Source organism: Mus musculus, chromosome 12 (genome assembly GCF_000001635.26).
Source record: "Mus musculus strain C57BL/6J chromosome 12, GRCm38.p6 C57BL/6J".
NCBI classification, from domain to species: domain Eukaryota; kingdom Metazoa; phylum Chordata; class Mammalia; order Rodentia; family Muridae; genus Mus; species Mus musculus.
This window is the reverse complement of record NC_000078.6, coordinates 77,983,692-78,055,780: the sequence shown is the minus strand read 5'-3', so window position 1 is coordinate 78,055,780 and position 72,089 is coordinate 77,983,692.

Genomic DNA, 72,089 nt, shown 5'->3' with positions numbered 1-72,089 from the left:
CAATCATATTGGGAGGCACAGTGAAGCAACCAACTCCTGAGGCACATACAAACATTGGATGCTCAGATATCAGAATTCATGATACCTGCTGCTGGTTGGGGAGTTTTCCTCTGACCTAGACTAATGAGAAAGACATAAAAGCGTCTTTAAAGGATGCCATCTGTCTTGTGCTGTTGAAGGTTGGAGAACATTTGCAGAGATGCCTTCTTAAGGAGTACTGGTCTGAACGAGATGGCTTCCCCCCTGTGATGGTTTGTATATGCTTGAGCCAGTGAGTGGCATGGTTAGAAGGTGTGACCCTGTTGGAGTAGGTGTATCACTGTGGGTGTAGGCTAAAAATTCCTCACCCTAGCTGCCTGGAAGTGAGTCTTCCACTAGCAGCCTTCAGATGAAGATGTAGAACTCTCAGCTTTGCCTGCACTGTGCCTGCCTGCCTGCCTGCCTAGAAGTTGCCATCCATGGTCCCACCTTTATGATAATGGACTCAACCTCTGAACCTGTAAGCCAGCCCCAATTAAATATTGTCTTTTATACGACTTTCCCTGGTCATGGTGTCTGCTCACAGCAGAAAAATCCTAACTAAGACACCCCCACTCCCATGCTGCTTCTCCCCTCAGTGTGTTCAGGGTTGGGAAATCAAGGCAAAGGTCATGGTTCTTCTGGGCTTGGTCTGTCTGGGGGTCGGAGTGGAGAGGACAGGGAGTAAGGCTTCCTGAGACAGCTTTTGGGAGAAGAGAAGCTTGAGGAGGCTAAGTACTTCACATGTTTTCAGAGACAGCTGCAGACTTCAGTTTTCCATCTGGAATCTGGATTGGTAGAGTGGGGCAGCCTCCAAAGATGCTAGCACAGCAGGTGTGTGTGTGTGCTCTATCAGAAGGGGTGCACAACATTCAGTTTGGGATCCCTCTTTCTTCTTTTAGTGGCATCTGCTTTGTGGTCTAGTTAAGGACAGAAATCACCTTGGAGGGAGACATTGCTTATTCTTTAAAGAATACTTGAGTAGCTCCCTTGGTTATGTAACTGTCATCTGAGTAGACTTTCTGGTCCCCAGAGAAGGACATAAGAAGACACACTGGACTGTGAGTTGATGAGTTGGCTAGGTCTCTCATCTGGGAGGAGGAATGAGTAATGCAGAACCATGTGGAGGGCCATGTGTTGAACATAATTCCTTAGTTAAAAATGATAACCATTAATTCTCCTTAGATTTACTAACTACTACTCATCTTTCCCTGAACCCCAATCTTACCTTGCTCACACACTCCCATTTCTTGCCTCATTTCACCAACAACTTTTGGATCATCCACTTTGTAAGAAGAGATCTTACCATTAGATAAGCCTGTCCTTCAGGTTGTTCTAATGGTCTTCTCCTAGGTTGTGGTGTTTGTTGCTAAAGCATATTTCTCCAAAAGGTAAAAATGAGACTCTTACACAAATAGAAAAGAGGCATACCAAGAGGTTTTGTGACTTATTAACTCATGAAGAGGCCAGCAAGACTTGGAATGCAGGACAGAAGAAAGTCTGAGGGCTACATATAGATACTCAGGTATCTGTAGTGAGTGTGCTAATGGATGCAGATTGGGTACCTTCCCAAGAAACAACAAAAGATAGTGCCAGGGATTGTGATTTCTATCAACTATTTTGATGGGGGAAAAACCGTATTCACAGCGCTTGATCCAGTTACTTTTATATTGTTGTCAAGAGACACGATGGCCAAGGCAACTTATAATGAGGCTCACAGTTCCCAAGAGTTAGAATCCATGATCATCATTGCGAGGAGCAAGACAGCAGGCAAGCCGGCACAGTGTTGGTATCTAAGAGCTTACATCCTGATCTGAAAGTTGGAGGTAGAAAGAGAGCTACTTGGAATGACATGGGTTTTTGAAACCTCAAAGCCCAACCCCAGTGACACACCTTCTCCAAAAAAGCCATACCCTGAGCACATACTAGCAGCTTGACAACACATCTAAAAGCTCTAGAAAAGAAGGAAGCAAATTCACCCAAGAGGAGTAGACGGCAGGAAATAATCAAACTCAGGGGTGAAATCAACCAAGTGGAAACAAGAAGAACTATTCAAAGAATTAACCAAATGAGGAGTTGGTTCTTTGAGAAAATCAACAAGAAAGATAAACCCTTAGCTAGACTTACTAAAGGGCACAGGGAAAAAATCCTAATTAACAAAATCAGAAATGAAAAGGGAGACATAACAACAGATCCTGAAGAAATCCAAAACACCATCAGATCCGTCTACAAAAGGCTATACTCAACAAAACTGGAAAACCTGGACGAAATGGACAAATTTCTGGACAGATACCAGGTACCAAAGTTGAGTCAGGATCAAGTTGACCATCTAAACAGTCCCATATCACCTAAAGAAATAGAAGCAGTTATTAATAGTCTCCCAGCCAAAAAAAAGCCCAGGACCAGACGGGTTTAGTGCAGAGTTCTATCAGACCTTCAAAGAAGATCTAATTCCAGTTCTGCACAAACTATTTCACAAAATAGAAGTAGAAGGTACTCTACCCAACTCATTTTATGAAGCCACAATTACTCTGATACCTAAACCACAGAAAGACTCAACAAAGATAGAGAACTTCAGACCAATTTCTCTTATGAATATCGATGCAAAAATCCTCAATGAAATTCTTGCTAACCGAATCCAAGAACATATTAAAGCAATTATCCATCCTGACCAAGTAGGTTTTATTCCAGGAATGCAGGGATGGTTTAATATACGAAAATCCATCAATGTAATCCATTATATAAACAAACTCAAAGACAAAAACCACATGATCATCTCGTTAGATGCAGAAAAAGCATTTGACAAGATCCAACACCCATTCATGATAAAAGTTTTGGAAAGATCAGGAATTCAAGGCCCATACCTAAACATGATAAAAGCAATCTACAGCAAACCAGTAGCCAACATCAAAGTAAATGGAGAGAAGCTGGAAGCAATCCCACTAAAATCAGGGACTAGACAAGGCTGCCCACTTTCTCCCTACCTTTTCAACATAGTACTTGAAGTATTAGCCAGAGCAATTCGACAACAAAAGGAGATCAAGGGGATACAAATTGGAAAAGAGGAAGTCAAAATATCACTTTTTGCAGATGATATGATAGTATATATAAGTGACCCTAAAAATTCTACCAGAGAACTCCTAAACCTGATAAGCAGCTTCGGTGAAGTAGCTGGATATAAAATTAACTCAAACAAGTCAATGGCCTTTCTCTATACAAAGAATAAACAGGCTGAGAAAGAAATTAGGGAAACAACACCCTTCTCAATAGTCACAAATAATATAAAATATCTCGCGTGACTCTAACTAAGAAAGTGAAAGATCTGTATGATAAAAACTTCAAGTCTCTGAAGAAAGAAATTAAAGAAGATCTCAGAAGATGGAAAGATCTCCCATGCTCATGGATTGGCAGGATCAACATTGTAAAAATGGCTATCTTGCCAAAAGCAATCTACAGATTCAATGCAATCCCCATCAAAATTCCAACTCAATTCTTCAACGAATTAGAAGGAGCAATTTGCAAATTCATCTGGAATAACAAAAAACCTAGGATAGCAAAAAGTCTTCTCAAGGATAAAAGAACCTCTGGTGGAATCACCATGCCTGACCTAAAGCTTTACTACAGAGCAATTGTGATAAAAACTGCATGGTACTGGTATAGAAACAGACAAGTAGACCAATGGAATAGAATTGAAGACCCAGAAATGAACCCACACACTTATGGTCACTTGATCTTCGACAAGGGAGCTAAAACCATCCAGTGGAAGAAAGACAGCATTTTCAACAATTGGTGCTGGCACAACTGGTTGTTATCATGTAGAAGAATGCGAATCGATCCATACTTATCTCCTTGTACTAAGGTCAAATCTAAGTGGATCAAAGAACTTCACCTAAAACCAGAGACACTGAAACTTATAGAGGAGAAAGTGGGGAAAAGCCTTGAAGATATGGGCACAGGGGAAAAATTCCTGAACAGAACAGCAATGGCATGTGCTGTAAGATCGAGAATTGACAAATGGGACCTAATGAAACTCCAAAGTTTCTGCAAGGCAAAAGACACCGTCAGTAAGACAAAAAGACCACCAACAGATTGGGAAAGGATCTTTACCTATCCTAAATCAGATAGGGGGCTAATATCCAACATATATAAAGAACTCAAGAAGGTGGACTTCAGAAAATCGAACAACCCCATTAAAAAATGGGGCTCAGAACTGAACAAAGAAATCTCACCTGAGGAATACCGAATGGCAGAGAAGCACCTGAAAAAATGTTCAACATCCTTAATCATCAGGGAAATGCAAATCAAAACAACCCTGAGATTCCACCTCACACCAGTCAGAATGGCTAAGATAAAAAATTCAGGTGACAGCAGATGCTGGCGTGGATGTGGAGAAAGAGGAACACTCCTCCATTGTTGGTGGGATTGCAGGCTTGTACAACCACTCTGGAAATCAGTCTGGCTGTTCCTCAGAAAATTGGACATAGTACTACCGGAGGATCCAGCAATACCTCTCCTGGGCATTTATCCAGAAGATGCCCCAACTGGTAAGAAGGACACATGCTCCACTATGTTCATAGCAGCCTTATTTATAATAGCCAGAAGCTGGAAAGAACCCAGATGCCCCTCAACAGAGGAATGGATACAGAAAATGTGGTACATCTACACAATGGAGTACTACTCAGCTATTAAAAAGAATGAATTTATGAAATTCCTAGCCAAATGGATGGACCTGGAGGGCATCATCCTGAGTGAGGCAACACATTCACAAAGGAACTCACACAATATGTACTCACTGATAAGTGGATATTAGCCCCAAACCTAGGATTCCCAAGATATAAGGTACAATTTGCTAAACACATGAAACTCAAGAAGAATGAAGACTGAAGTGTGGACACTATGCCCCTCCTTAGAATTGGGAACAAAACACCCATGGAAGGAGTTACAGAGACAAAGTTTGGAGCTGAGATGAAAGGATGGACCATGTAGAGACTGCCATATCCAGGGATCCACCCCATAATCAGCATCCAAAGCAAGATTTTATTGAAAGGACCCAGATGTAGCTATCTCTTGTGAGACTATGCCGGGGCCTAGCAAACACAGAAGTGGATGCTCACAGTCAGCTAATGGATGGATCACAGGGCTCCCAATGGAGGAGCTAGAGAAAGAACCCAAGGAGCTAAAGGGATCTGCAACCCTATAGGTGGAACAACATTATGAACTAACCAGTACCCCGGAGCTCTTGACTCTAGCTGCATATGTATCAAAAGATGGCCTAATCGGCCATCACTGGAAAGAGAGGCCCATTGGACAGGTAAACTTTGTATGCCCCAGTACAGGGGAACGCCAGGGCCAAAAAGGGGGAGTGGGTGGGTAGGGGAGTGGGGGTGGGTGGGTATGGGGGACTTTTGGTATAGCATTGGAAATGTAAATGAGCTAAATACCTAATAAAAAATGGAAAAAAAAAGCCATACCCTGTAATCTATTGTCCTTCCCAAACAGTTCCACCAACTGGGGACCAAGTGTTTGCATATATGAACCTATGGAGACCATTCTCATTCAAACAACCACAGTACTTTATGGACAACAGCCATTTCTACCATCTTTCTATAGCTGTATTTCTATACTTGGAATTGATATTAAGCAATGGATAGAACACAGCTGCACAAATAAAAGCACCTGGAAGTTTCTCTAGATGATGCCTAGCACTCTCAGAAAGGCTGATTTTGATTCTTTCAGTATTGAAGACTGAACTCGTATATGCGAGGTGTCTCAATCCCTTTTCTGTTCCTATGAAGAGACATCATGACCAAGGCAACTCCTTTAAAAGAAGGAATTTTAGTTGGGGACATGCTTACAGTTCCAGAGGCTTAGCGCATTATCACCATGACAGGAAACATGGAGACAATCATAATGCTAGAGCAGTCGCTGAGAGCTACATCCTGATTCACAGGCAGAGAGAGGCTTGGGTGTTTGAAGCCTCAAAGCCCACTCCAGTGACACACTTCCTCCAACAAGCCACACTTCCTAATTCTTCTAATCCTTTCAACTAGTGCTACTCCCTGGTGACTAAGCATTCAAATATATGGTCCTATGGAGGGCATTTTTATTCAAGCCACCATATCAGACAAGTATTCTGTCACTGAGCTACCCTCTACAAGCTGTCCCAGCCCTAAGTTCTCCAACCCCTCAGTGTACTTCCTGGGCACTCTCACCTAAGCCATACCTTGACCTGCTTTTGACAGCTGATCTTGGCTTTTATTTTCCTTCTTGTTCTCTCAGCACCAAGTCCATGCATGCACTTGATCATTTCTCTTAGATGTTTTTGAGACCAGCAAGAAGGTCATTTGCTTTAGGTCTTTTAGCTTATTAAAAGAGTAGAGGTTTCAACTTGGCATTATCCAACTTCAGAACTGGGGCCAAAAGATTTTAATATTAACAGGAGACAGTTCCAGAGATGCCTAAAATTAAGGCAAACCTCTCCTGTAGAGGAGGGCTAGGTGAGACGGGCATCTCCTATGGGGGAGATCTGGGTGAGGCAGGTCTCTTCTTATAGAGGAGGACTAGAATCTTGTATTAGGCCGGGTTCTCTAGAGTAAAAGGACTTATAGAAAACACACACACACACACACACACACACACACACACACACACACGACTTACAGGCTGTGGTCCAGCTATTCCAAAACTGGCTACCTATGAAGAGAAAGTCCAAAACTCTGGTAGTGGTTCAGTCCACAACGCTGGATGTTACCATTGTTCTTCAGTACATGCTGGAGTTTTCTAGAAGTAATTTGTAATGCCAGTGAAGGAGTGGACTTGCTAGCGAGGGTGAGAGCAAGCAGGCAAAGAGTGCAACTTCTTTCTTCCAAGTCCTTATATAGGATTCCAACAGAAGGTGTAGCCCCAAACTAGAGGTGGGTCTTCCCACTTCAAAAGATCTGAGTTAAAGGTGTGTTCCTACATCAGTGATCTGGATTAGAATGAGTGGATTAGGTCTTCCCACTTCAAATGGTTGATCAAAAGTCCCCCACATGTGCTCAGCCATTTTTTGAGTTTTAATTAATTCCATATGTTGTCAACTTGACAACAAAGAATTGCCATGGCAAATCTTAGGGGGACGGGGAATGTTTTTGCTCCCTCCTGGTAAATTTAGAAGTATATATTAACCCTTTCCTACTGTTATCTTTTAGAGACAGAGAGATTCTTAGGTTTCTGTTCTCTTTCTAGAGCCTTCTATTTTTCCTATACATGGAGTGAGGTCTCCTACCTGAGCTTGGGTGGCTGTGGAACAAGGCTTTGGAAGCTCTTATGGCTTTACACAGATGATGCTCATGTCCTGCTGACCTTGGTGTCTGCCTTCCTCTCCCCTTAATGCATTGGCCCTCTGACCTTTTAACACGCCCCTTACCCCTGCCTCTGTGTGCCACTTCCTTCCAGAAAGAGGAGCATCTCAAGTCCTAGCAGCTCTTGACTGTTTGGCATCACATCTCATCCTGTCGGCACTTATTTCTTCCCGTGTGGTCTCTTGCTTCTGTTCCTGGTTTTCCAGCTTCAGCCCAGAGACTGTTCATTCAATGAGCAGATAAAAACATGTGCCAGAGAGGTGTGGGGGCAACCAGTCATTACAGCCCTTGCTCAATGGCAAGATCAGTTTATGTCTGGAGGGCAGTTTGTGGGAGATATTCTTATGTAGAAGAAGACCCACTGGGGCCAGCACCTCCCACTGTTTGCTCCGTCTCCAGTCATTTCCCTGCCATGGAGACACTATTTATGCAATCCCTGTGTGGGCAAAGATCATCTCAGTGGGGACATTTTTACTTTATTGGGAGGGCAAATGGAGGCCAGGCTGTTTGGCCCGAGCATTGACAGGAGCACTAGGGAAATTCTGTTAAGTCCAGAGTTCCCTCCATGGTAAATGTTGATGCACTGAATAATAAATCTTCGTGAAAAGAGACCTGGAAGCGAGGAGGTAGAAGGATAGAATTAGGAGACTAGATTAGACTAGAGACTAGAGTCAGAATCAAACTAGACTAGAGTTTCTTCCCTTCCTGTGTGCTTGAGGCACCAACTATACCCCAGTAACGGGGTCTGCAGATGGCATCTGTGTGCAGTCCTGCAAAATCCTACCAGTATGCATTGAACTGGTGGCCATGTGCCCTGCAACTTCACAAAACCCATCTTAGATCCTGAAGGCTGGTGGGAAGGCAGGGGTGGGGGTCACAGTTGCCTCTGCCCAGGGAATCCCTCTTCTCTGACTTCACAGGCTACCCAGAGCTATACCCCTATGCTCTCTCTCTCTCTCTCTCTCTCTCTCTCTCTCTCTCTCTCTGTGTGTGTGTGTGTGTGTGTGTGTGTGTGTGTGTGTGTGTGTGTGTGTGTATGTGTTAACTCTGGTTACACACTCAGATTGCTATTTCTGAGCACACCTCTAGCCTTAGGAGACTGAGGATTTTCTGCAACTGGGGAGCCAGGGGATTTTGCACACAGACCTCCTTTGAACTCTTGCCTCTCTGAAAGAAAAAGAGAGAGAGAAATCTCTGCAAATAGAACAATTTTTAGAAGTTTTTTCCCCTTTATTTTCAACAAGAATCGCCTAAAACCATTCTTTAGCTTAGTTGCTATTGCTGTTTGGGGTAGAATCTCACATATGAGACTGCCTTAGAAACTATCTGCAGTTTTCTTGAATTAAAAAGACAGTGCTCTTTTGTTAGGGTCTCTCTAGGAATGGCGTGAATTTATTCCCTGCTGGCTTTATTCCTCATTCTTTTTTTCTGGGCTGACCTTCCTCTGCTTGCATTTAGTGAGAAAGAAACTTTAAAATATTAAGTGGAGGGAACTGGAGAGACGGCTCTGCAGTTATGAGCACTAGCTGCTCTTGTAGAAGACCTGGGTTCAATTCCTAGCACACAGCACACAGCACACACCTAGCACACGGCAGCTGCAAATCCTCATAATGGTCTGTAATTCCAGCTCTAGGGGCTCTGGCGCCCTCTACTGGTCACTGTGCAAACCAGGCTCATACATGGTGCACATACATACATACATACATACGTACATACATACATACATGCAAAACACTCATGCACATAAAACCAAAGTAAATAAGATATTGTAAAATGGAGATTCAGTTCACATATAATGCTCATGGTTTTCAGTGTTCATTAAATGATTTTTAGTATAGTCTCAGAGTTGTACAATTGCCACTCTGATTTCAGAGTGTTTTTGCTACCCCCCAAAATAAACTCTGTATCCATTAAGCATTAGCCCTGTCTTTCCCAAACTACCATCCTACTTTCAGTGTCTATAAGTTTTCCTACTCTAGATTTGCCTAACACTGTGGGATACTTTGTGTCTGGCTTCTTTCACTTAACATAATGTTCTCAAGGCTCCATACCTGTGTCAGCATGCAGTTCCTTCATTGATGAGCAGTATTTCATTGTGTGCATAAACCACACTTTATTATTCCACTATTTGATGATCATTCTGGCTGTTAGAAAAGTTTTGCTATGAACTCTCAGGCATACATTTTATATAGGCACATGTTTTCAATTCTCTTTGATTTTTACCTAGGAAAATATTTCATGGATTGTATGTTGACTCTCTATTTAACATCTTCAGCAATTGCCAAGCTATTTTTTTCCCAAAAAACCAATTGAGCTATTTAACACTTCCATCAGCAATGTTTGACAATCCCCATTTCCTTACATCCTCTCCAATACTTGTTATTGTACATATATTTCTATTATAGCTATGCTGGTATGCTGTGAATATATAGGTGGTCTTCCGGAACTATGGGCTCTGCATTTGCAGTCAACCAACTGTGGGTCAATATATATATATATGGTGCAAGGACTCAGACCCAAGGACTGCTATGCACTGGGCAAGCACCATGACACTGTTACATCCCTACCTCCCCCTTCATTAAAAATGCATCTGTGGGCTGGGGATGTAGCTTAGTGATAGAATGTGTGACAAAATGAATAAAGCCCTATGTTTAATTCCCTGCACCAAACACACACACACACACACACACACACACACACAAACACACACAATTTTTTGTCTCATTCCCTTCATAAAACAACATAACAACCATATAGCAATCTGAGATGGAATAAAATATACAGGAAAAGGTTGTCTGTAAATACTGCATGCACCATTTTATCAAAGAGTCTTGAGCAGCCAAGCATTCTTGCAAGGATCATTGAACCAAACTCCTACAGATACAAGGAAGATTATGTGTCTGTTTATTGTGGTAAGAAGCATTAATATGCCATAGCTTTTCAAGACTTCTCTTTAAGTAAACAATGTAACATTATTACAAATACTACCCAGTAGAGTCTAGGATAGTTTTCTTGTATGGACAAAATTATCAACTGATTATCACTCCTTATGTCCTTTTAGAGCCTGGTTTTTCTATTTTGCTCCTCAATGGGTGTGGCCAGTTGAGAGTCTCCACAGGCATGTAATCATGTGGGCTCTGTGCTGCCATGGCAGGCTGACTTTACCATAACAATGTCTTTAATATTCATCTGTGTTATACCGTGTGGCAGGATTTCTTCTTATATCCAAGTGAGTGTTCTGTTTAGCCTTGCCACATTTTCTTTATCTGTTTTTCCACTGATAGAAATGTAAGCTGCCTCTAGACCTCGGTGATTATTAATAGCAATGCAGCAAACACAGAAATGCAGATCTCCATTCATGACGCTGATTTCAGCTCTTTTAGAGAAATACTCATGAGTGGAATTGCTTTCACATCTAGTGCTATTTTTAATATTTTGAAGAACAACCCCATGTATTGCATTATGTAGTGGCAATGCTATTCTAGTTTTCCTTCTAGTAGCATATAGGAATCCCAATTACTACATATTTTAAGTAACAACTGTTAATGTTTATCATTAATTTTTGGTAATGATCATTTTGCTGAGTATAGAGTTTACGCTGCATCAAGCTTTTAGTTTCTATTTCCTTGGTAGTTAGTTACATCTTCTATCTTTCCAGGTATACTTTGGCTTCTTATGTGTCTTCTTTGGAAATACACGTTTTTCGTACTTCATCAATTAAAAAATACAAACTATTTTTTTAAAATACAAACTTATGAGCATACATAGTTCCCAGTATATTCTTTATCTTAACCCTTTACTAGAGGTATAGTCTGCAAGCATCTCTTCTCATTCTGTAAGTTGCATGTTTTTGCTCCTTGTTCTTTTGCTGTGTGAGGCTTCTGAACTTTTTTCAGGCTCACTTGGCTAGATTTTACTTTTATTGCTTAGGCTTTTATTGGCATATCTGACAGTGTCTGGGACATCTCCCGCATGTCTTCTTTCAGGTACTTGTTTCACAGTTTTGCTCCTACATTTAAATTTTCCACTCGTTTGAGTTGATTTTTGAATATGGTGGGATAAAGATCCAAATGTGCATGTGGCACACTGGGGATCACACCCAGGGCTTTACACGTGCTTGGACAACACTTAGTCATTTATATTTTTTAAAATTTGGCCACATCTCCAGAGTGATGTGTACAGGGGAAGACCCTTACATATAGGTTAGGTTGAAGATAATTGAGGCTTTTAAATCCTCCTGGAAGAGGTTTAACTCCTTGGTGTATGAATAATTTCTCAAACCTATCAAACTGACTGCTTTTTGAGACACTTGTAATCTCTTGCTCTTGCTGGTACCTTTGTAGCACTGTGTATTCTCTGGTTCCAGTATAGCACGTCACCCCATTCTTTGTCCTCAAAGCATGCCCTTGAAAGACATTCACAGATGTCCTTGTTCACTCAAGACAGACTTGTCCTTTGAGCAGCACTCTGAGCGGTCGGACTGTGAGATACATGTTCCCATCTCCTTGTCTACTGAAGGAAAAGATTTTTATGGGCTTTCCTGGTCACGCTGAGCTAGGATGGCCACAGAGAAGAGTCCTGTTCCCCTTTCTTTCTCAGCAGCCCCCAAGGCATCTGATCCACACGCATTCTGAGAATGCTTGGACTGGCAACAGAGAGAAACATGTTCCTCATAGCTCTCCAAAATTCGGACTGCTGGATTCGTACTACTGCTCTCTTCCCTCTTAGGGCAGAAGTCATCAGCCAGGACATTGCATGGGTTTTGAGCTTGGGTGTGAGGCTCATTCAGGGAAAGGAAAAGTAATTCTTCTTCTATTCCAGTGCAGCCACCCTCTGCTTTGTGTTTGCTTGGATATTGAAACTTCTTAATTGGGTTCTGAAATTCCCATAAATGTATTTTGGTTTATACTCCACACATAATTTCATTGCACACATCCTATATTTCTGTTAAATTTCTTCCTAAGTATTTTAGTCACTTTGATGTTTGGAGATGATATATTTTCCTAATTTCAATTTTGGATTGTTTATTGCTAGTATCTATAAATATAATCTTTTGTATATTGAACATATATTTTATAACTGTAGAACTTGCTTATTAATTCTGATAGTTTTATTATGTACTCCTTAGGATTTTTTATGTGTAAGATGATGTTATCAGTGAATAGGGATTGTTTTAATTCTTCCCTGATCTCGACAGAGCCTTTTATTAGGGGACTGTTTTTATAACTAACCTTCTTCCACTATCCTTATCCCGCACCAATTTTTATTCTTATTGCTGCAGAACTGCCAGCCTTGCCCAGGATCACACAGCAGAGCAAGCAGTTAGACTTATTTGTATCACGGACTTGACAGTCACTGGCCATCCCCTGCAGGGGATGTCCTTCCTAACCAGTTTCCTTTCCTTATGTACCAATACCTGGACAACCTCCTGGACCCCAAGTCTCCATCCATGTTGGTGTTATGTATTAACCTGCATTCCCCCCTCAAATTCTTAAGTGAAAGCCTTAACCTGCAATAGGATTGTATTCATAGGCTGATCTCTTAGGAGTTAATAAAGATTGAGTGTGGCCATAAGGGTGGAATCCTAAATTATCTGAAGAGGAAAAGAGAGAGGACATTCTTGTTCTACATGGGTGCATGCCCAGTAAACAAGTAAACCAATTTAGAAGATGAGAACAAAATGAGAAGGCAGTTGTCTGTACACCAGAAAGAAGGGCCACCTGGATGCTAGCCCTGCTGGCCTGGGTCTTGCACTCTCTGGCCTCTAGAAGCCTGAACAAGCACATTTCTGTCTGAATGACCCAATCTGTGGTATTTTTAATGCCAATCTGGAATGATTAATATAGCTATGCTCAGAGTTCTTCCATCTCCAGCCATTCCAAGTCCTCATTTCTTTCTTTAGAATGCCTTTAGTGTCTTCTTCATTTCATTCTGTGGAGCAGTCCAACCCTCATGGTCCCACGTAGGTCACATCTGTGTTTGTTCAAACAGCAGTGACAATTTTTAATATTCACAAAGTTACGCCCCAGTAAAACTACACTAGTGTAGTTTTGGAGGGGACTTTTCATCTTTTCCCTAAAAATGACATGTAACTGCCATCAGTTTTGCACACATCTTACATTTCTGTTCAAAGATAATATGCCTCAGTCCAGTTACCAGCCATACCATAACATAGTTAACCATAACATAGTTAACCATAACATAGTTAACCATAACATAGTTAACCATAACATAGCTAAACAGACTGCTTTGGTTTGAAAAGGCTTTTCTCCAATAAGAGAGTTTTTATCTGGGAAACTTGAACATTTTAAATTAGATGCCACCCATTTTCTTCCCTTCAACACAAAGAAAGCTCATGCCAGAGAGGGACTGTGAGTCTTTGGGACACAGCACGTCTTCCACGTGTACTTGAGTGGGGAGACAGCAGTAAAGTCATGAAGGAGCAGCAACTGATCTGAGGTCACAGGGAAGAAAAATGGAAGCCAATGAAAGCCAACACTGAAAATGGTGTTAAGGGTTTAGATTCATGGTTGTAGACAAACTCATAGGGTAGATTGCTCGCCTAGTGTGTGCAAGGTTATGGGTTTGTTCCCAGCACACACACATAGATATATAGATGCATAGGCTCCCAGACACACATCGAGACACAGAGACACACACACAGACTTCATCTCAGGCTATAGGGCAGTGGTCTTCAACCTTCTTAATGCTGTAATCCTTTAATATAGTTCTCACTGTGGTGACCCTCAACCATAAAATTATTTTCTTACTACTTTATAACTGTTCCAGCTCCTAAGACCATTGGAAGTACATATTTCCAGATGGCTGCAATCTACACATTAAGAGAGACTGCTCTAGAATAAAAAAAAATTTTTTTAATTTTCTCTGGGAGAAATTTTTCTCCAAGTTACCTGGGAGAAGATGCATGAAATATTGTCATGAGTTAAATTTCAGTGCTAAAAGATATTGTTTGTTTGTTTGTTTTTATTTTTACTCTCTCTTGTTATATATCCCAGGCCAACTTTGAATTCATAATCTTCCTGCCTTAGTCTCCTCACTGCTGAGATTACTGCTACACTCAACCAAGACACTATAATTTAGAACAAACAATGAAAATAGAAGAAAAAGATAAAATATTATTAAGCACGGTAAGAATTAGCTACGTGTAGTGTATCATACACCCCTCTAATCCTAGGAGGTTGAGGCAGGAGGATCACTGCAAGTTTGAGACAAGTCTGGCTTCATACAGTGAGTTCCAGGTGAGCCTGGCTGCACAAGAAACACCGTGTCCACAAAGCAAAGCAAAAGAAATATGAAAAATAATATAAAATGCCATTGTTTGTAGGGAAGAAGACTTTCTGATAAGTTGGATTAATAAGCAAACAAATGAAACAAAAGTCAAATATGTGTGGGCAGTGTGTGTGTGGGTGTTTCAGGTCCTTGGCCTTGTGATTTGGCAGTTGAAATAAGGGCTCACACAGATAGCAAAGGCACTTTATTTGAAATGGAATAATGGAGTGGCTTAGAGCGGGACACACTGTCATGGTTGATGGTGGGCCACCTGAGTGAGAGGAGCCAAGAGCCACAGATTGTAACCTGGAGTCTCTTTTTACAGTGTCTAAAGAAAGAGGGTTGGCTAATAAAAGGAATGACTTGGGTGCTTCTCTATTTCAATTGATGGTTAAGCCATATATTAATTTTCCTTACCATTCATGTCCCTTGCCATCATGCATTTGACTTTAATCGTACACATGCTCAATCATGCACAGGTATAAGGTGTAATAGAGGGTTCTCCCTAAAAGCTCAACTGAAGGACACGGTTTGCCTTACTGTACACGCATCCCAAACCAATTCTAGACAAATCAGAATTTCTCTTCTTCATAAGCAGATACATTAGGGATATATTTGAATAAGAACTATCTAAACTTGATTGTTGTTAGGGGCAGAGCAACTTAGGCTAGTGTTCAGAGAGGGGTGTACATGTTGCCTGATGTGGTAGAGTCTGAGGTTGCAGGGAGCTTCATTGGAGAGGGGTACGTAGTACATAGTACATGCAGGTGAAGGAGCTAGGTTGCCAAGTGTATTATTAGAGCTGAGGGGCTATTCATAACTCAAAGCAATTAGTGCCCCAGGCCACTAAACTATTCCCCATGCTCGCCTGCTGCAGAAAGTCTGCAAAAGTCATTGGCAAACTTTTTCTTAAATGGGCCAGACACCAAGTATTTTGGGCTTTGTTGTAGCTATTCAACTTTCTAATACAAGGGAAGAGGAGGCATAGCTAATAAATGGATAAAATGGACGTGGTCATCTTCTAATAAAACTTTATTTATAAAAATAGAATGAAGTGTGAATTGCCCTATGGGCCAATGTTACCCTAGAACAACACAAGAACCAATGAAGGGAGCATCATAGAGCATCACAGGATTGTAGCAGTGGAGAAGGGACTTGTGTAGAATTCCTTCTGGGGAAATATTGCAGCTGCCATACAGGAGAATGCCTTTTTCCCGTGATACATGGAACCTGATACAATTGTTTCAGTTTTAATATGGCAAGTTTAGAGGTGAGAGAACAAAAAGACATGTAATGTCATACTTTTATAATAGGAAAAGACACATCAATTGAATTGAAACTTTTTTTATATGCATTTAAAGTAGAGAGGGCAGAAAACCTAGTCTAAAACTCCTTAGATAACTCCTGCTTCTCAGGATTTCTATATCTATGTTTAAAAGGAGATATATGATCTGAGAGTTCACAGAATTTCACAATAAAACCATGTCCTGAAAAATGTATGTCCATTCTGTGCCCTCAACCCCTCTGGTGTCCTTCTCTAGATTGTAGAGAACCCTTGTTTCCGTCCCCAGGGGATGAGATGCACTAAGATAAATATTACTCTTTGATAGCCTAGAAATGTAGCTTCTTGCTGTTGCTCTTCACAGAATATGTGATCTATTAACCAACCTGGAAATCACTTTCTTGTTCCTGAGAAAGAATTTCTTTCTATACGACTCTCACCTGGGGGAGAATGAAGAAAAAGGAATAGACTTGTAGTCTGATTTGTTTTCTGTTGCTGTGAGTGGCCACCCTGATCAAAAGCAACTGAGACAGTTCCAGGTCAGCTCCATTGTCAAAGGCCTCAACATAGGAGCGCTCAGGCAGGAACTGAAAAAGAAACCATAGAAGAACCCTGTTTATTGGCTCATTCTTTTTGGGTCATACTCAGTTGACTTTCTTTTTTTTTCAGTTTTTTTTAAATTAGGTATTTTCCTCATTTACATTTTCAATGCTATCCCAAAGGTCCCCCATACCCACCCCCCCCAATCCCCTACACACCCACGCCCCCTTTTTGGCCCTGGCGTTCCCCTGTACTGGGGCATATAAAGTTTGCAAGTCCAATGGGCCTCTCTTTGCAGTGATGGCCGACTAGGCCATCTTTTGATACATATGCAGTTAAAGACAAGAGCTCCTGGGTACTGGTTAGTTCATATTGTTGTTCCACCTATAGGGTTGCAGTTCCCTTTAGCTCCTTGGGTAATTTCTCTAGCTCCTCCATTAGGGGCCGTGTGACCCATCCAATAGCTGACTGTGATCATCCACTTCTGTGTTTGCTAGGCCCCGGCATAGTCTCACAAGAGAGAGCTATAATTGGGTCCTTTCATCGAAATCTTGCTAGTGTATGCAATGATGTCAGCATTTGGAAGCTGATTATGGGTTGGATCCCTGCATATGGCAGTCACTAGATGGTCCATCCTTTCGTCACAGCTCCAAATTTTGTCTCTGTAACTCCTTCTATGGGTGTTTTGTTCCCATTTCTAAGAAAGGGTAAAGCGTCCACATTTTGATCTTCGTTCTTCTTGAATTTCATGCGTTTGGCAAGTTGTATCTTATATCTTGGATTTCTTATACAGTCCAGGGCCACCTGTCAGAAAGTGGCACAGCCCACAGTGGGATGAACCTTCCTCTGTCAATCAACCATCAAGAATATGCCCCACAGATACTCACAGGACAGTCTGATGGAGAGAATGCTCATAGAGGAGGAGGCTGCCTCTTTCCAGGCTGTCTAGGTTGTGTCAAGTTGACAATAAGCACTAACTAGCATTACTACCCCTTGCTAACTTGACACAAACATATTATAATCCATACCTTTTCATTTCTTGTTTGTCTCCTATTGTCTAATGTTAATTCATAATAGGAAATACCATACCACTTTTAAAGCCCCACAATTTTTAAAATCCCAATGCTTTAAAATTTCAGTGTATCTTTAAAATATCCAGTTTCTTAACCTTGGGTTCCTATAGGAAAAAGTCCAAGTTAAATACTTTCTTATTCCAAAAAGGAAGAACTAGGGCACAGAAACAATCTAATTAAAGCCATCCAAAACTCAGCAGTGTAAATCAAATTCTGTAGCTCAGTTTCTAACACTCATGCTCTTTGGGGATTGAAAGGGCTTTAGGTGACCCCATATCCTCAGCTCTGTCATTTGCAGCAGGTTTGGGCCAGCTAAACCTACCACTGCCTTTGGCAGGTGCCCCATGATGCTTACTATTGTCATTGGCAGATGTTCCATGGTTCTGGCATCTCCAGTAACTCTGGGTCTCCATTCCAACTCAGTTTGCTCCTTCACTAATGGCCTCTGCTGGTCTCTTGGGGGTGTCTAATCCTGCTACATAGTGCCGTGTCTCAGCTTCTTTCATGATCCCCTGAGCCCTGTATACTTTAAGCTCCCAACCACAGTATCATGTGAGAAACTCTTATGCATTATCAAGTTCAGTTGCCAGGTTTAGATGCAGGCTTGGTGTGCATCAAACCACAGCTTTTGTGTGCTGACCCCGGCAAGACACTTCCCAGAAGATTTTGTGTCAGCTATGTTCATCTCTTATTAATCACAGCTGATTCTTCATCCTCAACTGACCAGCAAGTCTTAGCTTACCTCTGACATGTCACAAGCCACAATGCCACTGTCTGCATTCTAACAGCATTTTTCTCTTCCAACCACCTATAGATCAACCTATTAAACTCTGAGCACTCAATGGCTTTTCCAGTCCAAAGTTCCAACGTTTTCACAACAGTGTGGCAAAGTCTTCTTTTCTTACAACTGCATTCTATGGAATGGCCCTATGGACTTTCATAGGAAGTAGCAGAGAACAATTAGTTTTAGCCCTAATGAGTTGGTTCTGGAACGTTAATTTCCTAACCATAGGAGCCTTCAATGTGATTGTTAAGTTGGCTGAGTCACTGAAGAAATATACCTCCAGCCTGTTGTATAATTATCTCAGGAATTATAAAGGCAATAAATGCATGATTGTTTTTTATGAATACATTAAAGCAGAGATGTATAATTGGCACTTTAACGATCTACTGGCAGCAAATTAGATATTAATGTGATTACAAAATGATAATTACTTTTGGCAAATAATTGACATCACCTTTCAGTAGCCCCTTCCCACTACATTCTTGTGGCCTATAAGACAGAGAATCAAATAAAGGCCGAATGGGAAAGAGTGAGTTAATTACCCAAACAACTGGTTGATCTTTATATTCTTGCCCAGTGAGTCTTTGGGGTTTAATAACGGTGGTAATAGACTATATATTTTTTCCTGCATGATGCACAAATGATGTATAAACCTTCACAATGTAATTACCACCCTTAAATCACTTCATTTTTGATAGCTGGTAGCTGCTCAGGAGATGAGATTGTTCTTCATAATCCTCATTAGGTTAGGAAGGAAAAACCTTACCTCAGAAGAAAGGCAGGTAGAGATGGAGAAGCAACATCCTTGCTGAATATGCAGTCAGGTCTCCTCAGCCAGGCTGATATGGACAATTAACTTTATTAGCTTTTATTTTATTATCTCTTGACATGTATGAATGTATGTGTCTCTGTGAGGGTGTGTGAACATGTGTGTCAGTGCCCATGGAGGCCAGAAGAGGATGTCAGATCCCCTAGAGCTGGACTTCCAGGTGCTTCTGAGGCTCCTGCTCTGAGTGCTGAAAATGAACTCCAGTCCTTGAAAGAACAGCAAGCACTCTTCACCAACCACTGGGTCATCTCTTTAGCCCCCGCTAGGATTAACCAACCATTGGGCTGTCTCTTTAGACCCCTGTGATTAACTTTTAACCTCACATCTGTGTTTATTGAAAATTTTTTAAGAAAAAGGCTCCAAACACAAATTTGCATCCTTTTCAAAAGGATTTTTGGTGGTTCCATGTGCTGAACTCAGGGCTTTCGGGTGCTTTACACTGAGTTATACCCCTTCCCTGAAAACACAAGTTCCTGAGACTCAACCAGCAAAATTAATGTAACCTTTCTCTATTTGCTGGGGCACTTGAGCTGTTTCCATTGGCTAAAAATGATGATTAAAAAATAGGTAAGATACTCTTACGCTGTTTGAAGTAGTCATATTTGTTGATATGTAAACTGTTGAGATTGGTAACCAAGACAGCACGCCATCAGCTGCTAACTTATCCTTGGCCCATCTACTACTATGTACATTGTTTGTATTGAATTTTACCATGCACCTCCTGTTCTCTCCTGAAACTGAATAATAAGATTAAGCACCCCCGAGTAATGAGAGCAGACACGATATTGATGGATTCCCAGTTGCTCAGATCTGCTTTTGATTTTTCTTTTGTATGCAGTGAAGAGCCTCTAAAGAGGCCTTTCTGAATTTGAATGGCTAGCATCAGAAGCTGCCTTACAAGGCAATGGAAGCACAGGCAGAGGGAGACCTGAGGGTGAGGCCACATCACAGAACCCACAAATAAGGTACTTGGAAAAAACAAACCATATCGTGGTGCCAGAGAGATGGTTAAGTGGTGACTACTGAATGGACCAGGGTTACTCGTATCTAACAATGTCGTTGTTGGTTTTCAGAGTAAATGCTTAGAAGTCCTTTGTGTTTCTAAGTCCTTGGTTATAGACTGCATACCTAATGTCTCCAAAGATATATGCAACATGCATTCACTCACTCATTTGCACTTTCAGCAATTATTTATCAAATATCTATGTGTTTAGATACTATGTCACATTCTGGGTATACAGGAGGTGGCAAAGCAGACATAGTCTTCACTTTTGTATGTCATATAGAAAAAAAAATAGTTCCATATTGTTGTTTCTGGAAGCAACAACTCATCCAGATAAAATTTCCTATTTCTTCCTTTTTCTTTTTCTCCCCCACTTCCCCCCTCCTCTTTTCTATCATTTCACACAGGGTTCCAAAAATTATTTTTATTGTGTTACAGAGTTGATAACATTTGGTTTATTAGATGCTGCTGTTTGGGGAATATGAGATAAAATCCTGGGGACCAGCCATACATCTGTCGAACTCATTTCTTTTATGATGGTTTTTAGATTCCCTGGATGTATTAAATGTCCCCAAGAGGGGCATTAGTGTTTAAGAATATGCTTTTTTTTTTTTTTTTACTTCTTTCTCTTTTCTTCATCATGTGTGTGTACACATGTGTGTGAGAGGGTGGGCTCACCTGTGTGTGTGTGCATGGAGGCCAAAGATCCACTTTGGGTATCTTTGTTTGTTTGTTTGTTGTTTGTTTTTCTCTCACAGAACCTGGAGCTCAGTTTCACCCGAGGCTGGTGGGTCAGCAACCCCTGGGATTGCAATGTACCCAGCTATCATTGCGAGTGCCAGGAATCTTTACTCAGATCCTTACACCTGTACGGCAAGCACTTTTACCCACCAAGCCAACTCCATTGCTCTTTTCTTCATTTTTACTAAGGAAGATTCCAGTGAATGGCTACCATCTACTTTCTACCCAGTTACTATTGTGGGTCAGATGGTTTCTATAGATACTGCATAGTGTCTCATGGAAACTTTAAAGAAGGAACTTACCCTCTTGTGGTAGGTGAAGAAACCGAGGACAAACAAGGGTTGGAAACTTGTCTAGAGTCTCACAATTATATATGATATAGCTGGGGTTTGAACTTAAGACTACAAAAGAACAAGGTCCTGATGCCCTCTTCATTCCTTACTGCTTCTAGAGTCTCTGGGTGTGCTTTCTAAGCACTATCTGCTACCTCTGTGGGCTCCTCTTGCCTTTTTTTCAAGTAGGGATGCAGACAGTGAATGATCGCTCCTGCAAGACAGGGTTTTACTACTCTTTTGTTTGTTATTTTTATGCTAGTTTAATACTAAAAATAACAATACTCTAATATGCTAGCGTTGACCTGGTTCCAGTATAGTACAAAATTTGGCTATATCTTTTAACCAATTAAAAAAGAGGACACTTTATTTTGTCTTTTTCTTGGCTGATGTGGGAGATAAAGTGATTATTGACATATATTAAAAATGTGAGGTCCCTATAGATTCTATTTTCACATAGGATTAGTAGATAAGTTTTTCAGATAGAGAACACAAGATGTAAAGGCATAGCCAAATTAATTTTGATTCACTCTGGAGTTGAAGATTAGTTGCAAGAGTAACAAAGGCTGCATTGTTAGGGTAATTGCATGAAGCTAATCTTCTAACAGAGCAATTGCCCTGGTTGTGCAAGTAGCTTTGAAATCATCATTTCTTAGCATTTAATAAAAGGTGGTCACAGGGCACTTGTAAATAAATATCACTGACTGCACATTTTATTTTAAAAACCTTATTTGCTTACTGCAAAAATGGAGTTTTTTGCTTGACTTTGAAGTCTGCTCAGCAAGAAAACAGTATTTCTAACTGAATTAAAGCTTTTAACTCTTGATAAATTGCCTTTGGTTGCCTTTATGCCTGTTTGCAATAACGTCCCATAAGCTCCATGTGTAGCAAACACTAGTGTCAGTAGATAAGGGTTTTTAGGAGTTACAATTAATTGCAAAGATATAAGGGAGACAGCATGCATTTACTAGGTTGCCAAATTTTCGGAAGCTCAAAGTTATATGAATGCAACAATTTATGGTGCCAATTACTAGCTGTGGTGGTTAAATGTCTGAATACATGCTGGGCATGATGGCCCATGCCTATAATCCCAGTACTCTATTTGGAAGATAACTAGAGAGGATCAGGAGTTTTAGGACAGACCAGTTTGGGCTACACGAGACTCTGACTCCATTTCATTTGCTGTACATTCTTTTAGGAGAGAGAAAATGAAATAGGATAACTATGACCTTATTTCTTCTTGGAAACTTTTATAGATTTCATAGAAGAGCTGTCTGGACCTGAAATGTGTTTTAAGGAAAGGTTCTAAACAGTGAATTACTTTAAAATTTAATTTTAGTTTTGTTCATGTATAGATATGCTTTATGTAGCTAGTTTTTGTAGTATGTTCTCTTCCAGTGCTTTTGAGATGCATCTTTCTCATTCCTAGCACTGTTTGTACTTTTTCTTGAAGGACTTTATCATAGGGTAAAAGCTCTGAGCCCACCCCAGGTTTGAAAACCTACCAAACCCACCTGAGCTCAAATACCCACAAGTCCCTAAGCTTGAAAACCCACCAATCCCTGAGCTTGAAATCACAGCAATCCCTGAGCTCAAAATCCCACTAATCGCTGGGTTTGCTCCAAGGTCAGGACTTGAAATCCTACCAATCTCCACAATGGAAATTTCTACCTTAAAAAACTCCTCCCCAAGAAACCCTATATAAGCCTGTCTTCTATTCAGTTCCTTACTGCTTCTTGCCCTAGCAGAGGCAGCACCCTCCTGTGTTTTCCCAATGAATCTCTGTGAGGATTGTTGTATGATATCACTTTGTGTTATTCCTTGGCTGCCAGGATACCTTCCCCCTCAGAGCAGCAACACATTCACTGGGGAAGCCTTTCCCTTCAGAGCTGTAACACTTGCATTTATCAGCATTGTTTTTTCCAATAAACCAATTATTTCTTCAATGGTGCCTTCAATTAAATACCTACTTTTTAAAAAATTAATACATATTTTTATTATTTACTTGGGCTCAATGTTCTGTTTATTTTTTTAACTTGATGTATAACAGTTTCCACTGAGATTGTAACGTTCAGTTCAACTGGGAAGTCCTTTAGACAGGGAGGTGAACAAATTAAAATAGAAAGTCCTTGAAACTGATCAGATTCTCTAGGCCCCTCCCTCTCAGACAAGCCAAACTGCAAAGAAGACTCCAAGACCAGATCAGCTGTCATGAAGAAGCAGAAACCAGCTGAGCTGCTTAGAAGAGGTGTAGACTAACTGGGCCACTTGGAAAGGACATTCTCCAACCTTGAGCTTCCTGCAGCCTGTGCAGTGTGTTCCTGGTTCTCAGCTTTTGTGTTACCCATGCTAGGAGTGGGCTTCAGTGATATAGCTGTCTTTGACTCATTTCTGCTCCTGTAAATAACCTATCAGCATATTCCTATAATTAAATCCAATAAAACTCATTGGTTCAACAAGTTAGACTTTTGTAGTAACCATACTTTGGTCTGTCTTGGGCATCCTATCTGGAGTGAGTGTGTGCTTTTCTCCCTAGGAAAAATTTGACACAACATTTCTTAAAATGACTAGTCCACTGATTTTCAGATTTTCAGTCTTTTTTGGTTTCTATTGTGTATTTAGGATTAGACATTTTAACATGAATGTGGAATATATATATATATATATATATATATATACACTTACAAGATATATGTTTATATATAAATTAAATATATAACATATACATATATAATATATAAATGATATTCTGTCTGCACTAGGAGTTGATCCTGTGCCACAGTGCTCCATACCCAAATACCATCAGGAGAGAGCTGTTCTCCCAGGAGTGCTGATACACCTGTGAGCACAGATAAGACCAACACTTCTGCTTAAATTCCTGGCCAAAGAGGAAACCACCCAGAACCATCAGGACACAGGAACCAAGGAACAGCCAGGAACAGCATCCTTCTGGTTTCCACCTGCACCCCAAAGCTGAACCTGTGCCACAGCTCTCCATACCCAAATTCTTCCCAGAGAGAACTGGTCTCCCAGGAGTGCGGACACACAGGCTTGCAGGAGGAACAAGCCACAGTCAGAGACAACAAGACCAGCTAACCACTGAGATAACTAGATGGCAAGAAGCAAGGGCAGAAACATAAGCAACAGAAACCAAGGCTACTTGGAATCATTAGAAACCAGTTCTCCCATCACAGCAAACCCCGGATACCCCAACACACCAGAAAAACAAGACTCTGATTTAAAATTACATCTCATGATGATGATAGAGGGCTTTAAGAAGGACATATATAACTACCTTAAAGAAATACAGGAGAACATAGGTAAACAGCTAGAAGTCCTTAAAGAGAAAACACAAAAATCCCTTAAAGAATTACAGGAAAACACAACCAAACAGGTGAAGGAATTGAACAAAACCTTCCAGGATCTAAAAATGGAAGTAAAAACAATAAAGAAATCACATAGGGAGACAACCCTGGAGATAGAAAATCTAGGAAAGAGATCAGAAGTCATAGATGCAAGCATCACCAACAGAATACAAGAGATAGAAGAGAGAATCTCAGGGGCAGAAGATACCATAGAAAACATTGACACAACAGTCAAAGAAAATGAAAAATCCAAGAAGCTCCTAACCCAAAACATCCAGGAAATCCAGGACACAATGAGAAGAACAAACCTAAGGATAATAGGTATAGAAGAGAGTGAAAATTCCCAACTTAAAGGGCTAGTAAATATTTTCAACAAAATAATAGAAGAAAACTTCCGTAACCCAAAGAAAGAGATGCCTATAAACATACAAAAAGCCTACAGAACTCCAAATAGATTGGAACAGAAAAGAAATTTCTCCCGACACATAATAGTCAAACACCAAATGCACAAAACAAAGAAAGAATATTAAGAGCAATAATGGAAAAAGGTCAAGTAACATATAAAGGGAGACCTATCAGAATTATACAAGATTTCTCACCAGAGACTATGAAAGCTAGAAGATCCTGGGCAGATGTTGTACAGACCCTAAGAGAACACAAATGCCAGTCCAAGCTACTACACCAAGCAAAACTCTCAATTACCATAGATGGAGAAACCAAGATATTCCATGACAAAAACAAATTTACTCAATTTCTTTCCACAAATCCAGTACTACATGGGATAATAGATGGAAAATGCCAACACAAGGAGGGAAACTATACTGTAGAAAAAGCAAGAAAGTAATCTTTCAACAAACCTCAAAGAAAATAGCCACACAAACATAAAATTGTTAGGAGCGGGTGTGGCGGCAGTCCCAAAGGCGCCAGGGACTGTAGCTAAGTCATATGACTTGCACCTGACTTCCTCATATAAGTCACAAACATCTTGAGAGCTGCGCAGGTGCACCAGGATACCGGTGAATCCAGTTTGATGGAGATATGCCCCTGCTGCCCTGATTAGCTGAAGCTGCGTGCCTGGTGAGGCGGCGTGGCCTGCTGTGCGTGGATGAGAGTATAAAAGGAGTGAGAGGCCCAGGGTTCGGGGGAGATATAAACAAGAAGAATCAGGACTGAATAAACTGCTGTTAGAAGGACTGGTGGTCGTGTCGTTCTTGCTGGTCGAGAGCGGACGCGACATAAAATAACATCAAAAATAACAGAAAGCAACAATCACTATTCCTTAATATTTCTTAACATCAATGGACTCAATTCCCCAATAAAAAGACCTAGACTAACAGACAGGATGTGTAAACAGGACCCAGTTTGCGGCATAGAGGAAATTCACCTCAGTGTCAAACGACAGACACTATCTCAGAGTAAAGGGCTGGAAAATAATTTTCCAAGCAAATGGTCCCAAGAAACAAGCTGGAGTAGCTATTCTAATATTGAATAAAATCAACTTTCAATGAAAAGTTATCAAAAAGGGTAAGGAAGGATACTTCATACTCATCAAAGGAAAAATCTACCAAGAACTCTCAAATTGGAACATCTATGTGCCAAGATATATGTTTACATATAAATTAAATATATATTAAATATACAATATATACACATATAATATATAAATGATATATACATAAATGTATAATATCTAAATATGTAAATATATAGATATCAATAAGCCAAAGAAGATATATGTGTGTGTATAAGATATTTGTATAAGATATGCATATATATGATATGCATACACACATACATATCATCTTTGGCTTATGAATATTTATATATTTAATTCATAATATTAAAACATAATGATCTAATTTTTTTTAGTTTATCTAACTTATTACAACTGGGACCAAAGAAACTACTCTGTTATGATTTTAATCTTTCAAAAATATATTGATAATTCTTTCATAGCTCCAAATATTGCAGATATTGTAAATGTTTATGTCTTCTTAAAAAGAATACATATATTCTGTAGTCATTAAGTGTAATGTTTATATGTATAAATATTTATATACAAAACAATTACACTTAATATATAATATACATTCATAAATCTGTGTATGAATACATACACATATGCACACATATGTATATGTGTGCATGTGTGTATTCAGTTATGGAACATCTGTTAATTGCTACATCTTTGCCTGTAATGACTTTTTTAAGTGCTGGGATTAAAGGAATTGTACTGGCTGATTTTGTGTGTCAACTTGACACAGGCTGGAGTTATCACAGAGAAAGGAGCTTCAGTTGGGGAAGTGCATCCATGAGATCCAGCTGTGGAGCATTTTCTCAATTAGTGATCAAGGGGGGAGGGCTCATTGTGGGTGGCGCCATCCCTGGGATGGTAGTCTTGAGTTCTCTAAGAAAGAAAGCTGAGCAAGACAGGGGAAGCAAGCCAATAAGAAACATCCCTCCATGGCCTCTGCATCAGCTCCTGCTTCCTGACCTGCTTGAGTGCCAGCCCTGACTTCCTTTGGTGATGAGCAGCAGTGTAGAAGAGTAAGCTAAATAAACCCTTTCTGCCCCAACTTGCTTCTTGGTCATGATGTTTTGTGTAGGAATAGAAACCCTGACTAAGACAGGAATGAATTACCATTCCTGGACTCTACTAACTTTTGTGACTATCTGTTCTAACTAGGAGACAGGTATGTTGAATTTTCTATTATACTTATGGATTTGAATATTTTAGCGTGCTTGTTCACAAAATCTTATTATGTAGCCTTACATGGTCTGAAAGTTACTATATAGACCAGCCAGACCTCAAAACTGTGGTGATTCCTCTGTCTCTGCCTCCTGAGTGCTGGCATTACAGGGGTGCTACCGTGCCCAGCTCTCAATTCTGTTTCTCTTGCTTTATGTACGTAGAAGCAATTATAAGAGATACAAACAAATTTGTCATAGTTCTAAATTGAGCACAGTATCTGCTATTGGTAGTTTTGTTAGGTTCTTCCTCAAGATTTTTTCACTAAAGTCTTATTTATTTGATAAGTCATATAGTTAATATAGCTTTTTTGGTTAATATTTTCATACTATTTTCTTCTATAGTCTTACCTTCAATCTTAATGCATTATATTTGGATATATCTCTTTAATCAGTGTGTGTGTGTGTGTGTGTGTGTGTGTGTACTTATAAGTATATAATTATAAAAATCTATTTTTAACCAAAATCATTATGTTATTTCCATAGAAGGAAATTACTATTGTCTATTTGTCTCATGTGGTCTTTGTTCTTTTTCAAAATCGCTTCTTTCTTTGCCTTTGGATTATTTTATATGATCCATACTTAAACATTATCTTCCTGTTCTTTTATTATTTACCCTAAGGATTAGATTATGTATGCCAAAGTATCAAAGTCTAATGTGTATTAGTATTTTCCCCTCATACTAAGTAAAGCAAATCTTAGAATAGCATCCCTCAAAGCATGATTTGTGGACATGCAGCTGTTCTATGTACTGTTTTCAGTTAATGATCTCAGAAGCTTGAAAAAGAATTAAAATCAACTACATTGCTGTGTTTTGAATACTCTTTATTTCAGCTGACATTTTTGCAAATGACACTGCCATGTGTGCATGTGTCGAACTCAAGACTTCATATATGCTAAGCATACATTCTGCAATTGAACTACACCCTCAGCCCAAATGATAACTTTCCAAATTAAAGGAGTAGTGTATGGAATTAAATTTTGGAGCAAGCTTCTTATTTTGCTGTGGAATGGTGCTTTTAGTAGCATTGCCTTAGTAGGATGCTGTGACCCTATTTCAACTAGCGTCTACAGACAGATATGCTCCTCTGACATACACCATGATTCTCTGTTTTAAACCCCAGAAGACATTATTGCTGTGGCTTTATACTTTTAGAATATTTTATATTTATCTACATATAACCTTTCATTGCACATTCCTATTTTTATCCTTAGGTTTTCATATGGGATCGTTTTCTTTCTGTTTAAAAATACTCTTTGTGAGCTGAGGAGATGGCTCAGTAGATGACAGTGCTGACCAGGTAAGAATGAAGATCCATATTTGAATCCCCAGTGTCCCTGTCACAAAGCACTGGGTGGCCAGACATGCCTATAGGCCCAGCATTGGAGTGAGGAGGAGGCAGAGCTAGATCCAAGGAGCTTGATGAGGCACCAGCATAATCCAAGCAGTGCATTTCACGTTATGTCAAGGTAGAGGGCTGCAGAGGAAGACACCAGATGTCTCCTTTAGACTGCATGTGAATGCACAGGTATATCTTAAGCACACATGTGCACACATTCACACATACCATTCATACTCATCCTTCCCAAATACTTTTTAGTACTTTTTCTTAGTATTTCTTGATAAATTGTATTCATCTGAAAACATTTATTTTCCTTTAGCTTTAAAGGATAATCTCCCTGAGTATATACTATATGCTAAGTTGGGTTATTCTTTTCTCTCAATACTCTTAATAAATAACTCTACTGTGTTTGGCTTCTTTGACTTGTAAGCTGTGTATCTTAATTGTTCCTGTGAAAGTAATAAATTCTCTCCCAACCATTATAAATATTCCCTCTTGCTTTTTGATAGTTTTACAATGATCTACCTATTATATTTCTCTTTCTTCTATTGCACTTGAAGTTCATAGGACTCATTAAATCAGTTTTTAAAATGTTTGGTCAATATCTCTTCAAATACAGCCTCTCACCTTTCTAAAGCCTTATGTTTTGAAAGTGACTTTCATATATAACAGGTTTTTTTCACCAGGCTTTGTTTATCTCTCATACTCTTCTGAATTTTTATTCTTTTTATTTCTATGTCTTTGGTTGCAACAGTATTCTAGAGATTTAGTTTTAATTTAACAATTTTCTCTTCTTTCATTTTTAGTTTGTAATTAAAGTGCTTCACTGAGACATTAATTTTAGATATTATATTTTCATCTCTATCTTATCTGATTTGTTGTAAGCATTTTAGATTATACCAAAATTTTTAAGTTTTAACTTTATTCCCTTGACCATATTTAATATAACTCAGTTATTCAGATCCTACATATGTCTATTTGTATTGTGTGCTATTTCCCTTAGATTTTGATCATTATTTTCTACATTTTAAAAGCCTAGTTATTGTCGAGTGTGTTTTAGATACTACATATGAAAAGTTGTAAGAAGACTTATGGCCTCAAATACTTTTATCTTCCTTATGGAAAAAACATATTTGCTTCTGGAAAACACGAGCAGACACTTAATTCCTGATCACCCTATGTTAGTCAGGAATTGAGAAGATTTGAGCTTCCATCTCTGTATGTGGATGGATGCCTTCTTTCTCTTCACCTTTCTTTGAGGATGTAGCACCTCAGGGCCTGTGATAGTTGATTTCATCTTTCCATTTAGCTGGGTCACTGTGCCTAAATATCATATTATCCCAACACTGGTTTAAATGTTGCTATATGTCTGCCTGTTTCTCTTCCAGTGAGATTAACCTTTAAGCCAATAAACTGTAAGTAAAGAAGATGCCTCTAGGTCAGGAATTGAGAAAAGGTGTAAGCATGTGCTACACATGTGGCTTTCCTATTTTCCCTGTGTGTTCATTACTTACGGTGAGTTTAGAATACATTGGATCATAGAAAAGTCTCCAGATCACCTTTAGATTTAAGATTAAATATCAGTTTTCCCCTAGATTTTTATCTTGGTGGTTTTCTCTAAAGATTCTGGATTTGTCAGTTATTTTCTTAAAAATTATCCTTCAGTGTGTATGTGTGTGTGTGTGCATGTGTTGTGTGTATATATGTGTGTATATATGTGGGGGGGGGGTTGGTACGTGTCTGCTGTGTGTGTCTGTATGTAAGTTGTGTGTGTCCTATTGGTTATTTTCCTTTAAAGAACCCTAATATAAGGCTCAAAGACACAATTTAGGAATTTATGGGTGGTCCCTCTCCTTAGCAGACCCCAAACTCTTACTTAAGTTGCCCTGAAAGTTCACTATAAAGTCTGCTCTGTTTTTCTGCCTCTCATCCATTTCTATGTGAAATGGGAATTTCCCTAGGGAGAAAGTGATGCCAGGCTCCAGGCTTGCTATTCATTTCCTTCTCTTTTGGGATTTTTGCCTCTCATAATGATTCCCTGCCATTCTCTGGTGCTGTCATACAGATTTTGAGCTACATTCTAAGCTTTTTGAGTTGTTCTCAATGAAATACTTGGTCAGGTTTATCTACTCAATAATTTTCAGAGTGTTTTTCTGGGACACATGTCTGTTCTTCTTGAAGAAAATCTAGGCAGGAAATCAGATGAAGAATTCAATTTGCCTTGTATTGTCTTCATACCTAAGGTGAGATAGCAGGAAAGAGGTGGAATATATTAGTTGAAAACTCAGAAAATAAATCTCTGCAGGGAAGGCCTGGTATTATCAAGTATAGAGATAACATTTAAAATGATGGAAATGAATGAGGTAGCTTAAAGAGAAAGTCTAAACAGTGTGTGAGTGTGTGTGTGTGTGTGTGTGTGTGTGTGTGTGTGTGTGTTGTGTCTGTGTGTCTGTGTGTCTGTGTTGCAGGAGAGCTCTTTCAGGAATCCTAATGTTTAGACATTAGGTAGAGGAGGAGGTTTGAGTGAGATGTTGGAGGTGTCTGTTGGATGGGAATATGGAATCATACAAGCAATCATACATTTTAAGAAGCAGAGGATGTTCAAAATGATGGATGTGAAGACAAACCTGACAACATGGACCTAAAAGTTTTGGAGTATTTGAGTCTCACCCGTGTACCACAGCACTTGATAAATAGCTGTACTTTGCAGTAGAGTGGGTGGACAGCCTCAGGAAGAGTGATTCGGGGGACGTGGGAGGCTTGCCCAGCAGCAATCACCCTGGTGCCTTTCAGTCTATAATCTGATGAGTTCTGCACCACTTCAACCTGAAAGGCTTATTTGAAATCTTCACTCTGTCCTTTTGGCAAATGATTCAGGTAATGCCCGTCAGGAGCAAAGAAGGATAGTAGCCTGCCCACTTCTTAATCTTCTCAGCAATCCAGGGAGCAAATGTATGCTTCAGTACTGTTCCAAACTTGCATACAGCTGCACCTCTGGAGGTGAGCTTTCATTGTTTGCCCACTCACAACTCAACTAGATGCCTCACTGCAAGCAGGAGGCAGTGGGGATGTGCATTTCTTATCCTAAGCTGAACACTCCTATGACAAGCCTTTACTACTCTGAACTGTCAGTACAGTTCAAATTGGTCCAGAGGAAGATTAAAACCCATTGTTTCTACTTGACAAAGCAGCAGAAAAGTCCAGTGCCAAGGAACGAAAAGAAGTGTCAATAATAATATGCTGCACACATGGCCTCTTTATTTCCTAGAAAGAGTTAAAGAATGATTGCCTCTCATATATATATATATGGTGAGTTTAACAACAGGACATGCTCACAGACATTTCAACTAGAAAGGAAGGCAGTGAGACCAAATTTCCTTGTGGGTAAGTGTGGAGTAAAACATGTAGGTCCTTATTCGAGCCATTTTACCATGTGTAAAATGAATTTACTTATTTCTTTAATTTTTCCAATTCCTATCTGATGAGGCGAGGAGAGCCCATGAGTTAGGCATAAATTATAACAAACTGTTTCATTTAAATAGAGCACTTTAGATATACACCATTCTGATACTTTGGGGAAAAGGCTGTTTGGACATAGTTTAAGACACCATTAAATATGGTCTTTAATCAGTGCAATCTCAGCCGAGCTGTCTAACTCTACTATTTTGTGACTCTTGATGGTTATTAAAGAGCTATTTATATATGGTAATACCTTCATGAAGGAGATTAAACAATTTGTTGAGTTATTAAAGAGATGGTGCAATCCTGAAATATGTTCGTTCTGGGTATCAAGTCATTTAATCTCTCTGATTTTGATTCTCAAATTAAAATTAGGAGTAACGGAGGACTTGTCCTGGCTGTACCATCACATTATAAACAACATCAATCAGGATAATGTATAGAAGGCCCTTCTAGATCAATGTAGGACTTTACTTGTTACAATGTATTCAAGACCTTATGGGAAACCATGACAAAAGCTTTGTCTATTGTCAATCACTAGTGCTGGGAAGGATTTCTGTACATTAGAACAATGTCCAGAGCTCATAAGCACTCAGAACTATTAGACTCTGGGAAATTTTCAGGATAGCATAAGGCCCAAGGAAAACAACCATAGGTTCCAACTTTGAAGGTCTTAGGATTAGCCAGTTTGTCATTTCAGAAAGAAGCATACATTTCTATTGACTGGTGAAGGCTATAGCAGAGAGTTCTGCCAGCACCAAGTCTATGAAGTATAGGAAAGAGAGAGGATGAGAGAAGGAGTAAGAGTGGCAATGAGGGGAGTGGGAAGGAGGTAGATGAAGAAGAGGGATAAAGATGAGAAGAAAGTGGAAGAGGAAGAAGAGTTTGCGGGAAGAGAGCTTAAGGTAACAATGGAATGCCTCACCCCCACCACACCCCTGCCACACCCCCACCACACCCCCACCCAATCAGTAGAGAAAGAGATTATAAAGTATTTATGTTTGGAAGAGCTTGGAGGTCATTTGGTTCGCAGATGGTAAGTGTCCCATTTTGTGTTCATACATAACATGTTCCTCAGTCACTGTTCTTTTTCTGCTCATTCAAGATGCCATGTCATCAAGGTAAAGAGTCATCACAAAGCTGAAGTGTAAGGATGCTAATCTCAAGGCCATGGGACACAGTGTGTGAGAGATACCACACCTCAATCACTTATCATCTGACTTCTACTAGATGAGGTGAGCAAGGTGCACAGGTCAGGCATAGAGCTGTGAGGAAGCTATCTAGCCAGAAGGTTCTAGGTGCCTGCTCTAAATCAATGAGATTAGACACACACACACACACACACACACACACAGAGAGAGAGAGAGAGAGAGAGAGAGAGAGAGAGAGAGAGAGAGTATCTTATTCATCCTCCTTGTTATAGTCCAATCTAAGATGTTCCCCTTGCCAACAATAGTTCATTTTGAGTACATTTCCCTGCCAGCTGTACTACTCTGGGAGGCATATCTTTAGGAGGTGGGACCTAGCTGGAAGAAGTAGGTAACCAGGGCAGAGGCCTTTCAAAGTCACATACGGACCATACTTTGGTTTGGGTCTGCCCTGTTTCTTGGTACACCACCAAATGTGAAGTCTCTGATACCTGCTCCTGCTACCATAGACTAAGATTCTCTGCCCTCCCTCTGCTCCTGTGGTATACTGAAACCCCTCTGAAATGGAGGCAAGAGTAATCTTTGCTCATTTAAATTATTTCTTCCAGGTATTCTGGCCACAGCAAAGCAAAAATGAATCCACCCCCTATTCCACAGTCAGTAAACTATATTGTAGATATTCTTGTGCATTTTATGAATGCCTCGCCTGTCAACTAGAAAGCCTGTGGCTTATGGCTTAGGTAGGAAATAGATGTGGGACATCAGGAGGAGAAAGAATTCTTCGAGAGAAGGAGGCCGAGAGGAGCCAGAAAGGAGGAAGGAGGTGGACATATGATACCTGAACACAGGTAAACAGCCACACGGCAAATTGTAGGTTAAAATGTAATTTGAGTCTGAGTCTTAATTTTAAAAGCATGGGTCTGAAAGGCACAACTGGGGATTAACTACAACACTAGTCTGTGTGTATGTAAATACAACCACATGCATACAATTAGCACTGGAATCCACATCCTATTTCCAGGTAGAAACTCAAGACCTTATCTGCTTGGAGCTACTTTACCAAAGATTCACTACTGAAAATGTTGGGTAAAGCCGTTGCAGATTAAGTCAGTAGATACTGGCCCAGGACTTCAGTGTGAGGGCAGTAGTTTCTTGAGGCTGCTACAGAAAGGACCTCACACCGAGTGGTTTAGGCAGCAGTTTAGCAGTAATGCCTCACACTTTGAGAGGGTAGACATCTAAGACAAAAGTGCTGATGGAGTTTATTCCCTCAGAGTGCTGTGGAGATATGTTGCATGCCTACCTTACAGTTTCTTGTGGTTTGTTAGCATGTTTAAAAATTATTTCCTAGCTTACAAAAAAAAAAAACTCATCAGTTTATGTTCATGTGATAATTTCCCTTTGTGCATTTGTGTCTTTGTCTGCATTTCCTCTTTTTATATGGACTCTATTACCTTGGATTAGGAACAACTCTGATGATGCCATATTAACTTGATCTTATCATCTTCAAAGAGTTACTTACAAATAAAGTCATAGCCTGAAATACCGAAGGTCTGGCTTCAACACAATTTGACTTATAAAAAAATTCAGGTTTTCTCAAGTGTCAGGGCTCTCTGGCTTTTGGATCTATAATCTAATAATTTACTTAATGACATTACATCTAGTGCTGCTGGGGTCGACTTGTCAAGAAATTTCCAGTAATATATCATGCAAATGAATTCTATATTTATTGTATAAACTATGCATTACTGTGGTTTAGAGAATAAGGAGTGGCCAGCAGGAGGCAATGCCCCTTCTCTGAGAATGAGTCCTGTGGCACAGAAAGTAAGATTATGCCTTGCTGTTAGTATATGAATGGATCTAGACTACTCCAGGTTGGTTAACTGTTAGATGCCGTAGGATGAGGTTCCTCTATAGATCATGTGGTTTGGGGCATCAGGAAATGCCAGGGGGAAACCATGTTCTCTACCATGGACAGAGCACAACAGTATGTGAGGTGATGAGATCTCTGTCTTGCCTAAGAACCCTGCTTCCCAAGAAAAATCAGTTAAACTTGTCTTTGGTTCTCTCTGCCTTTTCTTTGCAGTTCCTCTGTGCTATTGGGGCACATTCTTTCTAACCCCCTCAAACACGTGGGATAGAGCTCTGTTCCTCTTCTCTTGAAAGTAATTCTTAATGGGAGATCTAAAATACATAGGTTCACATCTAGGTCAAAATGGCTGCTGTGAGTTTAAAGTGGTTTCTATCTTTAGTGTATCACGGGCAATTAACCAGGGCCTCTTGTCAGAGGAGCAGAGCTCTAAGGCTGTAAGATGAGGTCCTGCAGGTCTTAAAGACACCTCTTTTATTAACTAATCAGCATCTACATTAAAATTAATTTATCTTTTGCAAATGTTAGTGATCCAGAGATGGGCTGATCACATTAGCCATTTCTTTTTTGAGTTCTAGGACAACTCAAGATAGAAAGTTATGAGTTTATAGCCTAAACTTGTCTGCAGTGGCCAACCCACCTGCATTTGTGATGTTTATGTCCATCTATCTAGAATCTGACAGGATGGGCCTCACTGGGCAGTCATTAGTCAATCCCTTTTCTTGATGGCTTAGAAACATAAATACCAGTTCTGTTCTTCATGAGTGTTTTCTTTCTCCATGATCTCCATGATGGCCTGAGGTGAAGCTGGGCCACTGTAAAAGAAAGGCCCTTTTCTTTTAAGAATGAAATTCCCCAGCTTTCTCCTTCAATCTTTTGAGTAACTCAATCAAGGAGGAGAGAAGGAGATTTTGACATAGTTGTAGTTAGGAGCCTGATAGACTGTGTGGTTGGCGAAGATGGCCCTGACTGAACATTTTATGGATATCTCAAAACTCATCTGTCCATCATGATTCAATGGCGTGGCTTGGTCAACCCCTGAAGGTACTCATTAGCTACTAGGAGGCCTCCATGGCAAAGAGCTTATACCATTATCCTGTAATACACAGCATCTTCAAGAGGACAGGCAGGACTATTTGAGAGGCTCAACACGCAACCAGAAAATCTTCCCTTGGTTATCTCTTTTGCTTTTGCTTTTACATCTATGTAGTGCACATTAGCAACTGGTGGATACAAGCAACAGGTAGGTCCAGCAGGTAGTAAATAATGCACTGGGAAATACATTCCAGTCAACCACATTAATGTGGATAGAGAGTTCTTAATAAAGACAGCATGTTTACAGATGTTCATTAGTTTGTATTATTATCACAGGGGCTAATTTATTTTGGTTTAAAAGTTATTTTCTATGAAAAGAATGGCTGGAGAGCTACAAGGTCTTGGGAGACCAATCCAAAAATTACATCTAACTTAGCTTCTCCAGAACAAATGCATTTTAGGTTGGTTTTCAGTTCACTGGGTTTCTTTGGCCTTGGGATCCAGTAGGTGCCATTACATGGGTTGAGAACTTAACTCTCACAGAGAACAGAAGGATGGAGATTCAGTTCTTTAAAAATAAGCTTCCTGTTCTAATAGACATCTTAAGGCATAAAATTCTTGTTCGGTTGGGTAAATTCTTTTAGGGGCCATGCTGAAATTTATTAATGGCTTTCTGCCTGCCCACCCACATGCTTTCTTGTAGTAGATAATGATGCTTAGTTAATTTTTGAATTAAAAATTGAAGTAGGCCAACCTTTTCTACGTTGCAGCTTCCCATTCTAAACATGTATCTAAAAATGTATTCTCTCAGGTTAGGGAATAGCTCACTTGATAAAGTGCTTGCTGCACAAACATGAAGACCTGAGATCAATCCCCAGAACCATATAAAACTAGGCACAGATCCCCGAGGACCAGTGAGCTCCAGATTTAGCTAGACAATGCCTCAAAAAATTAATGCAAAAAGTGATTGAAGTAGATTCTCAGTATCAGCCTCTGTCCTCCACAGACATGGGAACATATTTGGTATGCATTTCCCACTCCCTGTTCAGTGCCTTCCTATTATTAATACATTTTTCAGAATCTGTTCATTAAAGGCAGCTAAAGTCAATAATTTCTCATATATATGTACAGTGATCTACTGAGATTAAACATTATGTCAACCACCCACCCATCATGTCTATCTCCATATCAACCCACCATCTATCTATCTATTATTAATCTACATTAGCCTAATTCTTTGTAATGGCTATACAACATTCATTTTATGAATATTTAATGATTTACTTAGGTCACTGTTCATATTTGAGTCTTTTGCTTGAAATGATTTTTTGAGATGGATGTGGGAGAGGATGCAGCAATTCTGGACTTTATTTTGGTGATGGGGCATAACCTTCTAGATTGTTGAGTCAGCTACAGGGCTATTGCAAAAGCTGAGAGATAAGAGAAGAGGAATAACATCAGAGAGCAGGTGGGAAACTGGGTGGAGTATTGCTATACAATATGATTTTATTCTTTTCTCTATCTTCTTAGGAATAGCTAAGTAAAACAGACATCATTGACAAATGCATTTGATGCTTGCTTACTATTCAGCAACACCTTTTATGGCACTGGTTTAGGTGCTAGGGAGACAGTGGTGAGCAAAATGCCCTTGCCATAAAGCCACTTGCATTCATGGAAGAGAATAAAGGCAAGGGCATATGTATCTTTTCTGAAGAGAACTAGAGCAGGACAGAGGGCTTGGGAGAAATAGAGAATGCTGGATTCACTTTCTGGGCATGAGAATCATGAGGCTTCATTGCAAGGTGGCTCAGAGTGGGCAGGGAGGCTACCTGCTGGTCCCTGGTGGCCTCTGTGCACTCCACCTCCCATTTACACACTAGGAAGTCCCACTGCTCTCCCCATTGCCAAGCATAAAGGCCTATCTCTTTTCCAGACATTTGCTGGAACTTGTTGGGAAAGGGTTAGGGTAAGAACATAGATATAACCTGAATAAGGGGAAGGTTGCCTTGGGGAAAATGTGAATATTCTACTAAGGGATTAATTCAACACCCCTGAATTAGCATAGGGTTTCTCATCATTCAGTGTTTAGCAGGGGGCAGGGAAAATTATTCATTATTAAACATGAATGAAATGAAATGAAAACGCCACACTTTGTAAAACATGCAAGGTTACCTGCTATGGTAACTGCTTGCAGAGTTTTAATGTGTCTGCAGCATGGCTAATTAATTTGCTCTAAGCTTCACTGGAATTCTTATTTGAGATGATTGTCTTGGTAACTGAATGCATCACAGAGAGCAGGAACATTAGAAATGCCATTTAGGAGCTACTGTAACAATCTGAGCCTTTTCCAGGGCTTTGTCAACCAGCAGCAGTTAGCATGCCTCCCGGCCTCTGTCCAGTTATCTCAGCATTGTAGGGTGGACATGGTTTCTCGGAGGTTATATAGCCTCTACTGCATATGGTGTTGTGGGTTAGCATATAGGATTTCACATTGTGACCTCAGGTATTTAATGGCCCTTTCCCTTAACTGTACACTTAGAATAATTTTAGTACTGGAAATGCTGCAAAGCCTACAGTAGATGCTTTCAAAGCCCTTCCTCCCAGTTCATGTCACTAAGTGCATCTGCTTTTTTTCTCTATCTTTTTCCTTTCTTCTTGTCTACTCTTCATTTTACATCACCACTGCCACTACTATCAGCATCATTCTTTCTCCTTTTTGTTTATTTTTTGCTTGCAATTTGTGTGTTGAGATTTAAGTACTGTGTTCAAACTGGGCAAAGTATAAAGGACGATATTGACACCATCATCTTTTAATGCCGTAAAGAAGCAAGAAACTGGGTCACCTAAACCCTGGTGCAGCTTTTGCTGTGGCCACTTGACTTGAGGAAGCCCTTTCAACTGGCCTCTACTCTCCTCCTTGGTAGGGCAGAGAGGAAGAAATTAATATCCTTCAGGTTCGATCCCATTCTCAAGGAAGTAGTATCTAAATAAATGACTACAGTTTAGGTAAATTAAGATGTGTTTGTCAGGAACTAGGAAAGAAACAGTTCTTTAATCAAATTGGATAGCCTTGAGAAAATTACATTTTAGCAAACCCTGCCCGGCATTATCTATGAAAGATTTTACAACCAGGCTGGAACAGTTTGTCTTCATATCTTCTAAATTGAACTCATTCACTAATCCACTTATGTGTATTTAGTGTCCTTAACAACAGGAAGCATTTTCCAAGGTCAAAGTGGTATCTTATAAATCTTTGTATCTCCTGGATTAATAGCTTGCTATTTTGCTAAATGAGTATATGCCAATGTAAATGAAAAATAAGAGGACAACACAGAAGCCTGGGTAATCATCATATTATCCAGTTCTGTACCACCTCTGTGCCTTTGGTCTATCAACAACTTATAAATTAGTACATTGTTGAGACTTCTATTTTAGTCTAATGGTTTGCATATATAATTTCTTGGAAGCTCTTAACGCATCACAATTGTTATTAAATAACAATTAACCTTGTGAACAAAGGAGAAGTCACAAGCGTTATTTATTACTTTGCCAGTTTCAATAAAGATCTACTGCGCTAATAGTTTTTCATGGAGACAGCTGCCATCAGTTAAGTAAAAACATCATTAAGTTGCAACCATAAGTATCAATAGAGGGAGAAGATACTAGTTTTCTTCTTGCTGGCAGGCATTAACTGGTTTATGAGTATCCATTCTAATAGCTTTCTGTTGCATTGTGGTATTTTATTTTATGGCTGTTAAACACATCCACACATACAAATTGTTTACTAACTCTTACTGTTGAAGGGCGTGTTAACAACCTTTTATGAAATGTTTTTCATTCCATAGCCAAAGATCTCTTCCAATAAAAGTCAAAAAAAAATATAAAAGTTTCTATATGTCTTTTAAGGGACTTTCCAGATGTTAGAAGGCCAGAAGCAGTGGAGGGTTTTATGTATGAAACAATAGGACCTTTTGACTTAACTGTCTCAATTCAAACGTGTTTTTGGTTCAGTCATTTTAATGTGTCATGTCACAGCCATACAAATCAATCTTATGAAATCATAAAACAGGTACCTATCAGGAATAATATGTAATGGCTACTCTTTTTTTTAATAGAAAATTTGTCTTTCTATAATATATTTGGATCATACTGACTTCTCCCCTAACTCCTCTCAGATCCTCTAACTATCCAATTCTGTGATTTTTTTTCTTTCTGTCTTTAGAAAACAAACAGACAAACAAACAAACAAACAAACAAACAAAAACAATACCAAAACAAAAGAAAAACCTAAGAGTACAGATTAAAAAAAAAACAAAAAACAAAAACCATACATTGACCTCCTCTAAAAACAATCAAATAAACAAAAGACCCCAAAATCAAAACCCTTAAATAGACAACACCAAAAGCCTTAATATACAAGCAGAACAACAGTAATACCAAAAAAATAAAAATAAATGTCCAAATAAAGCAAGATAAGGCAAAAAGTCTATGAAAGCACCTCTGGTTTGTTTAGTGTTGACCAACTACTCTTGAGCATGGGACCTCCTCAGTTTGGTTAATACACCCGGTGAGACTCCATTGGAGAACACTTATTTTGTCTTTACAAATAGATGTCAACTGTAGATAGTATCTTGCATGGGGATGGGAGCTCCCATTTACTTCCCACGCTCAGCACTGGGACCCTCTCTGACTTAATAAGCCTGTTCACAGTGCTGTAGTCCCTGTGAGTTCACATGTGCATCAGTCCTGTGATTATTTCTTTAGTGTCATCCCATCTCCTTTGGCTCTTCAAATCTTTATGCCTCCTCTTTTGTGCTAAGGTGAAGGGTTTGATAAAGACATCTCATTTAGGACTGAATGTTCCACGGCCTCTCACTCTCTGCACATCGTCCAGTTGTAGTCTCAGTATCACTTCTATCTGCTTCAAAGACGAAGCTTCTCTAACCATGGTTGAGTGAGGTGCTGACCTATGGACCCAGGAGAATGTTGCCAGGAGTCATTATGTCGCTTTTCCTTTAGCAGAACAATGGCATTTACTTTCTCCCTAGGCTCATGGCCTATCTAGTCTCAGGTTCTTGGACACTGGAACCGTGTCAGACATGGGTTCCCTCTAAGCACAACAGTTCTCAACCTGTGTGTTGTGACCGCTTTGGAGGTTAAACGACTCTTTCATGGGGGTTGCCTAAGACCCCCTTTGGAAAACACAGCTATTTACACTACTATTCATATCAGTAACAAAAATCACAGATATGAAGTAACAACAAAAATAATTTTATGGTTGGGGTCACCACAACATGAGTAACTGTATTAAAGGGCTGTATTAGGAAGGTTGAGAACCACTGATCTAGTAGAATGGGCCTTAAATCTAGAGAGTGGTTGGTCACCTCAACAATGTTTGTGCCACTATTGCATCAGTGTATCATGAACATTATTCAGTCAGTGTGAACACTAGTTAGGTACTAGTGTTTGAAAATTTTTATATGTATGTTCATAGGGGATATTGATCTGTAAATATCTTCTTTTTTTTTTTTTTTTTTTTTTTTTTGGTTGGGTCTTTATGTGATTTAGGTATCAGGGTAATTGTGGCCTCACAAAAGGATTAGGTAATGGTCCTTCAGTTTCTCTTTTGTAGACTAAGTAAAGCAGTATTGGCATAATTCTTCATTAATATCTGGTAGATTTCCCAATTGAATCAATCTGGTCCTGGGCTTTTTAAAAGGGTGCTTTAATTACTACTTCTATTTCACTAGGTTTACAGGTCCTTTTACATTGCTTATCTGATTTTTATTTAAGTTTGGTAAGTTTTATATATCAAAGAAATCCATTCATTTCTTTTAGGTTTTCCAGTTTGGTAGAGAGCAGATTTTTGAAATGCATATTTAAAATTCTCTTGGTTTCCTTGGAGTCTGTTGTGATGTCTCACTTTTTAATCTCTAATTTTATTAATGTGGAACTTCTCTCTATATCATTTAGTTAATTTAGATAAGGGTTTATCAGTCTTACTGATTTCCTCAAATAACCAACTCTTTTAATAATTAATTAATTAATTAATTAGTTAATTGATTGATTGATTGATTGATTAACTGCATCCCAATACCAGTCCCCATCCTCCCAGTAACCCCTCAGGCAGATCCTTCCCCATTCCTCCCTTCTTATCCCGTAACACACTACACTGCTCCTTCCTTGGCACATCAAGTCACAATAGTACTAGGTACAGCCTCTCCCACTGAAGCCAGACAAGGTGGCCCTGTTAGGGGAACAGGATCCACAGGCAAGCAGGCAACAGATTCAGGGACAGCACCTGCTTCAGTTGTTGGTGGATCCACATGAAGACCAAGCTGTGTATCTGTTACATATATGCAGGGGGCCCAGATCCAGTCCATGCTCACTCTTTGGTTCAGTCTCAAGGGGTCCCCAAAGGTCCAGGTTAGGTGACTCTCTTAGTCTTTCAAGTGGAGGGATAAGGACAGCAAACCTCCCAAACCAAACCAAAATGTTCACTGCCTGCAAGATGTGTAAGGTAGATCAGAGATGGAAGGAATGGCCAACCTATGACTGCCACAAATTAAGACCCAACTCATGGACAAGAACTAATCTCTGACATTAATAATACTCTGTTATGTTTGCAGATAGGAGCCTAGCATAACTGTCTTCTGAGAGACTCCACCCAACAGCCAATAGAAAGAGACACAGAGATCCACAGTCAAACATTATACGGAACTTGGGAAGTCTTATGGATAGGATTGAGGGACCTGGACAGAACAGGACCTCCACAGGAAGACCAACTCTTAATTTCATTGATCCCTTGTGTTTGTTTGTTTGTTTCTGTTTAATTGATTTCAGCTGTGAGTTTGGTTAATTTTTGCTTCTACTCTTTTTGGATGCTATCTATTTCTGCTTGTTGTTCTAGAGCTTTTAAACATGCCACTAAGTTGCAAATATGAGGTATCTCCAATTTTTTCATGTAGGCAATTAGTACTATGAACTTGTCTCTTTAAATGACATTCATGTGTCCCATAGATTTGAGTGTATTGTGTTTAATTTTCATTTGATTCTAAACAGTTTTAAATTTTCATAATTTCTGTCCTGACTCATTCTCCATTCAGTATTGATTTGTTTAGTTTCCATATGTTTATATATATATTTTTTGGACTAATGCAATTTGAGTATTTAGTTTATTGAGTCTTTTTTTTTTATTTTTATTTATTTATTTATTGTTTTTTTTCTTTTTTTTTTCTTTTTCCATTTTTTATTAGGTATTTAGCTCATTTACATTTCCAATGCTATACCAAAAGTCCCCCATACCCACCCACCCCCACTCCCCTACCCACCCACTCCCCCTTTTTGGCCCTGGCGTTCCCCTGTACTGGGGCATATAAAGTTTGCGTGTCCAATGGGCCTCTCTTTCCAGTGATGGCCGACTAGGCCATCTTTTGATACATATGCAGCTAGAGTCAAGAGCTCCGAGGTACTGGTTAGTTCATAATGTTGTTCTACCTATAGGGTTGCAGATCCCTTTAGCTCCTTGGGTTCTTTCTCTAGCTCCTCCATTGGGAGCCCTGTGATCCATCCATTAGCTGATTGTGAGCATCCACTTCTGTGTCTGCTAGGCCCCGGCATAGTCTCACAAGAGACAGCTACATCTGGGTCCTTTCGATAAAATCTTGCTAGTGTATGCAATGGTGTCAGCGTTTGGATGCTGATTATGGGGTGGATCCCTGGATATGGCAGTCTCTACATGGTCCATCCTTTCATCTCAGCTCCAAACTTTGTCTCTGTAACTCCTTCCATGGGTGTTTTGTTCCCAATTCTAAGGAGGGGCATAGTGTCCACACTTCAGTCTTCATTCTTCTTGAGTTTCATGTGTTTAGCAAATTGTATCTTATATCTTGGGAATCCTAGGTTTGGGGCTAATATCCACTTATCAGTGAGTACATATTGTTTGAGTTCCTTTGTGAATGTGTTACCTCACTCAGGATGATGCCCTCCAGGTCCATCCATTTGGCTAGGAATTTCATAAATTCATTCTTTTTAATAGCTGAGTAGTACTCCATTGTGTAGATGTACCACATTTTCTGTATCCATTCTTCTGTTGAGGGGCATCTGGGTTCTTTCCAGCTTCTGGCTATTATAAATAAGGCTGCTATGAACATAGTGGAGCATGTGTCCTTCTTACCTGTTGGGGCATCTTCTGGATATATGCCCAGGAGAGGTAATTGCTGGATCCTCTGGTAGTACTATGTCCAATTTTCTGAGGAACCGCCAGACTGATTTCCAGAGTGGTTGTACAAGCCTGCAATCCCACCAACAATGGAGGAGTGTTCGTCACGGGACCTTCTCCAAAATTGACCATATAATTGGTCGTTTATATATTTTTTGTTGTTGATATATAGCTTTAATACATGGTAGTCAGATAAGATGCAGGGTTGGATTGTTGTTGTTGTTATTGTTTTTCAATTTTTTTCTATCTGTTGAGGCTTGCTTTATGTCCAAGTATGTGGTCAATTTTGGGGAAAATTTTATCTGCTGCTGAGAAGACAGTATTTTCTTTTGTATTTGGGTGAAATGTTCTGTAAATATATGCTAGGCCCATTTGTTTTATGATGTTACTTAACTCCAACACTTCTCTGTTTAATTCTTTTGTCTGGTTGACCTTTCCATTGATGACACTTGGGTTTTAAAGTCACCCACTGTCAATGTGTGATTTTGGCTGTAGTAACATTTAGGAACTTGGGTACCCAGGTACCCAAGTTTGGTACATAAATGTTTAGAATTTTAAAATCCTCTTGGTGGATTTTCCCTTTGACTAGTTTTGGCTTAAAGTCCACTTTGTCAGATTTTAAAATAATCACATTTGCTTGTTTCTTGGGTTCATTTTCTTAGAGTACTCATTTTAATTTTTTTACCCTGATGTGATGTTTCTCTTTGATGGTAAGGTCTGTTTCTTGATTGCAGTGGGAAGATGAATCATCTTTTCTAGTCCAATCTGTTAGTCTGTGTTTTATTTGGGAGACATTGTAATTGTGTAATTAAATTGAGGGTTATCAATAAACAGTGTTTATTGATTCCTGTTATATAGTTGTTATGGTATGAGTTCCCCTCTTTTGATTTACTGCTCTGGGACTATTTATTTCTTCTGTTTTCTTGGGTGTGTTTAACTTCTTTAGTCTGAAGTTTTTTATCAAGTGTCTTCTGTAGAGCTGGATTAGTAAGTAGGTATTGTTTTAAATAGGTTTTAAATGCTTTTATTTCTTTCTCTGCAGTGATTTATAGTTTTGCTGGATATAGAAGTCTGGGCTGACATCTGTCATGTCTCAAGAATTTATGTAACATCTGAGGTTTTTGACTTTACATTTTTCACTTCCAGTTTATTTCAGTTTGGGTTTTCTTTAGTAATTCTACTTTTATGTCTCTTGAACTGTTTTCAGTATTTCATGCTACTATTTCTTTGTGGATTTGTGATCTTCATTAAGGGATTCATTCATACTCTCTAAGATCTTTAGCATATTCATAATTATTATTTTGAAGTCCTTGTCTTATATCTCAGCTATATTGCAATTCTCAGGGCCTACTATAGTAGGGCTACTGGGTTCTGGTTGGAGGCATATTATCTTGACTATTCATTTTTGTGTTTTTGTGTTGGCTTCAGACATCTGGAGTTAATGGTGATTGAAGTGATTTTACATGCTGCTATCTGGTCTTTTCTTTGTTGGGTGAGTATTCCAATCCTTGATTTCTGTTGCCTTCTCTGGATTTTAGGAAAGCATTGTGACTGTGGGTCTGCAAGCAGAGAGTGCATTTGCAGGTTGGTGAGCCACAGAGAAGAGGAGAGGAGAAAAGACAGAGAGGGGCTGTGGAAAAGAGCTCGGGTATCTTGTTCACATCAAGAGATGAGGTCCCTAAATGTTGCGGCTGCCAGCAGCTCGCAACATGAACGGTTCGACTGAGAAGGCTACTCGAGCTGTAAGAGAGGAATCTAGACGGGGCGAAAGAAGAAACGGAGCCAAGACAAATTCATTCTGATCAAAGCTCAAATTTTATTGTTGGGACACTAGTTATAAAGGAAGGGGGAGGGGACCCGATTCCCGCCGAATAATCTCTGGTCCAGTAGAAAGGTGCACGTGTGTGGCTCCGCAGGTTCTAGCAGTGGGCATGGCAGAGCAAATGAGCGGGAGGCTCCACCCCTGAGCAAGCAGGTTTCAGGCTGGGGGAGGGGAGACTACACCCAAAGATTGGAGGTGTGGTGGGAGGAGGGGCTCCTGAAATTAGGCTACAGTAGGGTAAAGAATTCATCTGGAGAGACCCTAATGAAAGAGCTAGCGGACTGTGGTTCTTCAACAAGTGTTGAGTCTCTAATGAATAGAGTTGAAGGAGGAGGAGGGATGTTGATACAGGGCTGAGGGTGAGACTGGAGAGACAGACATGGAGAATAAGAATAGTGTGTCTTAACTGAGTCCCAGCCAGGTGTGGCCACCATGAGTCCCACGTAGGGGGTGTTTTTAGATATAAGCTTCTGATACAAAGGAATAAGAATGGGCTAGAGGATTTTCTGAAGTCCACCTTCTTGAGTTCTTTATATATGTTGGATATTAGTCCCCTATCTGATTTAGGATAGGTAAAGATCCTTTCCCAATCTGTTGGTGGTCTTTTTGTCTTATTGACGGTGTCTTTTGCCTTGCAGAAACTTTGGAGTTTCATTAGGTCCCATTTGTCAATTCTCGATCTTACAGAGCAAGCCATTGCTGTTCTGTTCAGGAATTTTTCCCCTGTACCCATATCTTCAAGGCTTTTCCCCACTTTCTCCTCTATAAGTTTCAGTGTCTCTGGTTTTATGTGAAGTTCCTTGATCCACTTAGATAATCAAATAACCCCATTAAAAAATGGGGCTCAGAACTGAACAAAGAATTCTCACCTGAGGAATACCGAATGGCAGAGAAGCACCTGAAAAAATGCTCAACATCCTTAATCATCAGGGAAATGCAAATCAAAACAACCCTGAGATTCCACCTCACACCAGTCAGAATGGCTAAGATCAAAAATTCAGGTGACAGCAGATGCTGGCGTGGATGTGGAGAAAGAGGAACACTCCTCCATTGTTGGTGGGATTGCAGGCTTGTACAACCACTATGGAAATCAGTCTGGCGGTTCCTCAGAAAACTGGATATAGTACTACCGGAGGATCCAGCAATACCTCTCCTGGGCATATATCCAGAAGATGACCCAACTGGTAAGAAGGACACATGCTCCACTATGTTCATAGCAGCCTTATTTATAATAGCCAGAAGCTGGAAGGAACCCAGATGCCCCTCAACAGAGGAATGGATACAGAAAATGTGGTACATCTACACAATGGAGTACTACTCAGCTATTAAAAAGAATGAATTTATGAAATTCCTAGCCAAATGGATGGACCTGGAGGGCATCATCCTGAGTGAGGTAACACATTCACAAAGGAACTCACACAATATGTACTCACTGATAAGTGGATATTAGCCCAAAACCTAAGATACCCAAGATATAAGATACAATTTCCTAAACACATGAAACTCAAGAAAAATGAAGACTGAAGTGTGAACACTATGCCCCTCCTTAGAAGTGGGAACAAAACACCCTTGGAAGGAGTTACAGAGACAAAGTTTGGAGCTGAGATAAAAGGATGGACCATGTAGACACTAGCATATCCGGGGATCCATCCCATAATCAGCTTCCAAATGCTGACACCATTGCATACACTAGCAAGATTATGCTGAAAGGACCCTGATATAGCTGTCTCTTGTCAGAGTATGCCTGGGCCTAGCAAACATAGAAGTGGATGCTCACAGTCGGCTATTGGATGGATCACATGGCCCCCAATGAAGGAGCTAGAGAAAGTACCAAAGAAGCTAAAGGGATCTGCAACCCTATAGGTGGAACAACATTATGAACTAACCAGTACCCCGGAGCTCTTGACTATAGCTGCATATGCATCAAAAGATGGCCTAGTCGGCCATCACTGGAAAGAGAGGCCCATTGGACACGCAAACTTTATATGCCCCAGTACAGGGGAACGCCAGGGCCATAAAAGGGGAGTGGGTGGGTAGGGGAGAGGGGGTGGGTGGCTATGGGGGACTTTTGGTATAGCATTGCAAATGTAAATGAGCGAAATACCTAATAAAAAATGGAAAAAAAAAAAAAAAAGAATGGGCTAGAGGGGAAGAACAAGAGAGTCCTCAGAGAGTCCTCAGCAAAGAGCTAAACAGAATCCTCACCAAGAGGAGGATCTACTCTATAATAGCTACCATGGTCTTTACTCATTCCAACCTCTACTTACTCCTGGTACAGTGATTTTCTTTTCCTATTTTATTCATTTACCATAGTGTTTAAATTTTATGCATATTTATTACTTTTACATTTAAAAGTTAAAGCTATTTCTTAGATACCTGGTTAAGCTGATATAAATTCTTAGGAGCATTTGGCTTATCTCCCTAACCTAGCATTACATTGGAATGCTATGACTTGAAAGTGTGTATTACCAAAAGTTCTAAGAGAACTGCTAGAATTGTAATTCTCAATTTTCTGTGCATTCTTACTTTCTAATAGGAAAGTAAATATCTGCATCCAGAATGTCTTCAATTCTGATGGATGAAGAGAGAACTTGAGAATGACCAAGACATAGAATTCCTGAGCCTCACTCCATATTTGAAACTCTTCTCACAACCATTATATTTATTTTTCGATTTTACTTCAATTTTTCACCTTGAAATGGTGTAAGAGTCAAGTAAGAGATGAGTTTGTCTTATTAATTATTGTAATTTTACTTTGTTTATAAATTTCTTGTAGGTGCTGTAACAGGCACACAGTAGCTTACAAATCAGGAAGTTATTCTCTAATGGTTTTGGAGGTTATAACATACAAATTTAAGGGCTCATCAGGATTGAACTTCCTTGTAAGGCTACAGAGAGGGATCTTTCCTTTCCTTTCTTCATCTAACTTCTGGTGGCTCCAGGTGTTCCTTGGCTTGGGGTTAGTTTCTGCTCTGTGTCATGCTGCCTGTGTCTTTTCATCTATAAGACATCGCCTGGAATTAGTGCCCACTCAAGTAATACAGGATCAGCTCATTATCAAAAAGCAGTAACTATATCTACAAAGATCGTTTCCCAAGGAATGGAACATTTAGTAATATGTAACAGTCATAGTACTGGGGACTCAGGCATAGAGATCTTTGTGGGGTATTAGGCTAATTTAGCCTACTATATTTGATAAAAGAAAATTCATAATTTTAAAAACAGGTGACAGTTGAATTAATCCTATTTTCTCCTGTGTTGAAATATGTCCCTTCTCTAACTCTGGAGGGCAGAGCCACACACCTGGTTTGGCTTTTCCACTTGATCTTTGGTTAGGATAAGGCTTCTACAACTAGACTTAAATTGGGGAACCTCCAATTAAAGTAACTTCATTTTCCCACAAGGAAACAGAAACATGTACATTAAGAATAGGGTTGTTTTGTTTTTGTTTTGAGGCAGGGTCTTGGTGTATAGCTCAGGATGATCTTGAACTCAGAATCTTTCTCTTTCAGCTTCAAGTATAGGAATTACAGGTATGAAGCACCACTCCTACTTTAAGAACACAACTCTCTGAGTTCTAGGGGCTGCACACATCATCTCTCTCTACTCACATGGTTCTGGGGCCAATGCTACAACTTCTTTCTCTAGTTTTCTGTTTTGTTTTGTTTTGTTTTTGATAAAGAGTTGATGATAATATGTGTGGTATTAGCATGTTAGAATTGTTGTGAATGCAAAATGCTTGGAAATAGATATAAACTTCTATTCGTGATGTTAAATTTTTCAACATGTATTTTAAGTTGCCTCTGAAATGTGTTTATGCCTCTACATTAAAGTGAACAGGAAAAACAAGTAATTATTAACCCTAAGCTGAAAAATACTCACTCTTCCATTATCACCTCCAGTTACCTAGGGAGCTATTGAGAGAACACACAGAAATCATAATTTAAAGACTTAGAAAAGGAATTAAAAGGTAGCTATGAATAATAGGACTTGTTTTTAGCTAAGTTGGCTGTCTCACCAACTTACTGAGGCCAGGCAGTTAATATAAACAAATAAATCAGGATTTGAGAAAGAAAAACAGGAACAGAAACACAATGGAAAATGGTAATTGATATAATAATAAGAAAGCAATGATAAGGAACAATGAGACTGGAGGGAACTGGGAACACGGAAGCAGTGTTTGGTTCAATCTAAGGGAAACTGGGCTCTTTAGTTGCCTGCTGATGGTTGTACACAGACAAACAAAAGACTTTCAGGATAAATCATCCAAGGAATTCATAAAGTACTTTTCTATCATTATTGTGGTGGCTTGAATGAAAATGGCCCCCAAAGACTCATAGGGAGTGGCACTATTTGAAAGGATTAGGAGGGGTGGCCTTGTTGGAGGAAGTGTGTCATTGCAGGGTGGGTTTTGAGGTTTCAGAAGTCCCAGCCAGGCCCAGTGGCTCTTTTTCTCTCCCTGCTTCCTTTGGATCCTGATGTAGAACTTCAGCACTATGTCTGCCTGCATTCTGCCATGTTTCTTATCATAATGAGAAATAGTCTAAATCAGTGAAACTGTAATCCAACCCCAGTTAAATGCTTTCTTTTATAAGAATTGCCATGATCATAGTATTTCTTCACAGGAATGGGCCACTGACTAAGAGAATTATGTAGTTAAGCTAGGGTGTGCTACATAACAAACAACTCTCCAAATCCTACTCTTAATAGAAGTCCAGTCCTCCCTCCTAGGAAATTCTTGTGGATCCTGGGTAGTTTGTTTCTATGCCTAGATTCAGCCATCCAGGCCTCACCCTCTCAACTCTAGGTCTCTCTGTTCTTGGTTGTAGCCAAGGACTATGGTTTAATTAAATTCTCCAAAAAAAGATACCTAGGAGAGTTAATCCCCAATGTGACCTCATCTTGGGGTCTTTAAAGATGCTATTAGAGACCAAACATAGTCATTATATCGTTGTATTAATCCATTTTCTGATACCAATAACAAAGTACCACAGACTAGGTGAGTTATAAAGAAAAGAAAGAAATGCATTTCACCAATTCTTCTGGAGATTCAAGTTAAAGGGTAACATCAGTAGAGTTCCTAGATGGTGCAGATGTTACACAGAAGGAAACATGGATTATACATGTGTGTTTTCTGGTCTTTCTTTCTCATGTTAGAAAGCTACAAGAAGTTCAACTATGGGGCTAGAGTCTGATGACCTTATCTAACCTAAGTCTACTCCCAGTTCTAGACACTATAATCAGCTTTTTTTTCCCTCAGTATCTGTCTTAGTTAGGTTTTCCATTGCTGTGAAGAGACACCATGGCCAAGGGCAACTCTTATAAAGGAAAATATTTAATTGGGTCTAGCTTACAGCTTCAAAGGTTCAGTCCATTATCATCATGGCAGCCATAGCAGCATCTAGGCAGGGACGGTGCTGGAAAAGGAGCTGAGAGAGTTCTACATTTTGATCTGAAGGTAGCCAGGTAAGACAGTATCATGAGCAGCTAGGAGGAAGATCTCTTCTGCACTGGCTGGAGCCTGAACATAGGACCTCAAAGCACAAAGCCTGCCTACACAGTGACTTACTTCCTTCAACAAGTTCACACCTATTCCAACAAGGCCACACTTCCTAACAGTGCCACTTCCCATGGGCCAAGCTTATTCAAACCACCACAGTATCTCTCAATGAAGACTAAATTCTACTATAGGAAATGTGAGGAATTTACTGAAACCATTTCTAACCATAGCAGAACTCTGATCTAATATGGCTGACCCCATACAAGAAGGCAGCACTCTCGATGCAGAGAGGCACACAGAGAAACTTGCCATGTGAAGGTTGGAATTACATTGCCACAGACATTGTACTCTCAGAAGCCAACACAAAGTCCTGGAGTATGTCTTTCCTTTGTGATTATAAAGGGAACATAGTCCGTTGGCCAGAAGCACCCTACTCTCAAGTTTCTTACCTGTGAGATAGAAACTTTCTGTTATTTAAGCCATAATGAGGGACTCTAGCCAGTCCTGGCATGGCAAACATGGCTCTGGCAGGCCTTGCCTTTCTCCCTGATTGCCCCCTGCTTCCTCTGAAGCAAATAAATCTCCTTTGTGCTGAAAACTTGATCTTGGGAATCCTGAGCTGATGTTGTTTCCTACAATTAAGATTATGGTACTATGCTATAATTAAGATTATAGCAACCCTAGCAAACTAAACACCAAGAAACAGAGAGACTGGGTGCTCACACCTTGTAGCTTTCCCCTGCCTGCCTCAGCCTTAAGGATATATTTGTACTCATGGTTTGTTGGCCAGAAATAGTCACATGGTGTTGGGCTGTGTTCACAGAAGAGGAAAACTGAAGTCTGCATACATCCACGGCATCTACTCTGTTTCTCATTTTAGATGCTAGTGATTAAATCAGTTTGAAAAAATGTTTTCTATTTTCTGTTCCAAGAAGACAACTGAATGGTCTAAACTCGCTTTATCTGTATCTTACCAGTGTATTCCCTCCTAGGTTCTCTTGAAGACGAACCACGGGTGTGGGTCTGTTTATAGTTAGTCATATGTACTAAGCTATAGGCAAGGTGTGAATGCAATTAGAACATGGTGTTGTGTCTAAGCATGAGACCCTGCCAGGGACAGGGTCTTTTCTCTCGTCCAAGTTGTCCTGGACTCATCATTAACTCAGGCTATCCTCAAAACCATGGTGTTCCTCCTGCCTCAGGCAGTCTGGTGCTGAAATTTCAGGCAGGAACCACTACATCTCCTGCCCATGGAAACCGGACCAATTTTACCTAGTTTGTCTGAACTGTTGGTGAAGTCGGCCTTTTGAGATTCCTTGACAAGCCACTTATATGCATACATTATTCTTGAAAATATATAGTCCAAATTTCAAACAACAAGCTTAGAAAATAATTCTTTTACAAAACATTGCATTGGTGAATGAATGAATTTCTCTCTCCTTCTCTCTTCCCCCCTCTCTTTCTGTATGTGTGTGTATGTGTGTGTGTGTAAGACCATAATCATGCCTGTGCACATGAATGTATTTATAACCTTGAGTTATCCTCAACCTAGCAACAATATTTTAAAATTATTTGTATGCAGTATACTTTATTCATGTGCATATAATTTTAAAATAATATATCCACATTCTTTCAACTGAATCTGCCTTAGAGTATATATCATAATAACATAGCTATGATTGTGCTCAAAGTTATTCCTGAAGAACATGCTTGGTTGGTTTCACTCAGCCAAGTTTTTTTTTTTTTGAATATTTTTAAAAGTAAGGGAAAGAAATGAGACAAATTGTACTTTTCATGTACTGTGGCACAAACTAGAAAAATATAATTGGGCTTCAGGCCAAATTCTGAAGGCAATTGGAGCTGCTTATGTCAATTCGGCACACTCTATTCCTCAACTCCTGTTGACAGAAAGGAAAATTGGTAGTGATCTGCTTCTCCATGCTGGAGAGGCGGAGAGAATATCTGGGCTCCAGATCGCAGCAGATGGATGCATGCAACAGCTACTGATTTGTCATTTGTGGGGAGTAGGGAATCCTCCAGCTTGGAGGAGGCTTCGTGTGTCGGTTGCCTTGGGCCATCTGTTCCGTGGCTGAAGGCAGCGCCATACGCTCAGTAAATGTTTGTGGAATGAATAATGAATCTTTCCTAGAGAGCTTCCGTGCAAGTGAGCCTGCCTTTTCTTTATACCTGACTACCACGTGGTCCATTCTCTGGTCTCCACAGGAAGATATGCACTAAGCGGGATAAGACACTGCCTCAGGTTGACTTATTTGTCAAGTGTTTATTGAACTGTTAGGTGCTGGGGACTTTGATAAATCTCAGATATCTAGGTAACAATAACCTGACCCAGAAAAATAATGTGTTTGCCCTAATAGATCGGAAGATGTGTGAAAAGCCGTCTAAGAACGTAGAAGATGCCTTGAAGATTTTAGGACAGAGGTGGGAGAAGCGGGAACCTCAGCATCCTGTGTGCTTTAACTTTTGCACAGCCTAAGTTCTCTACATCAGACAGACTGTACCGGGCTTTAAGTAGTCAGGACTCCCAATGCTTCCTAGGCCACCACTCTCCTATACTCTGATAGAGTTGCAATCTACCTCTTGACTGGCATGTGCCTCTCAGCATAAAGGCGTACTTCAGCTTCTCACCAGAACAAAAGCACATCTTTAACCTGCTTATCTGCCTCAACGTTTTTTCCTTTATGTATCTTCCTCAGTCAACCGAGTCACGAGGACTTTAGTTTCCTCTGTCCCTCATGTCCCCTTGTCACACAGCACCATCACAGAGTCAGTCTTTTCTGTGCCACACCTGTCCCCAGAGAGGTCATTCAGTCTCTGGGTCCTTAACCTATTGTAAAATGTACATTATTAACGATTTGCTGGCATTTGACCCTACTGAGCAGGGTCCTTTCACTGTCTTTCTTGTGACCTCAAATGATCTTGAGTTTTTAGTTTGCTTTTAAGCTCTTTTCTCAAGTGCTTTTTTGGCCATTCTCTTTCTGTCCACTTTGTAAATGGTGTTTTCTGAGGCTTGGCTTTTGGCCACCTCTTCTTGTCACTCTACTGAGTTTACTCGGGTGACCAAATCTATTTTCATGTCCTTAGCTAACTCCATCCAAGCTGATAGCTCTCTCATTTTGTATTCCCAACCTAGGTTTTAAGCGACATACCTATGCCTACTGACTTTTTATTTTTCAGATACCTCCCTTTTCTTCATCCTTATGTCCATTAAATTATTACAAGTCAATGAATGATTTGCCTGGATTGTGGCAGCTTTCTCCTCTCTCTGTTTCCTGCTAGCAAGCTTGGCCAGTGTTAGACTTAATTGTCCTTTCCTACTAAAGTTCTCACACCCAGCGAAGCTAAGTCTAGAGATACCCACTAAGGAGATAACTACAGTTAAATGAAGTCATAAGGGTGGGGCCCTCTCCAGTGTGACTAATGCTCTTATAAGAAGTAGAGTCGATACCATAAGGGTGTGTACACAGAAGGAAGACCATATGGCCATGTGAGGAGACAAGGAAGATAAAGCAACCTACAGTCTAAGGAGAGAGTAGCTGTACTCCCTGTCACCTTTTTGAATTTGGAAGTAAAGCCACAGAACTGTGAAAAATAAATTTCTATCGTTTAAATTACTTAGTACTTGGTTATTTTGTTATAGTGGCATTAGCAGATTAATATACACACTTAATAGATTATTTCAAAAGCAGATTTGATCATGTTGCTATCCTGCTTATACTTTATGGTATAGAAGACTGCCTCTACTCCTAGTTCCTGCCCTTCTTTTTGTTCAATATTCTGACCTTACTAAATTACACAATTACACATTCATTCTGAATCTTTACAAATGGTCTTCCTTTTGCTGGACTATTTTTCCTCATCAGACCACTTACTTCCTTGACAACATCCATTTAAACTACAGTTAACTTTTATACATTTATTCACAAAGGTTTTGTGTGTGTGTGTGTGTGTGTGTGATTCCTCAAACTGCTGGGTACCATTCCTAAGTTCTTCTGGATTCCCACAGTCTCAGGCTGTGAACTCTTGGAAGAAGGTGGCTATGGTCTCATTTATCTTTCTATTTAAGTCTCGTATCTACCCATATATTGATTAAAACATGGTATTCAAAATTGATTTTTAGATGAATTAATAAAGATTAAACACTACTCTCAAGGATACAAAATAAAATTTGACAAATCATTGTATTGACACAGGTGGGAAGAAAAGTCAGGGAGAAGATTCTAGTTGAGCCCACCTTGTCTTATGATTGGATGGAGTCACACATACTTTGTAAACTAAGAACAATATAGTCATTACTATCATTGTAATCACAACAACATTTTTTTGTTAACTGTGCCTACTTATACCATAGGTCTGAAGTCTGCTGTAGATCACGAATTGTAAAACATTTAGTTTGATGCATCACAGCCACTGTATAAGGAATAATTATTCTTTTTGCTGCCTCAAAAATGGGAGAAATGATGACTTGGAGAAATTACTTGCCTGGATATTACCTGCTCGGGCTAAAAATTAAACTTAGCTAATAGTCTGCTTGCTCAGTCTTCTATCTGGTCTGGTCTGGCTATGGCTATATGAATATTTTAGCCTACAAACCTTGAGAAGAAACAACTTGTAATAGTTCCGAGCTGAGGTCTACATCTCTACTGTCTCCTCTCTGTTGAGATGACTTCTGAAGCTTCAGCATGACACAGCAGAGTATTGATCAGTCTGGGCCTCTGAGCGACTAAAGAGGAGCAGAACACCTGCTGGTCTATAGTTAAGACGTTGAGTGAGAAAATCTTGAAGCTTTAGAGAAACTAGGATTTGGGGTTGTTGTCACTTCTGCAAGTTCAAATCTATCTTAACTATACAGCACCTCCACCTTGCCTTCCATGGAGCAGCTTGGGGTCCCTGGCAGCAAAGGGGAGACTGCTATGGTTTAGAAATTTCCCCTAAAAGTTTATGTGGCAGAAACTTAATCTCCTGATTCATGTTTTTGGAGGTGAGGCCTTGGGAAGTAATTAGGACTAGATGAAGTTATGAGGGTGGGGGCCTCAAGATATAAAAAGAGAAACCCAAGGTTACATGCTTCTATGGCCTTGTCATGTGATACAACACAGTAAGAACTCCCCCTATGGGCTGGAGAGATGGCTCAGTGGATAAGAGCACTGGCTGCTCTTCCAGAGGTCCTGAGTTCAATTCCCAGCAGCCACATGGTGGCTTACAACCATCTGTAATGGGATCTGGTGCCCTCTTCTGGTGTATCTGAAGATGACAGTATACCCACCTACATAAAATAAATAAATAAATCTTAAAAACAAAACAAAAACACTCCATATTAGATGTAGCCCCTTATCTTGGACTTCTCAGTTTCCAAAGCTTTAAGAAATAAATCCTTTTATCTATAGGCCTTAGATATTCTATTGCAGTAATACAAAATAATGTAAGAAATTTAGAACTTTTTGCTAGATAGTCTCTATCAATATAGAACATCATATCCAATTGTAAACCAGATTTTATTGGGTTACTAAGTATATAGTGAGGATGGTTCATTTCCTTGAAGGCTTTAAATACTTAAATTACAGAGACGAGAAGAATGAACCTGTAATCAACAAAAATATCTACAAATACATGCCGCAATTATTTGAATGCATTGTGGAGGTGGTAGTCATTGAATAGCATTAATCAGTGATGAACAGTGTAGACCTTGAGTTGTCATTTCCACATCTTGAGAGGTTTATCAACCTTTGCACTAAGAGCATTTGGGGCTGGATATGTCTCTATGATTTGGGTTATCTTGTGCACTGTAGATGTTTCAGATGCTGTTGGCACTCTTGGGTTCTGTTTCTTAGTCACCATTCCATTCTCGTGCAAAACCCAAAATATCTCCAGACATTACTTTCAGCTTCCTGGGGGTAAAAATCACCCTACTTCACCAGTCTGCTGAGTGAAACTGTGATGATGGTTTCTAGTTTGTATTCCTACTGGAAGCTAGACAAGTTTCATTTTCTAAAAATGGTAAGTGCTTTCCTAACAGGCTTTAAAAGCTTCAGGAATATCAAGCTACAAATGTCTCCTACAAATAAATCCCTGCAGAACACTATTGTGGATTTCATGTTGTTAGATAAAATCAGAGAGACTTTGTCTTCCCTTTGGATGGGCACCATCCTTGGGAGGTAGTTACACATCATCAGAGAAAGGATCTGAGGATAAACTTGAAGAAGGGGGAATAAAGCATCAAGACTCTTGCATGAAAAGGCAGCAGAGTCAAAGAGACAGAGGTGACAGCATGAAGGAAGAGGAATTTGAGGACAGTGGTGCTGAAGCTAACTAAGCTCAGGAAGAAAGCCTGTATGTTCTCCTGAGGAGGAAAGAGGGTTGAGAAAGGATTTCAAGATGTATGGGGTAAATAATGCAGAGCCTGGTGGGATGCATGCATGGAGGGATGCTGAGAACACAAGGCTCTGAGTGAGTGGATTAAGACAATCCTCAAGGTCTGGCATGAGTCTCATCTCACTGCCCTTCTCCTCACACTTGGGGCTCAGCTCTCTTGGCCATCTTCCCTGCTATTGGGATTCCCTGTGGTTCTTTCTCTCTTCCAAATGCTGATCCACCTGCATGGAGCAGGTATCCCTATCCTGCTCCAGTTAAAGTAACTGTCTCTGCCTAGTTAATTGTTACTCATGCTTCAGAACTCAGCCCAATCTGTTACTTCATCTGGGGTACTTCATGGCATCCTGCCCTTCATAGCACATTTCCTAACATATATTTGGATATTGTTTGGGGGATTGTTTTACTATTGACTATTTACCTCCAAAATTTACAATTCTAATGATGGTAGAAATCGTATCAGTTGTTATCATAGTCTCTGTGATGGTTTATATATGCTTGGCCCAAGGAGTGGCACTGTTAGGAGGTGTAGCCTTGGAGTAGGTGTGTCACTGTAGGCATTGGCTTTAAGACCCTCATCCTAGCTGCCTGGAAGTCAGTCTTCTGATAACTGCCTTTAGAATAAGAGGAACTCTCAGCTCCTCCAGCCCCATGTCTACCTCAATACTGCCACACTTCCTGCCTTGATGATAATGGACTGGACCTCTAAACCTGTAAGCCAGCCCCAATTAAATGTTGTCTTTATAAGAGTTGCCTTGTCATGGTGTCTGTTCAAAGCAGTAAACCCTAACTAAGACAGTCTCCAAAGGACTAATACTTTAGAGTTGAAATGTAATATGCAGTCAGTAGATATTTTGACTGGCTACATAAAGGTCTGGATTGTCCTACTTTGTAATTGTTTTTAGGTGAAATCAAGATTCAGAATAGTAGGGAAATGATAGGAGAAATGAAGAATTAAAAATTTACAAGAAAGCTTATCTTGTAATTTGTATCTTTGTTATTGAAAAGGACTTGTTCTTCTTGGCCAACTCTTAGGCCACTTAAAAAAAAAAAAAGCAATTCCTTGCTTGAATAATCAAAGTTATCTGAAGATGTGACAGTGATTAAGTTTTAGGAATGTTTGTGCCAACCCCCAGGGTTCGGTTGCATTTAGAGTTGAATGGGACAGTAATTCCTTGCTTGTAGGAGTTGAACGTTTGGAGGGCAGAAAGGAGTTTCTGCTTCCAGGGTTTTCCTTCAGACTTGAGTCAATGGTACAGGAAAAAAAAATCTCAGAACTCCTTAGACAGAGAATGCTGGGTGTCTTGAACATTTGGTCTTTGTCTTGAAAAACCGTGGATGGGACATGTTTAGGGTGAGCTATGGCATGATTAATCATTTCCCAGGAGTGGCTTGTGGGAAGAGTGGCTTTGGCACCACAACCCTGATGAATTTTAGTGGAGGTCTGGGCTCAGCAGCAGGTTGAAATCCCTGGTCACTGCATCCCCTGGCCATACATTTCCATGGCTTCCTCAGTTCATGTGTTCATTCAGAAGTTGGTTTGGAAAACACCCATCCTCTGTACAACAGATGGGAAAGATTTCAAGATTCTAAGGAAACAGTTGGTAGGACAGATACCAACCCTAATTGCTATAATTTCTTTACAGAGCACAGGCTGTCTTCTATGTTGGTGAAATTGTAGAAGAGACAGCATTTGTAGAATGAGGTGAATTTGCTCTTCTACCAATGTGAGCAAGTTTTATAGGCCCCCAAAAGTATGAGTTCAGTTTATGGATCTAACTTTAGAAATTGGAAAGACACCAGGAAATGAAGAGTATAGTATGCCTATGATTATCTCCTATCCCTTCCTGGTCCTTCTCCTGCCTTGTGCTGTCATGTGCTGTCATGTGCTGTCATGTGCTGTCATGTGCTGTCATGACTGAAGCTTTTTCTCTTGGATTAAGAGTGTTGCCACGAGGAATTGCTCTTTCTGCCTCCATTCTACCTCTTGGTAGTTAGAAATCTATAAAAGTAATGTGTTGGACTTATGGATACTCATTTTGTTCTGCCAGTTTGGTATATTTGGCATCAGATTTTGAAGAAAGAAGGCAGATGCCATTCTCCTATGACTGTTGCTGGTAAGCTGGGCCATGAATGGCATGTGAATGTGGAAAAGATAGTATGATGACACCAAGATCCCGGTCTAGCCGCTAGCTGTGTGGGCATAAAAGCAAGCTGTAGTCTCATTGCTACAGCGCCAGCTTTCTGACACAGCTGCAACTAGATATACAATAAAAATTTTGAATACATAAATATGTGAGTGAACAAATGAGTCAAGGAACAACAATCTCCCTTTTTAAGGGACTCATGTTGGGGTGACTTTGATGTCACACACACATACATGCATAAAGATATACACCATACCCCCCCCCCAATGGAATCTTTTAATTCTTCTAAAAGAAAAAAAATTGTTTTTAGTAATCTGTTTATTCAGTCATTCATACATTACTTACTAGTCCATTTATCCAATGGGTGTTTAGTTTTTCATTTAGTTATTACACACTGGTCATCTTCCAGGCACTGTGTGGGGTACTGAGAATTTTCTGGTGAATTTTGTGGTGGTTCAAATAGGAATGTCCCCCGTATAAACTCTATAGGGAATGGCACAATTCGGAGTTGTTGGAGTAGGTGTGACCTTGTTGGAGGAAGTGTGTCACTGTGTGTGTGGGGGGGGGGGGGTGAGGGTGGGGGGTGGGGGCTGGCTTTGAGATCTCCTAAGCTATGCTCGGTGTGGCACAGTCTCCTTCTGCTGCTTGTAGATCAAGATGTAGAACTCTCAGCTCCATCTGCAGAACCTTGTCTGTTTGCATGGCATTCTCACCATGATGGTAATGAACTGAATCTCTGAAACTGGAAGCCAGCCCCAATTAAATATGTGTCTTTACAAGAGTCGCCTTGGTTATGGTGTCTGCAGTAGTGGTGGCGGCGGCAGCAGCAACAGCACAGAATTAGTAACTCTTAAAAGGAATGCATAACTTGAGGAAAGAGGAACGTTAACATCTATCGGCACCCAAGGCAGATCAGGTGTTGTGCTGTGGATTTTCATATTTTATCATATTTAGTCGTCACATCAGTCCAGGAAAGCATACTGTACAAAGTAAAACTGGAGATAAGTGTCTTGCCCAAAGGTTTCAATCAGGATCTGCTTGGCTTCCAAACTCTGTGTTATCAGGAAGCACAGCTAAGTAAGGGAGAGAGTGCTTTGCGGTTGCCACGCCCCCTGAGCACTGGCAGGAAGGACTTGGCACCTCACGCCATGCTGTAGGTTCTCAGTGACGCTGCCACCCACCTGGTGTTGTTTAATTAATTTCCTCTTTCCTTTGGACTTCAGTTATTATTTTTGTCCTCTCCCCTTGTCTTCTTTGCTCATCAATGCCTCTTTTGCCTTTCATTCTGCTTTGTCACTGATTTTTGTCCCTTTGACTCATGTTTCTGAAAGCCCATCTCTAGTTATCTCTCTTCTTCCTTGCATCATATTCTGACAGATATTTCTTTCTGTGGTTCCTCCAGACACATACTCCCCAGCCCCTCTGGACTCCCTCAGAGTAAGTCTGTGGACCTCTGGTTTTGGTTCTGTGTTCCACCTGAGAGGATCGGTAACTGCCATTTCCGGTAACTATTTCTGGCTGGAAGAACTGAAGAAGTCTTACCTAGAAGCTGTTTGTAACAAGGCGAAGCCTGTTGAGTCCACTCCTCCTCCTTTCTCTGCCTGGCTCTGTAGGGGAAGGAATGGATTTATGGAAGGACTAGAACCAAAACACTACACACCTGTAGATACCATTGAATATCAAAATCAATGCAAGGCTTTTAAAAGTGTTATCGACCTGGGACTGAATGGAACTAGGACTAGAACACTGAGTCCGAGTGAATCTGGTTTCTGGTTCATCTTTCCTTGTGCTACCATTACATGTGGAAACTTGGGGGTTCTCTGTAGAACTCTCCCTTCTCTGTCAGCGGGCTATGTGCCCTTGTGGTGGCTTAAAGGACAATAGGGCAATGTTTTTAGAAAAAGAAAGAAAAAGCCTATTTTTTTAAATGACAGTTTTAGCTTTTGGAAAGTCCTACACTTTTTCTTTTTTCTTTTTCTTTTTTCTTTTTTTTTTTTTTTTTTTTTTTTTTACACTGGAGAGAGGAAATCAATAAATTTATGGGTTTGTCTTGGTCTTTATCTTCATTTGTTCTGATTACCAGACTCTGTCCCAGCACTCTGTTCATTTCCCAGGACAGTAGTGAAATGGTGGCCTTCCAAAAATTTCAATTCTCCCTTGAAACTTTCTTACATAGTATGCTAAGCACCTCAGCCTTTCAGACAGTGTTATAACTATAGATGGACCCTGTAATTCCAGGTCCCATTTAATGACTAAATGAAGATTTAATGAAAAATTAAACAGGGGAAGTTATGTAGTTTCTTCCAAATAAATCACCCTTTCTCTCCCCTTGGGCTAGAAGGGCCCTTTTTCATCCCCATGTGTAATGGCCCCTAAAAAGTTAATAGGATTCAGGGCTGAATTGGTGAGCAGATGATTTAGTTGAAAGAAAATAAAAGTCCCATTGTGCTTTGTAATGGTGAGTTTGGTTTTCAGACCCAGGAGCCACATAGGTGGAGTGTAGTTGGAGTGCTGAGGTACGTGAGACCTGCCTTATGTAAGGATTGGTGACAGGATGGGCTGGGGAAAGAAGGGGACTAGAGGGAGAAGTGGGAGAGGGGAAAGGTGGTGAAGCTGTATTTAATCACAGTGTGAAGTTTACCTTTTAGTATTCAAGAAATTGAGATACAAGGAGGAGGAGGAAGAGAAGAAGGAGGAAGAGGAGGAGAAGAAGGAGGAAGGGGAGGAGGAGGAGGAGGAGGAGAGAAAAGAGGAGGAAAAGGAGAAGGAGGAGGAGGAGAAGAAGGAGAGGAGGAAGAGGAGGAGGAGGAGAAGGAGGAGGAGGAGAACAAGGAGGAGGAGGAGGAGGAGAAAGAGGAGGAGGAGGAGGAGGAGGAGGAGGAGGAGGAGAATCCGAGGAGGAGGAGAGATGACTGTATGGTTAAGAGCATAGAGCATGTACCACTCTTGTAAGAATATGGTTCTCAGCACCCACATCCTGTGGCTCACCACCTCTTGTAACTCCAGTCCCTCGAGGAGGTGATACCTTTTGCCTTCATGGGTACCTGTACACACATGCATATGCCCTCTTCCCATACACACAATTAAAATAAAAGACTTTTTAAAACCACTCACTATACGTTTACTATCATGTGTAGGGCATTTTACCCTACTTCGTTTTAATCATTGTAACACCTCAGATACAGGCACTATTGTGTCCCTTAACAGGTGAAAACACATGAGGCTCAGAGACATTCAGAATCAAGCACAAGGTTAGGCAGCTTGTAAAGGCCAGAGCCAGAACTCAAATGGAGGTTCTTCTTGCTCTAAAGACAAGCCCTTAAAGATAGTGCAAGTGGGAATCAGGAAGAAAAAAGGCAGAAGCCACACAGCCACTGTGATAGGGGAGAAAAGGACCTATGTTTTATGTATGGCTGTGTCTTTCCACCTTCACACTTGATAGGTGAGAAGCTGCTTTGCTTCTTATTTCCATACATTAGCAAGGTGAACGAATCCTACTTATCTCAATTCACAGAGCAAATGCCGTGGCATGGGTTCAATGGAAAATTTCTCCCTGGTGTTCCAATCTATTGGTGCTGCAATAAGGACAGAATTGTCAGAGCCTCCTAATTAAATCGTCCAGAGCTTCATTAGGATGATGTGGCTGGATCCAAGACTTCCCAGGCAAGCGTTGACATCACAGTTGACACTAATTGGTCCTTTGGCTGGCAGCCTCGTACAACATGGGAACTGGACACTAAAAAGAGGGGAGGGGCCTCAGGCTTGGTGAGAACACTTCATCTGAAGACTCAGAGACCATCACTGTTAGCCAGGAAGGGAATTCCCATAGATGCAAGCTAGGGACTAGGTCGAGAATGTGACCTTGGCCTTGGTGTTCTCTAGATCCAGAGCTGTGTGAGTGAGTGTGTGTGTGTGTGTGTGTGTGTGTGTGTGTGACTCAAATGCTTTGAGTGCATGCATGCTTAAATGCACACACATACACATACACAAATGAGAGAGAGAAAGAGAGAGAGAGAGAGAGAGAGAGCTTGTAGAGGAATGGAACCTAGCAGATTCTCCTTTTGAGATGTGATAAGCATTCAATAGACCAGGTCACCTTAGGAGACTTCCTGTATGAAAATGGATTTTCATTCCTGTACAATAATTCTAATACAAACACAAGAGAGCCTTAAAACAGATTAAGAAATCTCCAAAATGAGAGTATTTGGGTATCATTGATTTACTTTACATTTTGCCTTCTGAGCTCCTGAATGAAGAAAACTGGTTTTTATTCCAAATGTGTGTTCAATAGTCTTTATTGTCAAGTTGACTGGCTTTGCCTGGAAGACACACCTCTGGGCATGTCTGTGAGAGTATTCTCAAATTACTTGAACTTGGGAGGGAGAACCTGCACTGAATGTGAACAGTTACATGGGCTGAGGCCTCGGACTAAATAAAAGGAAGAGAGCAAGTGGAGCAATTTCTCTTCCCATGCTTCCTATGTGTAAACACACTGTGACTGGCACTGTGCAATGCTGCTGAGCCCATGCCTTCCCACCATGCCAGACAGCTCACAGTGATGAGAAAAAAATTATACCAATGCCTAGCGGCTTTTTTGTTTAAGAAATAGTGATAAGGGAGATAGAGAGTGAATGACAGAGAGAAAGTGAGTGAGAGAGACAGACAGACAGACAGACAGATGTATCTTTCAATTCTTTAGACCATAACTTTAATAGTTTCTCTCTCATGTGGCATCATCTATAACAGTTTCTTGTTTTGTTTTGTTTTGTTTTGTTTTGCTTTTCCCACTTGTTTCATTGTAGATTTCACTATGACTGACTACACACACTTACAATCTTCTCTATTTCATCACCAAGTGATCCTGGTTTTGTTTCTGTATGTTCCTGGTATGTTCAGCATCATACCCGCCCTATAAAAATCCTAGGTAATTCAACAGCAACCAAGTAGTGGCTACTTACCTCAGATACCACACAACCTAACCCTGGCAGGAACACTTATAGAAGCCTGCACCTCTGTCACCTTCTCTGTAGCCCTGGGGCAAGTTCACCAAGACACCTGCAGAGATCTGGAAAGGGCACAGTTCCAGAAGGATGTCCATCTTCCTGAGAACTCTGTGAGCATTTGGGAGGTTCTAGAAATGCTACTTGTTCACCTATAACCTAAACTATAACTAAAAATATTTCTTTATAGATCAGACTGTATGTCTTTTGTATGTCTTTCATTCATTTCTCCCTTCCCCACCCCCAAAAAATTCCATCAAAAGAGAAGGAGTATATGTGTGTGTATGTGCTTGTGTGTGTGTGTGCCTGCATATTCGTGTGCCTGTATATGCATGCGTCTGGTGACGGCTTTAAAGTCTGAGGGTCTCAGGGCTTTCTTGCTTCTGACTATACTGAAGCTGAAGAAACTTCTAAAAAGTCCTAAAAACTTTCTTGCTCTTTCTGAGGGTAAAAGACTGCTGACTTAGGTGATTAACAACACCTTTAGCCTAATAGCAAGGATTAAGCAATGTGGCCTTTGTTCTGTCTCAGCAGGAACTGCTTGGCTCTAACTTTCAGTCTGCTAGTTAGAAGTCGCAGAAAAAAAAAATGGCACACTTAGAGAAGTGGTTGTAGAGTTTATTACTAAGTGTAAAAAGTTTCCTATGAAAGCTATCTAAGGGGGAAAGTGGAAAGATCCTAAGTGGGAAAAGGAGAAAATTCTAGTAAGGGAAAAATTCTTCTAAGGGAAAAAATACTCCTAGGTGGGGGAAAAGGAAAAACTTCTACTCTACGTGGGGAAAGGCAAAAAAATTCTTCTCTCTATCCCATTGTCTTCAGTAGTTTTACATCCTTCAGAATACATGATCACATGTTACAAAGTTCATCACAAGTTCACACACACACAAATCAAATCATAAATTGAAATAGAAGTTTACAGCAGAGAATGTTTACATGCATATCCATTAGGAGTAATTATCTGGCTAAACATCCATCACCTGTCTGAGCTCCACAGGTTCACAGAAGGTTTAAAACCATCACTAAGTTATAAGTGAAGTTTTGTATAGATAAACCCAGTCAATATTTCATCTTCTGTCCTAGCACCTATAATAAACTATTTGTTCCTTTTTTATGACCTTTGTTTAATTGTTTTACAATCTCTTGGAATATGCTCTGAGTAGGAGAAAGTCTGGTTGCTATCTAAGAACAATTAACTAGTGACACCTGGGAGACTGGCAGAGTTCTCATTGCAGTTTTGACTATTAGAAAAGGACCTAATATCAGTCCCACTATAAAGGAGCCTAATAATCATAGATATAATTTTAGGAATTCTTATAGGATCATCATTAAGACTTAAGTCATCTATTTGTCTATATGGCATCACTACAAGACAGTACATCTTCGTGGATCTGCAGAGATCTGCTCCAAAGGGGTGTGCTATTACTTAGTGATTGTTATATATGTTTAATACTAACAGGAAAATCATATTAATAGCAGGAATCTTTCCTAAAATGAATCCCTCACAGCCTTGCTTAATAAGGGCGAACCTGTCACCGATTATATAATAACCTGAAGCAGGTCATTTCAGGATGATCACCTGCTAGTTATTAGCTTGTCCCATTATGGCTCCTGACAGACCTTCTTGGCCTGGTCAATGTGACCTTCCCTTGAGAACTGCCCCAGAGCGTACTGCCTATGCTTTGGACTTCACAGTGGTTCTCAACCTTCCTGATACTGCAACCCTTGAATGCAGTTCCTCATGTTGTGATGACCCCACTCCCAACCATAAGATTATTTCATTACTACTTCATAACTGTAAGTTTGCTGCTGTTACCAATCATAAATATCTGTGTTTCCCAATGATCTTAGGTGACTCTTATTTTGGGGGAGTAAGGGTGTCCTTGCTCTCTGGGATCACTGTCAGCATGACCACCTGTGGGGCCATCTCTGAGCTTCAACACATGTGCAGAAGAGCAGTTATAAGTGAGAATTTCTAGCTAGGAAAGGGAAAAGAAACTACTTCCTGCTTTTAAAGGAAAGGTATTATGTCTTATGGTTTGGTTATGGTGGACTATCACTTGAAATTTCTTCTTTCACAATCAAAAGTTGTATTCAAGGCTTTGAAGAATATATCCATTAACAATACTGACTGTGCTCCTTGTATTTCTTTTATGATACTAAGAAGGTCTTACCAAGTCCTTACGTTATACTAGGATTGTGCTAAGTATCCTAAAAGCAATATTTTGTCTGAGGCTCTCAAAAATGTTTGAAGCAAGTATTATTATCAATCCCACTTAATAAATGAGAAAGGGCACTTCTTAAGAGGTTAAAGGAAAAGGCAACTAAGCTCTGTTCTTTGAAAAGATACAATTCTTGTCTCAGAAATGTAGAACATTAGAAGCATGAGAAGGAATCTTAGAGGTTGTTGTAATACCATCTTCTTTGGTAGAAAGAGTTCTAAGAGGTCCAATCACTCACCTAAGGACCCACAGGAACTAGGAAAGAAGCTCAGGTGAGAACTCTGTCTTAGTACATGCACCACAATATGCTGCTTTCCTTCAGGACTTTAGAATGTTGTGAGTGGTAGCACCACCACCCTCTGGCCTCCGGCACTGTATCTATGGAATTGAGCCTGTCCCTAAGGTGTGAATGAGGATTCCAGCATGACATAGGTGCTAAGAGAAGACCACTAGGTCCCAGGAAAGCCCAATAAGGAGAAGGCCACCTTAGCTGACCTCTGATGCAGGTAAAAGAACCTGTGGCTGTGATTCAAAACCATGAGTAAAAGCAACTTGGAGAGGAAAAGGCCTATTTGGCTTACATGTCCTAATTACAGTTCATCACTGAGGGAACCCAAGGCAGACACTCAAGCAGAGAAGGGACTGCAGGCAGGAGCTGCAGCAGAGGCCATGGAGGAATGCTACTGAGTGGCTTGCTTGCCCTGCCTCACTCAGTTCATGTTCTTATACACACCCAGACCACCTGCCCAGAAACTTCACTGACCGTCATAACTGCCACATCAACAATTAATAATAATAAAAAAAAGCCTCAAGGACTTGCCTATAGGACAATATGATAGAGGCATATTTTTTTTTCAATTGAGACTCCCCCTTTCTAATGACCATGGCTGTGTCAAGCTGATGAAAATGGAAAAAAAAAAAATCTCACCAATATACCTGTATAGGGAGAAGATAATAGGCAGTCCGGGAAAGTGTTGAGTTCCAAGGACTCGAGTAAAGGTGTAATGGGAGACAGAAGATATTATGAGCATTGCATGCCGAATATATGAGGGCAAAGCGGAGGCAGAAAAAGCAGTTAGTGGAAATAATCTAGATGTAAAATCATGAAATCCTGTGCAAAATTGAGGACCAAATAGGAAAGGAAACTTTTCACGTGGCTGGCAAGGTTTAGGGTATTTGAGGGTCTGGACCAACCTTTGGGTGAATGTTCAGGAGGTTAAGGTGTCTTTGGGAAGCAGGAACGATGTGGTTCAACTCGGGTCAGAGCAGGGAGCAAAGGCTACTGGGCTCAAACGCAGCTGGTTTGCACACTATTGATTTTCCTGAGCAGACCATTTTCACCCCATCGATTTTCTCAGTTGATTGGGCTGTGTTTTCTTGTTGGTTAGAGGTCACGTTGCTCCTTTTAGATTCATTTTTGGCCTCTTGCTACTTCCTCTTGTTAGCGTGCACTGCTCCAATTATGACTGCCAACTATTGACCAAATGTGACATTTCCACCTGATAGTTTTATCATTCGGTGACAAGCTGAGGGTGCCATCAAGAAGTTGAACTTACAAAAGAATTTAGCCTTAGCTCAGCCATCTGTAAAGGGGTGTCATTGATGCTGCCATAGTGAAATTGGGATCACAGAAAACTACATTGTCTATGAAAGTTAGATGCTTGGGTAGCCCAGAAGAAGTGGACCAGAAAGTTATGACTTCTCTGCTTACACTGCTCTCATTACAGCCGAGCCAACTGTATGGAAGAGAGTCACGAAATAACCTTGAAAAAAATCCTTTATTATTCACTGGCTTGTTTGATTTTCCTTCTCTCTAAAGTCAAAGGTCCATATTGATGCCTGATGAGTTCATAGACAGAAGTCAGGATTTATGGATCAGAAGACCTAGGGTTTGAACCTCAGCTGGGTCCTTGGCACATCTGTCACCACTTTACATTTATAAAGTAAGGATGCTGATGTTTGCTGAATCTTCCTCCCTTGGTTGAGATAATGTCCCTGAAATGCCTGACACACTTTTAAAACTTGGTTCCAGCCCATCAACTCAGGACCAGGATCGCCTTGAAGAAAAACCCACTCTTTCTAGCAATTTAAGGGAATTAGTAACCCAGAGGGAACCAGCCTGGCCCTGGCAGTGAGATCTCGCAGGGCACAAACACTGTCCTCAGGCCAACAGCCATGAAAGAGGCAGGTTGAAGCAAGAGGCTAGCTGGCCACAGAAGCACTATATTTCCTTGTTGTATTTATAAAGCTCATTGCTAAATGCTAAGGAAAATAAATTGATTTCCATCTTTACTGATGTGTTAAAATTGCTACAACACCTCATATTACCAAATGGATTTACTGTATAAATTGGAACATAATTGGTACTCCAGGCAGGCCACAAATCTACTTCGGCAGGAGCACATCACTCACAGTACATTGATTATAAAAATTAGTTAATTCAAGACAAAGATTGCATTCTCTGAAGCCTAGCGCATATCCCTTGGACTCTTTCATGCATTACTGCTATGAAATAAAAAGATAGATCCATCAGGTCACTTGATTCTCTGCAGGCCTGATTTAGAAGGTACTTAGGCTGGTGTATCCACCAAGAGATAGATTTCATTTATTAAACCTGCCAGGCAGGGTCCTAAATGATGGGACTTAGTAATAGTGCACTAATCTGTTGCTTTTATTTACTGCTTCTTGTCTCACCAGTGTAAATCTTCTCATGGAGGAATGTCCCCTAATTCATTCAATTTGACTTTCCTCATGAGAAATGGGAAAGGTGCATCCTCCTGGGAACTAGCATGATTTGAACGTCTCTGGGCCATGGTTAATCCACCCAAATCCCCTTCAATAACTTCGTCATGGTGGCAGGGGGTGGGTATGGCGGACAGCAATCTGGGCTTAGATGTGCTTTGACTTCCAACAGTCAACACCTGCAGCTTTCTTTGAGTAACTGTCCTCAGGCCACCTCCTCAGGCTACTGGAACTTCTCTACCACACAGAGAGGCAGCTGTGCCTAAGCATTAATGCTTCCCGAGGTGGCCCATAAACCAGTGACTGATGGGTTCAGGAATGCAGAAACCCAGGTCCCTTCACGTGGTGTAACTCACACTCCAGAATTCTCCGGAGGACAAGTTAAAGCCATCCTTGTGAATTTGTGTGGTTTCTGCCTTTTCAAAGCTTGTTTTCCCCATGCCTTTAGTGGGCCCCCTTGAGAGCACCTTCTTAATAAATCATGCGTGTGTGACTCCTTGCTCTGGGTTAGCTTCTAGAAGTAATTTGAAGCATTCTAAATGTTAGCTATAGGCTGTGCACTTCAAGTCTCCCATCTCACTTAATCATCATGAGGCACTCTGTAGATTAAGCTCATGTCTACTTTCTCATTTAATTTTTATAATAAACTTTACAAATTAGATGATGTTCCCATCATCCTCATTTTATATGTGGGGATATAAAACTTAAAGAGTAAGGGACTTGGCTACTATTTATCTATTGCTGCATCAAAAACTACCACACAACTCAGAGGCTTAAAACAATGTTTATTTTTCTCATGGTTCTGCAATTTGGGGAAAGGTTGGTAGGACCATCTCTGATGAATGAAATGCTGGACACACTTTTAAAATTTAGTCCCCGCCTGATTAGTTAGTTGTCCTGAGAGTGGATGGCCTACCACTCCCAAGTTCACTCACATTCCTGACAATAGGGCGCTAGCTGTGGCTTCTTTCCATGTGGGCTCTGTATGGAGTGGCTTGAGCTTCCTCACAGTTTGGTGTCTGGACAGCAAAGGCAAGCATCTTAAGAAATGGAAGAGTGTGAGTCTTTGGAAGCCTAGCTTTGGAAATTTGCATATAGTCCCTCTTCTACTGCTTCTGTTGACCAAAATCTACAGCATCCAGAAGATAAATGTATCTCTGATGTTTAAACATGTTTATTCCTATTTTCTTTGTACCTGTATATGTGTGGGTTGCACGAGCCATTGTATGTGTGTAGCCGTCAGAGAGCAACATTTGGGAACCCAGTTCTTCTACCATGTGTGTCCCAGGAATTGAACTCAGGTCTCCAGGCTTGGCAGCAAGCCCCTTTACCTGCTGAATCTTCTTAATGGTCTCTAGATATACTTGTTGATGGGTGTAGTATACAAGAATTTTGGGATTGTAATTTTACTTATTTTAAAAACCTCTGAGAGGTAGAGGCAGGCAGATTTCTGAGTTTGAGGCCAGCCTGGTCTACAGAGTGAGTTCCAGGACAGCCAGGGCTATACAGAGAAACCCTGTCAAAAACAAAACAAAAACAAAAACAAACCCTCAAACAACTCTTACAAGAACTCTAGCTCAAGTGGGTCTCAGAATCCCTATGTAGGCACGGATAGCCTTGAATTCTGATCTTTGTTCTTCTGCCTCCTGAGTGCATATATTTGAAATACTACCATTTTATGGTTTTGTACATACACACATTGATTATGCTACTACTAATGCAAAGTCATAAATATTCCCACCACTTCAAACATTTTCTTGTGCCCTTTGGTGGTTTATGTTTGTTTCATTTCTCTGCCTGTGGTGAAAGAACGTGAAATGAGATCTACCCTCTTAAAAACATTTTTAA